The sequence below is a fragment of the Mesoplodon bidens genome (genome assembly GCF_964165515.1).
Source record: "Mesoplodon bidens genome assembly, chromosome: 7".
Classification (NCBI taxonomy): domain Eukaryota; kingdom Metazoa; phylum Chordata; class Mammalia; order Artiodactyla; family Ziphiidae; genus Mesoplodon; species Mesoplodon bidens.
This window is the reverse complement of record NC_138164.1, coordinates 35,642,547-35,714,635: the sequence shown is the minus strand read 5'-3', so window position 1 is coordinate 35,714,635 and position 72,089 is coordinate 35,642,547.

Here is a 72,089-nt window from a genome sequence, read left to right as displayed (position 1 = left end):
GTTTTAAGCTGTTAAACTTTTGGGATATTTTACACAGTAGTAGAAAACTAATACAGATAGTTTCTATAAATTTGGCAGATATAATCTAGCATTTAACCCATCACTCAGAGATGATATTTATGGATTTTGGCCAATAAAACCATCAATAGTTTCAGAAAACAAATGAGTGCCAAGTTCTATTCATGAATGATAGAAAGTACACAAAGTAGGGCTTATGCTTACAAATGACAGTCATGGTTTGGGTTATTACCAACAATCAACCAATATACACTTGCATTACTATTGTTATTGTTATTTTCCTTCCTTCCTGTCCTACCTTCCCCCCTCCCTTCCTGCCTTCCTGCCTTGCTTCCTTCTCTCATCTTTCCCTGCTTGCTCCCAAGCTTGCTCTTTCTCTCTTTCATTTTGTTCTTTCTCTCTTTCCTCCTAATACCTTTGTTGTAATGCAAATATGCTGGGGACTATTTACTGTTGAATGATTTACATTGTAGTTCATTATCTGCATTAAAAACCTTGACACCTCCAAACATCTGGCTATCTGGACCCTGAATGAATAAGATGTAGAGTAGGATTATTTGACAGATATAGATATAGAGAGGGAAGATGTAGGATGAGAGAATTTAATGGAGACTGGAGACCTAATGGGATATGAAAATAAAATGCACTGAATAGCTGGACAAGTTATTAAGACAATGAGATGGGCTTAAAAAGATAAAACAATGTTTTTGCTGCTTTGTTTAGAGGTAACATTAACTTTGGAGGAAATTTTTGTCTGTTTAGTTCTTTACTATATACTCAGTGCCCAGAGAGACCTTGGCATCTATGATAATAGCTTAATATAATACATTTATTGAAAGAATGAATGTCACATATTAAAGAAAGTTGATGTTTAAGTAGCTTCTGAACTAATGATTCCAATCGTTAGGGATGGGAGTGCACAGAATTTCAAGCTAGAGAGATTGGCACATTTCTTTAATTAATTTAATACTTAACATAAAAGTTAAGATAATGGGATCTTTGACAGGAATAGGATGTGAATTTAAAGTGCATGTCTGATTTTTAGAAAGGTGTTCAACACTGCTTTTCCTAATGGGACTCTAAATTATTGTATAATAGGAAAATATTGGGTGATTTTGGTTAGCACCACCTAAAGCAGACACTTAAAAGAAGAATGTAGGTTACTAAAGATAAGCTTCTTGTTTTATAATTCAGTCAGTAGCTGGCCTTATTTATTCTATGAAAAAGGATGGCCTTAGTACTAGATGACAGGAAAAATGCTACTATAAAAGCTATATAATGGTTATCATAAAAAAATCCACAAACAATAAATGCTGGAGAGAATGTAGAGAAAAGGAACCCTCCTATACTGTTGGAGGGATTGTAAATTGGTACAGCCACTATGGAGAACAGTATGAAGGTTCCTTAAAAAACTAAAAATAGAGCTACCATATGACCCTGCAATCTCTCTCTGGGGCATATATACAGAGAAAAGCATGTTCTGAAAAGATATATGCACCCCAATATTCATTGCAGCACCATTTACGATAGCCAAGACATGAAAGGAACATAAATGTCCATCAACACATGAATGGATAAAGAAGATGTGGTACATATATACAATGGAATATTAATCAGCCATTTAAAAGAATGAAATAATGCCATTTGTAACAACATAGATGGACCTAGAGATTGTCATACTGAGTGAAGTTAGACAGAGAAACAGAAATATCCTATGATATCTCTTATATGTGGAATCTAAAAAGAAATGATACAAAGTTGCCATCTAATTGTAAATAGTGTCAAAACTGAACTGTAGGACACCCAGCTGGTGTCTCAAGCATTGTTTGTTGGTGTGTAGGAACCCTACACTCCCACACATTGAAACTGGGAGTAGAACCCAAAAGACTTCTGTACACCTCATGTAATGGCCATGTCAGTTCCTTATTTTTACCTAAACAAAATACTATAAGCTCTCTCATGATGGACTTGACAATTAATTTTCTGAATAAATTATTTATATTTTTGCTTTGTCAATTTCTAGATAGTATTGTAAAATATATAACCTCAGTGAATGCTTATAACCTCTCATGTAGAAGCTATTATTATTTTGTTTTGGCATATATTATTTCTTTTGGTGAATATGCTTTTTTTTAAATGCTATTTGCTTTGTAAGAGTTTAGAACCCATTGAGATATAGATACTGAAGACAGATAGTTGAAGATAAAATATTTAACAACTAATAATGACTTTTAGGCAAAGTTCTTTAGATATGCTGATACCGACCTGGTTAACACTGACCCCAAATTAGGCACCCCGAGATTATGCACCTAGCCTATAATAGATAGCTTCATGCTTTTCCCTGGGACCACCTTGCACAGATAGTGCAATGTGTTCTCTCTGTACCCTAGAAGAATACAGAAGGAGGTGAGGCATATGTGCTCATTTATATCCTCCATGTTCAGTAAAAGTCACTGGTACTACTCTGAAGAGTCGGGGGGAAGGAAAGGGAGGAGGAGATGGAGACAGAATATAGTCCTCCAAAGATGTTCAAGTCCTAATCCTTAGAATCTGTGAATGTGTTATGTTACATGACAAAGGGGAATTAAGGTCACAGATGGAACTAAGTTGCTTATCAGGTGACCTTGAGATAACATGATTATCCTAGGCTACCTGGGTGGGCCCAATACAACCACAAGAGTCCTTATAAGTAAAAGAAAGAGGTGGGAAATTTAGAATGAGTGAAGCAATAGAGAAAGACTGGACTGATGGATGGAATGGGGACAAAAATGGAATGAGGACACTAACTAAGGAATGTGGACAGCCTCTATATTTTGGAAAAAGGAAGAAAGTAAATTTTCCTTTAGACTCTCCAGAAAGGAATACAGCCTGTTGTGACCTTGATTTTAGTTCTGTGAGACCTATTCAAAGTTCCATCCTCCAGAAATGTAAGATGATACCAGGTATTATTTTAAGCTGCTAAATTTGGGTAATTTGTTACAGCAGCAATATGAAACTATTTAGTACCCACCATGGTACAGAGCTGCTAACAGAAACCATTGTTTTTCAAGCAGAAAGAAATTTAGTGTAAGATTTGATGATTGCTAAGTTGTTGGAAGGGTGAGAAGAACTGAATAAGGTGACATCATTGGACTGTTGGGTTCAAAATCATACAATGTCAACTCCCACCAATGCCAATATCCCTGCCACCCCATATTGAGGAAGAAATAGTTGTGCAAAATGAAGTTAATCCTTTTTTACTTTGGTGGGTTATCTCAACATCCCCAGACCATTGTCTAACATTGAGGTGACACTCTGAGTTTTGCTGGGGTTAACTTTCCATTCTCTAGCATATATACGTATGTATGTATAGGCATTTCATGTATTTCTGCTTACCAAGTTCAGTCAACTCAATGTTATCCATGCAGTGAACAGCATAATATCCTATAGGATAGTGAGATGATCAAGATTTTGGCAGCCAATTTATGCAGAGAACCAGAGGTGTACTGCTGACCATAAAGTAAACTGCATCTGCTTATTAAGATAGAGGAAGAAAAAAAATGATTTGCACGCTGAAAACTGCTTACCAGTTGTCAGAAGAATGTTGATTAGCTGGAATAAAGAGACCACAAGGGGAACAGCAACCCCAGTTGGATTTAACCATCTGATCAAGTTTAAAATAATTCACTGTCATTCTCAAAGACTGATCCATCTTCTCTTCACAACACAAATATAACCTACTACTTAAATGGAGACATGATAGAAATCATCACCTGACATCCTTCCAGTCTTTTGGTGGAAATAATATCTGTGCTGCATCAGTGTTATAAGATTGAATTTGGTTTGTTATTTTGGTATAGAGGGGAAGTTCAAGGGGTTTTACCTAGGCTTTAACAAGCAAAATAATCCTCATTCTTATGAGGGAAGCAGTGTGGGAATTTTGTTAGCTGCCGAGTTTGTCTGTTCTAATTATGTAATCAAAAATGGTAGAAATAGGGGGCTTCCCTGGTGGCGCAGTGGTTGAGAGTCTGCTTGCCAATGCAAGGGACACGGGTTCGTGCCCGGGTCTGGGAAGATCCCACATGCCGCAGAGCGGCTGGGCCCGTGAGCCGTGGACGCTGAGCCTGAGTGTCCGTAGCCTGTGCTCCGCAAAGGGAGAGGCCACAACAGTGAGAGGCCCGTGAACCGCAAAAAAAAAAAAGGTAGAAATAAATACAAGGCTGTTTTACAAACATGCTGTTGGAGCTGAACTCAAGCCAAACCCCATTTATCACCCAGTCTATACACACTCTTATTCTGACTGGTAAACCTCAGTCACATAGGAGACCCCAAATGTTATTGTTAGCTGGGAACCACTGTATGGTAATCCTTTGAAAGTCAAGGTTGTTTTCTTTCTGCTGTGTAAAATGTACACCCATCTTGTTAAAAGGCAACATATCCCTTTGGGAAGCCTAAACTAATATTTAATTGGTGGACCTCCAGGGTGAAATAGATAGGGGTGGATGAACAGATCACAGGTGAAAATGCACTCCACCATTCCTATCTTCCTAAGTCATTGGATTTCTTCTATTACATTAAGTAAGGCAGGGGTCCCCAACCCCCAGTCTGCAGACCAGTATTGGTCCGCATCTGTTAGAAACTGGGCCGTACAGCAGGAGGTAAGCAGTGAGTGAGTGAGTGAAGCTTCATCTGATGCTCCTCATCGCTCACATTACTGCCTGAACCATTCCACCCTCAGGACTCGGTCAGTGGAAAAATTGTCTTCCATGAAACTTGTCCCTTGTGCCATAAATGTTGGGGACACTGATGTAAAGAATTTCTAATACCTCAACTTTATTTAATTCAGGTGACTGCTGAATCCAAGTTTCTCTGAAATATTCAAACTATTAACAGTTGCTTCTAGCTTCCTGCAGACTTTTTTTTTTCTTCCTGCAGTATGCGGGCCTCTCACTGTTGTGCCCCCCCCCCCCCCCCCCCCCCCCCCCGCCGCGGAGCACAGGCCCTGGATGCGCAGGCTCAGCAGCCACGGCTCACGGGCCCAGCTGCTCTACGGCATGTGGGATCCCCCCGGACCGGGCACGAACCCGCATCCCCCGCATCGGCAGGCGGACTCCCAACCACTGCGCCACCAGGGAAGCCCACTGTGTACTTTTTATTTGTTAACACTCTTAACACTTAGTATGTTCTGGATACTTATCTAAGCAGATACATATATTAATTTAATCTTCACAATAATCACATGAGGTAAATACAGTTATTATCCCCATTTTATAAATGAGCAAAATTAGGCAAAGAGCAGTTAAACATCTTGTCCAAGTTCACAAATCTTGTAAGTAGTCGAGGTAAAATTGAATCCAAAATATCATCCTTAATGATAAAATCAGCTCCTCTAATATTGTGTTTACTCTTCCCTATCGGAAGCCATATAATCCATTCCCACACATATTCCATAGGTTTTTCACAATGTAAATTAGCAAAATCCTGCAACTACTCTGTAAACCACATTTCTGATGGGTAAAGCATCCCCTTTCAAGCCAGATCTTGCGTTTGTCTTCCTAAGACATGTAAGGATATGACTCTAGTTATGGATTTGAAAGCTGTGAGGGGTGACTGGAGCAGGGCATGAGAATAATTGGCAAATGCTCTTGAAAGGACTTCCTAAGGTGATGTGCCTGTACCTTTGTATACTATTTGTGATGCTGGAATTGAGTCTCTGCAAACACCTTGCTGACTGGCCAAGTGTTAGAATGTTAGAATCTGCAATAAGGGATATAAGAGACTACAAGTCTAGAGGTGGAAGAAACTTCTTACTTCTTCCAGGTTCTTCCTTGTGAGTTTCCTGTTTATTTCTGGTTCCTGTCAGGGTAATCTCATTAATGGTTCCTATGCCATCAGTAGCAGTTCCTTCCAGTAGCAGTAACTGAATCCTGTTTGCAACTTTTCCAAACACTAGCACAACCAGCTTTATCTTGCACCCACCTTCATATACCAGCTCCAGCCAACCAGTGTCTCCTCTTCAGCGGTCTGGTCTCAGATTCTCAGGCACCCTCCTATAAGTTTCTAAGTTTTAATAATTCCAACCACTTTCTTTGTTCTCTCAGATTCAGAGACAGTAACTGTATCCTGCAGCTGCTACCTTTCCAATACCTTAGAGTTCTCATTTTATCCTTTTGGTTACCTGGCTAACAACTTTATTCCTAGTTAATAATTTTTCATATAAAATTCTCTCCCTTCAAATAATTGCTATGATTCTGTTTCCTGACTAGACTCTGACTGATACAGGTAAGATCATTTCAGTATCTTCAATAAGTCATGGCTTTCTCCCCCAAAAGGTAAAAAGCAGCTGCTTTTGTAGGCAAGGGAACATTAATGGGATTTGGAGGTTTATGAGACTCATATTTATTGTATCTCAATTAAATGTTTCCATTATGATTCTGAGAGCCTAATTCTTTCCTAATAAGAGCTTGACTTTCACATATCAGACCTGGCAAGGTAGAGGTTTCAAATTACTTTGTATTTCTGTAACTCCTTAGATTGATTTCTGTGTCTGATTTATTGTTGTCTCAGTCTATGACTGTTAATTACAAGAGAGCCTTTTAGGACAGTGGTCCCTAACCTTTTTGGAACCAGGGACCAGTTTCGTGGAAGACAACGTTTCCACGGGGGCTGGGGAGGGAATGGTTCAGGTGGTAATGTGAGAAAGGGGGAGCAGCAGATGAAGCTGTGCTTGCTCGCCAACTGCTCACCTCCTCCTGTGCGCCCCGTTCCTAACAGGCTGCGGACTGGTATCAGTCCATGGACCTGGGGTTGGGACCCCTGTTTTAGGGACTCCAGAAAGTCTAAATTTACTGGAATAGGTGACTTTGGGAAGCAAAAATTTAAAAAGGAAAGAGGTAAAGCCAAATATTTAAGGCCTGGCTTTGTGCTGTAATTTTCTTTCTTTATACTATCCAGTTCAATCAGAAGAAGCCAGCTCACCTCACCATCCCTAAATTCCTCATTGCAATAATAGTGATCATTTGCAGCAAAAACTTGAACTCCAAATCCCACTCAGTGATAAGAAACAGTGTACTATGAATGATCACATGTCATGGGCCACCTACAATCTGTATTCCCTGGTGATGAGGTAATCATTCCCTTTAACCCAGGTCACATAAGCAATACAAAATGTACATCTTAAGGGTCTTTCCATGGAACCTCTTCCAGTTCTATATATTTTATTAAAGTTTACTATGAGAAACAAAAAGCACTCTAGATATTTCCAGTACAGAGTGACTTAATATTGAAATTTGAATTCTACAGCTCTAAGGCTGTATTTATATATACACATGGTTTCCTTTACTTTGGAACTCCAAGAAGAGCTTTTTTTTTTTTTTTTTTTTTTTGTGGTACGCGGGCCTCTCACTGTTGTGGCCTCTCCCATTGTGGAGCATAGGCTCTGGATGCGCAGGCTCAGTGGCCATGACTCACGGGCCCAGCCGCTCTGTGGCATGTGGGAGCCTCCCAGACCCGGGCACAAACCCGTGTCCCCTGCATCGGCAGGCGGACTCTCAACCACTGCACCACCAGGGAAGCCCCTGAGAAGAGCTTTAATGTCCTATATTTGCTGATAGATCTTCTCTACTATTATTAGCCCAACACATGCATTATGAATTCCAAAAACAGGCAATATATCATACTAAAACTTATGGACTCTAAGTTTTCAATTTTTATGTTTACTAGGTTTTATTATATCTTCCTGGATATTTGTTTTCATAGGGGTATAGATGTATATGATTCAGTTCTTCCCTCTCTTACGTTTGATCATAGCATTTAAAGGTATCATTTGAAGTCATCCATATTGGATGTGAATACAAGTTTTGCCACATATTGACTGTGTGACATTAGAGAAGTTAAGTTCCTTGAGCCTTGAAACCACTCATTAAAATTGATAAACTAGGGGCTTCCCTGGTGGTGCAGTGGTTGAGAGTCTGCTTGCCGATGCAGAGGACATGGGTTTGTGCCCCAGTCCGGGAAGATCCCACATTCCACAGAGCAGCTGGGCCTGTAAGCCATGGTCGCTGAGCCTGTGCTCCGCAATGGGAGAGGCCACAACAGTGAGAGGGCTGTGTACCGCAAAAAAAAAAAAAAAAAAAAAAAAAAAAAAAAGATAAACTATTGATACCTATTTACAAGTTTGATATGAGTAATAAATAAGATCTTTTACACATTTTAAAAAATAATAGCCAACTTTTGTTTTTAAGATTTTTTTTTGATGTGGACCACTTTTAAAGTCTTTATTGAATTTGTTACAATATTGCTTCTGTTTTATGTTTTGGTTTTATGGCCATGAGGCATGTGGGATCTTAGCTCCCTGACTGATCCAACCCCCACACCCTGCATTGGAAGGCAAAGTCTCAACCACTGGATTGCCAGGGAAGTCCCTTACCCATTTTTAAAAATAGACATTCTCCAAAGAAGACATACATGGCCAAAGGCACATGAAAAGATGTTCCACATCACTAATTATTAGGGAAATGCAAATCAAAACTATTGTGAAGTATCACCTCACGCTGGTCAGAATGGCCATCATCAAAAAGTCTACAGATAATAAATGCTGAAGACAATGTGGAGAGAAAAGAACCCTCCTGCACTGTTGGTGGGAATGTAAATTGGTACAACCTCTGTAGAGAACAGTATGAAGGTTCTTTAAAAAAACTAAAAATAGAGCTACCGCATGATCTTGCAATCCCACTTTGGGGTGTATATCCAGAGAAAACCATAATTCAAAAAGAGTCATGTATCACAGTGTTCATTGCAGCTCTATTTACAATAGCCAGGACCTGGAAGCAACCTTAGTGTCCAGATGAATGGATAAAGAAGATGTGGTATATTTATACAATGGAATATTACTCAACCATAAAAAGAATGAAATAATGCCATTTGCCACAGCATGGATGGACCTAGAGATTATCAAACTGAGTGAAGTAAGTCAGACAGAGAAAGAGAAATATCATATGATATCGCTTACATGTGTAATCTAAAAAGAAAGGTACAAGTGAACTTATATACAAAACAGAAATAAACCCACAGACATAGAAAACAAACATATGGTTACCAAAGGGGTGGGAGAGATAAATTAGGAGGTTGGGATTAACAGATACACACTACTATATATAAAATAGATAACCAAAAAGGACCTACTGTATAGCACAGGGAACTATACTCAATATTTTATAATAACCTATAAGGGAAAAGAATTTGAAGAAAAAAAATATATATGCATAACTGAATCACTTTGATGTACACCTAAAACTAACACCACATTGTAAATCAACTATACTTTTAAATAAATAAATAAATAAAATTTAGCACAATGCCTGGCACATAATGCTGGTTATTAAGTTTAAACATGTATTAAACTTTATACATGTTTTTTCAGATAAAACTGAAAACCTTTTGTACACTTTTTTATATATTGTTAAGCTTGCTGCTTTGAATGTACTACCCTTCAGAGAAAAGGTAAGGAACATACAAAGAAGTTAGACAAGACTCTTATCTGTGCTCCTGTTTCCTAATCCTACCTCACTACAAGCTACTACTAGGAAAAGAAGCTGCCTTTCTGTGGTGTAGTCCCTGAGAGGCTGCTACTCTCTAGGAGAAGCTCCTCACTCGTTCTGGTCCTAGTCCACTGTGGCATGTGAGCGGCTATGGGGAATAGCATAGACTGATGAACCTGAGACAACACTCCAGGATCCCCATAGCCCACTGAAGAATGCAGAAGACCCTCCAGTTTCTGCATATTTCTGAAGAGAACTACAGATATACTGACTAGACTGATAAACTGATAAGGTGGTTATAGTGCATAGGGATTTTGTGACCAAAAGGACAAAAGTTGGGAATTCACCATCAGGCACTAGCTTAACACTAATTAAGACATGAAGCATCTCAAAAGACGTTAGTTCAAGGGCCAAAAAATGGCAGATCTTTTTGGTTAAAAACTCTACTTGGGAAAACAGAACAAGGATCTACATGTAAGAACCTTGAGTCTTCTTTGGTCTCCCTGCCATTTGCCCATCTCATTCTCCATGAGGTCTATTAAGATTCCTATTAATATTCAGAAGTCATATTGATGGGCATGTGGGCAGGTAAATTAAATTTGAAAGCCTGAGACTTTACCCAAACTCTTAAATTAATTAAGTGATTATTTGAAACAAAGATAAATTAAATATATTAAATGGAAAGTTTGAAGTTTCTTTAAATTTAAATTTTATTTATCACTACATAGCAGTTGAGCTTGTGAAGACCATTCATCAATTTTAGAAAAGAAAATAAGTTACATTTAGCTATGTTTTCTCTGCATATCTGAGTTGTAGTGTGCCTAAATATGTGAATCTGACTTGATACCATTAGACATATTATTTCACTATAAATCAAGGGATTTTCCTTATTGCCATTTGTGTGAACTAAACTGTGTGTAGGAAGACAATATTCCCACAAAAGCATCAGGCCTAGGCCCCAAAGCATGGAATGCATGTATATGTTTTAGAAAGTATGTCAAATATATGTCTTTTAATAAAACTATGTATATTCAATCTAGGGAATAAAAACAAATAGAACCATTCATGCATTTACAATAGAAATTGACTGAAACATCTCCTAGAGGCATAATACTTTGCAGAGCTTTCTTTGAAGAATCCAAGTTTTCTTAGAGAATCCAGAATTCCATTGTCTTCAGTAACTTCTTATTGTAAACTTTTATAACCTTCAACTTTACCTTATTCATGTTTGCTATTTTTTTCTTTTTTGGTCTTAATATAGACTTTGTTTAAGCCAGCTGTTCATGAAACGGAGGAGGGGGAAAAAAAAAGCAAGCTCAGGAAAGCACAGTGTCTGGCTTAGATTTTGCATAGTTGCTATACTAATCAATATCACCGTAATTAAAACCACCCATGATTAATGGGTTAGCATTTTTACAGGGCTTTGTTGTCTACAAAATCATTTCACAGTCTATTTTGTCTAACTGCCCAGTAGGAGCAAACGCCAAATCACCAGGCTACCTTTTGTCCTTACTTTCCATCTAAACTGTTCCTGTCTATGGAAATACCTTGCCTTGGGATGCAGTTGTGGGTTTCCCCTCTCTGTCTAGGAGGAAAAAGAACTTTTTCTCTCAAAAGCAAAAAACTGAAGCTGAAAACTAGGGATTGCCACTTTACCATTGAATTCATCTTCTCTTTGGACTCTGACCATATGTATATTATTTGCTACCCTGAGGCTATACCTATTTGCGTTATTTCTATCTGTAAGACAAAGTAGTCAATGCTATTATTCTTCTCTTGTCTAATCAACTTAGGTTGAGACTCTAAATCTTGAGTCTACATTTTGGCACTAAGATTAATGTAATCATGGAAAATGGACATTTTAACCATACATTAAAAATTAGCTTATATTTAGGGAGACAATTCCCTTAAGGAGGTAGTAAGACAAGCCATTATTTTTGGCTACTTAAATAGGCCAAAATGCTTAAAATAAATATTCCCTGGATATCAAGTTGTGTTTCTAATACCTCTTTATCCTGCATGAATTTCAACGAGGGTTTTTGCACTTACAGCTGATGAGGAAAAAAAAAATATTGCACGAAAATGTTTCATGGGCTTTTGAGGATTGACTATCTACACTTCATCAGAAAATATTTCATAAAGAATATAAATTTGTAATCCTAGGTAGAGTGCTTCTCATTGGTATCAATGGATAGTCAAATTGGTCAATTTTAATTCCATTCTTTGTCTGCAAATGATTTGCCCATTTCTTTCCATGTTGTACATACTTCTCTCTTCAAAATTCTTTGAAGTACTCTTTAAGAAGACAACAGAAATAACGTGGAAGTGGTATAGCCTTAAGCACTTTATTAACATAATTCTTGATAATTTGCTATGGAATTTTTTTTATAGTTTAAGTATAGAACTATAAAGTGTGATTTGTTCTGAATCTGAATGGCCCTATAATTCATTAATCTATTCATTCAGCAAGTATATGCAGGCACTCCATGTTAGAATTGCAGTGGTTAAACTCTCTCATGGTTATTGAATTCTGGCTCCAGGAAAATGTCACCAAACCACCTCTTAAGGCAAAGCTGGTAAGAGAGATGACTACTTTGACAGAATGTTAGTAGCATCTCCAAATAGGGAGGGCAAATTCAGGGCAGTTACAAGGTTTTAGTCTAGTTTTAGGTGTATCTTTCAGAGCAGGGGCTTGATTAGGATTGGGTAAGAATTATAATATAATAGTTGATGATTGGTGGACAAAGCAACATAGGAGTTTGGGGTCAAGAGTGTAAACAGTCCTGGAATCCTAGAGAGTAAACAGTTTTTGATGCTACCTGTTGAAAAGTTGAACAATTTGATGTTCATTAAATTGTTTCCTGGAAAGTTTCTTACATGGACAATAGAGTTATTTGCAACTATTATCTTTCTGGGTAAGAGTGCCCTGGAAAAGACATGTAAGGGAGGGTAGTTCAACTGTAAATTCACGTCACTGTTCACTATAATCTGTATGAGTGTAGATAGCAAAAAACAGAAGAAGAAACAAAACAATAACAAAAAAACTAAACACATAAGTAATTTAGAGAGAATAAATAATATTAAAGATAAAGACTAAGAAAGAGCAATTTGGACTCAGTATTAAATAGCATAAAGCACATTGCAGCTACTATGTGGAATTTTGAAGAGCTTTCAATCAATTATTACTTTCAACATTTTCTCAATAAAGCTGGAAACAAATGTTCTAACTCCATTTAGCCCTATTCTACATTTCAAATTCTGTCTACCTTTCAATTCTACAAATTTTAAGCACCACTTTCATCACAGCTTCTTAACTGCTTTGTCCCACGTCTTCTCTGAATTTGAAAATATATGATGTTCCGATAGGAACATAAAATGAGGGCTTTACCTCAATGCATTGACCTTCTCTCTGAGATTCTGGATGAATAGAAATAGAAAACTATTGTCAGGATAGATGGCCTATCTCACCCCACCAATCTAATCTTCATGAAACCTAAAGACATTGTCTGACTATTTAGGGCTACCTCCCCAGTGCCTAGCACAGAGTCCAGATCATGGACAGTGGCCAGTAAAATTTGTTGAATGAATAAATCCATGATTCTACTGCCTAACCTTAATTAAGTCTAATTTGAGAAATTGTACCCTGAGTTTTCTACACTTTTCTCCTACTCTCGTTTATGTGCTTTGTGTTACGAGAGGTGCAGCAGGTAAATTGACCTTCAGTCAATGTATTCCATTCATTGTGCAACTGTAACTAGTTCAAGGATGAACATGGAACCCAGTTTGAACCCTTGATATCGTTGGGATCTTGGTTTAAGCTGTTATTTTTCTCACGCTGTGAGCTGGCAAACATTAGGCAGGTTCTGCAACCATGATTATGTCACTCTGAAGGCAAACACCCTTCTGAAAATGAAGGCAACTTATGGAAGAACAGTGCTAAATTATCAATACAGCCTGGGTCTTCAAGCTGTTTTGTTAGATCCTAAATCATCCATGCCTAAAGGAGTTTTCAATGATAAAAGCTAAAATATACACTTGGATGCTTATATCAGTTTTGATGGAATATTTATGAGGATAAAATGAAATAATGTGACTAAGAGTGCTTTAAACAATATATAACATGAACTAGGGGCATGATAAATATTTATTTCCTTTCTAACTTCTTTCCTAATGTCATCCTTCAGCCTGCTCCCAGAACATTGATATTTCTTCAATATTATTTTAGACCACTGAAATTATACCACAGACAACATAAAATTTCGTTTCTCTAGGGAATTAAGTCACTGGGCACAACTTGAAATACATTTCCCGAACTCTTTTGTTTACATTAAAGAAACTGAAGATCAGATAATTACTTGATAAGAAAAATGAAAAATAATTGCAACTGAGCCAGGAATTGAATCTCAGTCTCCTGTCTTGTTGAATGAGGGTGCTTTCCACTATATCACACTAGTTCTGTTACTATATGTTTTGCATACAGTAAAATATGCAAAATATAGTTCATATATTGATACTATTTTTCTTTATTTTCCAGACTTCTTAAAATAATTCCCTCACCATAGACAAAGATAAATTTAATTCCTTATAATACCCTTCTAATAATAACAATGTACCAACAATGATTTATTAATCATCTATTGTGGACTTGCACTGTGTTAGGCCGTGAGAATGAGCATAAAACATTCCCAATTAAGTCACACACTCAGTACTTATAGGAAACCTACAAGATAATAATAATAAAAACAACAACAACAAACAGGAATGCATTATGAGTTAAGTCTTTGTGCCGTAGCATAATATCCAAGATAATTTTTGCCTCCTAAGATGTATTCTTTTTTTTTTTTTTTTTTTTTTTTTTGCGGTAGGCGGGCCTCTCACTGCTGTGGCCTCTCCCCTTGCAGAGCACAGGCTCCGGACGCGCAGGCTCAGCAGCCATGGCCCACGGGCCCAGCCGCTCCGCGGCACGTGGGATCCTCCCAGACCGGGGCACGAACCCGTGTCCCCTGCATCGGCAGGCGGACTCCCAACCACTGCGCCACCAGGGAAGCCCAGATGTATTCTTTTGAGTGTCCACATTAAAGACTTTAGTGAAGATGAAATGACCATACTGGTACCAAGTAATCCCAGCTTCTTAGTCACAGCTCATTGAACCAAGAGTGTTCACCTTATCCAAGCTGAGTCAGTAACATTCTCTCTCTCAGAAAATTAAACCCAAGGATACTCAGAGACTGAGCCATTTTAATGATAAGGAACGGATCACCAAAATCATTTGTTGTTGAGGTACATATTTCAGGAGACTGTGTTTTTCTCATTGTTATATGCTCAAAACACTGCCATATTCACTTTTCAATGAGGATTTGCCTTAGGATTTATTTGGGCATTCAAAAAGTCATAACACGCTTTGAATTAAAACTCGTGATATATGAACTGGACTAAGCATTTTCCTTTGTGATTCACCAAACCAAAAGCTTTGGTTTCTCCATTATTTGACTGACTAAGAAATTATTACATTTTAGCTCAATTGAGCAGTTATAAGTAGTTAGCTCAAACACAAGAAAATTTTGTGGAGGAGTAAGACTTCATCTTACATGGGAAGAGGGTTCACAATCAGAGCTAATATTAATAAACTTATTCATGTGGAAGATGCTTAATGATTGTCACACAAAATATCAATTTTAGATTATATTGTGGGTTTTTGATAGGCTGAATAAACTCATTTTTACTTGAAAAAAAACAGGACTGTTTGCTGCTTTTACTTTCAGAACTCTAAAGGGTGAAAATTGACCTACTTTATGTGCAGGGAAATTCTTTGTATTAGATGTTGAAACTTTAGGTGGGGGGAGAATCAGGGAAATCCTTTCATCATTGAGAAGATGCCTTAACCAGGAAAATAGTTATTTACTTTGTCTAAGTGCACTTCTTAGTCAAAATTTAGCAACAACTTTGCCAGTGGTCACCAATGTTTGCCTCCCATTCCAATGGATATAAAATTCTCTGGTAATCTTTGTACCACAATAGAAGAGGCTAAAATATTACAAGGGTGCCTGTCAAGTCAAAGCTTCATGTGAACCAAAGTTATGGGAGAGTCAAGATGAAATACACAGGCAGAAAAAGCGCTCCACTGATCTTAGTGTCTAGAGTTTTTATTGGGGTTTCATTAGGTAGGCATAATCGATTGAATCTTTGGCCATGTGATTGAACTCAACCTCTAGCCCCCTATCCTCATGAGATATTGGGATGTTGAGATGATATTAAGTGACTCAAAGCCCAAAATCTCTAATCACATGGTTCATCTTTCTGTCATAACTACTAGCTCTCATCCTGAATCATCTCTTTAGCATAAACTCAGGTGTGATCCAAGGGCTAACCATGAATAACAAAGACACTCATATCACTAGGGAAATTCTAAGGATTTAGAGATTATCTCCCAGGAACCAGAGACAAAGACCAGACAAATTCTTAATTATATAACAACAGGACTGGGTAAATTTTTCAAAGAAACAGAGAAAAAATCAATTAGAGAAGAAACAAATAGCCTCATGGGACTCTATTCTTTATTTTTTTTATATTAGATAGCCATGAGGACTAAAACTCGTTTTACTTTGGTTGGTTTCCATTCCATGCATTCGAGTTATTCCGTTTTTTATTTATTTATTAGTTTCTGCTTTATAACAAAGTGAATCAGTCATACATATACATCTGTTCCCCCATCCCTTCCCTCTTGCATCTCCCGCCCTCCCACCCTCCCTATCCCACCCCTCCAGGGGGTCACAAAGCACCGAGCTGATCTCCCTGTGCTCTGCGGCTGCTTCCAACTATCTATCTCCCTTACGCTTGGTAGTGTATATATGTCCATGCCTCTCTTTCGCTTTGTCACAGCTTACCTTTCCCCCTCCCCATATCCTAAACTCCATTCTCAGTAGGTCTGTGTCTTTATTCCTGTTTTACCCCTAGGTTCTTCATGACATTTTTTTTTCTTAAATTCCATATATATGTGTTAACATACGGTATTTGTCTTTCTCTTTCTGATTTACTTCACTCTGTATGACAGACTCTAGGTCTATCCACCTCATTACAAATAGCTCAGTTTCGTTTCTTTTTATGGCTGAGTAATATTCCATTGTATATATGTGCCACATCTTCTTTATCCATTCATCTGATGATGGACACTTAGGTTGTTTCCATCTCTGGGCTATTGTGAATAGAGCTGCAATGAATATTTTGGTACATGTCTCTTTTTGAATTATGGTTTTCTCAGGGTATATGCCTAGTAGTGGGATTGCTGGGTCATATGGTAGTTCTATTTTTAGTTTTTTTAAGGAACCTCCATACTGTTCTCCATAGTGGCTGTACCAATTCACATTCCCACCAGCAGTGCAAGAGTGTTCCTTTTTCTCCACACCCTCTCCAGCAATTATAGTTTCTAGATTTCTTAATGATGGCCATTCTGACTGGTATGAGATGATATCTCATTGTAGTTTTGATTTACATTTCTCTAATGATTAATGATGTTGAGCATTCTTTCATGTGTTTGTTGGCAGTCTGTATCTCTTCTTTGGAGGAATGCCTACTTAAGTCTTCTGCACATTTTTGGATTGGGCTGTTTGTTTTTTTGCTATTGAGCTGCATGAGCTGTTTATAAATTTTGGAGATTAATCCTTTGTCAGTTGCTTCATTTGAAAATATTTTCTCCCATGCTGAGGGTTGTCTTTTGGTCTTGTTTATGGTTTCCCTTGCTGTGCAAAAGCTTTGAAGTTTCATTAGGTCCCATTTGTTTATCTTTGTTTTTATTTCCATTTCTCAAGGAGGTGGGTCCAAAAGGATCTTGCTGTGATTTATGTCATAGAGTGTTCTGCCTATGCTTTCCTCTAAGAGTTTGATACTTTCTGGCCTTACATTTAGGTCTTTAATCCATGCTGAGCTTATTTTTGTGTATGGTGTTAGGGAATGATCTAATCTCATACTTTTACATGTCCCTGTCAAGTTTTCTCAGCACCACTTATTGAAGAGGCTGTCCTTTCTCCACTGTACATTCCTGCCTCCTTTATCAAAGATAAGTTGGCCATATGTGCGTGGGTTTATCTCTGGGCTTTCTATCCTGATCCACTGATCTATCTTTCTGTTTTTATGCCAGTACCAAACTGTCTTGATTAATGTAGCTTTGTAGTATAGTCTGAAGTCAGGGAGCCTGATTCCTCCAGCTCCGTTTTTCGTTCTCAAGATTGCTTTGGCTATTCGGGGTCTTTTGTTTTTCCAAACAAATTTTGAAATTTTTTGTTCTATTTCTGTGAAAAATGCCAGTGGTAGTTTGATAGGGATTGCATTGAATCTGTAGATTGCTTTGGGTAGTAGAGTCATTTTCACAATATTGATTCTTCTAATCCAGGAGCATGGTATATCTCTCCATCTATTTGTATCATCTTTAATTTCTTTCATCAGTGTCTTATAATTTTCTGCATACAGGTCTTTTGTCTCCTTAGGTAGGTTTATTCCTAGATATTTTATTCTTTTTGTTGCAATGGTAAATATGAGTGTTTTCTTGATTTTACTTTCAGATTTTTCATCATTAGTGTACAGGAATACCAGAGATTTCTGTACATTAATTTTGTATCCTGCTACTTTACCAAATTCATTGATTAGCTCTAGTAGTTTTCTGGTAGCATCTTTAGGATTCTCTATGTATAGTGTCATGTCATCTGCAAACAGTGACAGCTTTACTTCTTCTTTTCCTATTTGGATTCCTTTTATTTCCTTTTCTTCTCTGATTGCTCTGTCTAAAACTTCCAAGTCTAAGTTGAATAAGAGTGGTGAGACTGGGCAGAATTGTCTTGTTCCTGATCTTAGTGGAAATGGTTTCAGTTTTTCACTATTGAGGACAATGTTGGCTGTGGGTTGGTCATATATGGCCTTTATTATGGTGAGGAAAGTTCCCTCTATGCCTACTTTCTGCAGGGTTTTTATCATAAATGGGTGTTGAATTTTGTCGAAAGCTTTCTCTACATCTATTGAGATGATCATATGGTTTTTCTTCTTCAATTTGTTAATATGGTGTATCACATTGATTGATTTGCATATATTGAAGAATCCTTGCATTCCTGGAATATATGCCACTTGATCATGGTGTATGATCCTTTTATTTTGCTGTTGGATTCTGTTTGCTAGTATTTTGTTGAGGATTTTTGCATCTATGTTCATCAGTGATATTGGCCTGTAGTTTTCTTTCTTTGTGACATCCTTGCCTGGTTTTGGTATCAAGGTGATGGTTGCCTCATAGAATGAGTTTGGGAGTGCTCCTCCCTCTGCTATATTTTGGTAGAATTTGAGAAGGATAGGTGTTAGCTCTTCTCTAAATGTTTGATAGAATTCGCCAATGAAGCCATCTGGTCCTGGGCTTTTGTTTGTTGGAAGATTCTTAATCACAGTTTCAAGTTCAGTGCTTGTGATTGGTCTATTCATATTTTCTATTTCTTCCTGATTCAGTCTTGGCAGGTTGTGCATTTCTAAGAATTGGTCCATTTCTTCCAGGTTGTCCATTTTATTGCATAGAGTTTCTTGTAGGAATCTCTCATGATCTTTTGTATTTCTGCAGTGTCAGTTGTTACTTCTCGTTTCTCAATTCTGATTCTATTGATTTGAGTCTTCTCCCTTTTTTTCTTGATGAGTCTGGATAATGGTTTATCAATTTTGTTTATCTTCTCAAAGAACCAGCTTTTAGTTTTAATGATCTTTGCTATCGTTTACTTCATTTCTTTTTCATTTATTTCTGATCAGATCTTTATGATTTCTTTCCTTCTGGTAACTTTGGGGTTTTTTGTTCTTCTTTCTCTAATTTCTTTAGGTGCAGGGTCAGGTTGTTTACTCGAAATGTTTCCTGTTTCTTAAGGTGGGATTGTATTGCTATAAACTTCCCCCTTAGAACTGCTTTTGCTGCGTCCCATAGGTTTTGGGTCATCATGTCTCCATTGTCATTTGTTTCTAGGTACTTTTTAAATTTCCTCTTTGATTTCTTCAGTGATCACTTCGTTATTGAGTAGTGTATTGTTTACCCTCCATGTGTTTGTGTTTTTTACAGATCTTTTCCTGTAATTGATGTCTAGTCTCATAGCATTGTGGTCGGAAAAGATACTTGATACAATTTCAATTTTCTTAAATTTACCAAGGCTTGATTTGTGACCCAAGACATGATCTATCCTGGAGAATATTCCATGAGCACTTGAGAAAAACGTGTATTCTGTTGTTTTTGGATGGAATGTCCTATAAATATCAATTAAGTCCTTCTTGTTTAATGTATCATTTAAAGCTTGTGTTTCCTTATTTATTTTCATTTTGGATGATCTGTCCACTGGTGAAAGTGGGGTGTTAAAGTCCCCTACTATGAGTGTGTTACTGTCGATTTCCCCTTTTATGGCTGTTAGTATTTGCCTTATGTATTGAGGTGCTCCTATGTTGGGTGCATAAATATTTACAATTGTTATATCTTCTTCTTGGATCGATCCTTTTATCATTATGTAGTGTCCTTCTTTGTCTCTTCTAATAGTCTTTATTTTAAAGTGTATTTTCTCTGATATGAGAATTGCTACTCCAGCTTTCTTTTGATTTCCATTTGCATGGAATATCTTTTTCCATCCCCTTACTTTCAATCTGTATGCATCTCTAGGTCTGAAGTGGGTCTCTTGTAGACAGCGTAAATATGGGTCTTGTTTTTGTATCCATTCAGCCAGTCTGTGTCTTTTGGTGGGAACATTTAACCCATTTACATTTAAGGTAATTATTGATATGTATGTTCCTATTCCCATTTCCTTAATTGTTTTGGGTTCGTTATTGTAGGTATTTTCCTTCTGTTGTGTTTCTTGCCTAGAGAAGTTCCTTTAGCATTTGTTGTAAAGCTGGTTTGGTGGTGCTGAACTCTCTCAGCTTTTGCTTGTCTGTAAATGTTTTAATTTCTCCATCAAATCTGAATGAGATCCTTGCTGGGTAGAGTACTCTTGGTTGCAGGTTTTTCTCTTTCATCACTTTAATTATGTCCTGCCACTCCCTTCTGGCTTGTAGAGTTTCTGCTGAGAGATCAGCTGTTAACCTGATGGTGATTCCCTTGTGTGTTATTTGTTGTTTTTCCCTTGCTGCTTTTTTTTTTTTTTTCTTTTTGCGGTATGCGGGCCTCTCACTGTTGTGGCCTCTCCCGTTGCGGAGCACAGGCTCCGGATGCGCAGGCCCAGAGGCCATGGCTCACGGGCCCAGCCGCTCCGCGGCATATGGGATCCTCCCAGACCGGGGCACGAACCCGTATCCCCTGCATCGGCAGGCGGACTCTCAACCACTGCGCCACCAGGGAGGCCCCCTTGCTGCTTTTAATATGATTTCTTTGTGTTTAATTTTTGACAGTTTGATTAATATGTGTCTTGGCGTATTTCTCCTTGGATTTATTCTGTATGGGACTCTCTGTGCCTCCTGGACTTCATTAACTATTTCCTTTCCCATATTAGGGAAGTTTTCAACTATAATCTCTTCAAATATTTTCTCAGTCCCTTTCTTTTTCTCTTCTTCTTCTGGAACCCCTATAATTCGAATGTTGGTGCTTTTAATGTTGTCCCAGAGGTCTCTGAGACTGTCCACTGTTCTTTTCATTCTTTTTCCTTTATTTTGCTCTGCAGCAGTTATTTCCACTATTTTATCTTCCACCTCACTTAACCTTTCTTCTGCCTCAGTTTTTCTGCTATTGATCCTATCTAGAGTATTTTTCATTTCATTTATTTTGTTTTTAATCAATGCTTGATACTTCTTTAGTTCTTCTAAGTCCTTGTTAACTGTTTCTTGCGTTTTGTCTATTCTATTTCCAAGATTTTGGATCTTGGAAATAGAATCTTGGATCATCTTTTCTATCATTATTTTGAATTCTTTTTCAGGTAGACTGCCTATTACCTCTTCATTTGTTAGGTCTGGTGGGTTTTTATCTTGCTCCTTCTCCTGCTGTGTGTTTTTCTGTCTTCTCATTTTGCTTATGTTACTGTGTTTGGGCTCTCCTTTTGCAGGCTGCACGTTCGTAGTTCCCATTGTTTTTGGTGTCTGTCTCCAGTGGCTAATGTTGGTTCAGTGGGTTATGTAGTCTTCCAGGTGGAGGGGACTAGTGCCTGTGTTCTGGTGGATGAGGCTGGATCTTGTCTTTCTGGTGGACAGGTCCACGTCTGTTGGTGTATTTTGGGGTGTCTGTGGGCTTTTTATGATTTTAGGCAGCCTCTCTGCTAATGGGTGGCGTTGTGTTCCTGTCTTGCTAGTTGTTTGTCATAGGGTGTCCAGCACTGTAGCTTGCTGGTCGTTGAGTGAAGCTGGGTGCTGGTGTTGAGATGGAGATCTCTGGAAGATTTTCGCTGCTTGATATTATGTGGAGCTGGGAGTTCTCTTGTGGACCAGTGTCCTGAAGTTGGCTGTCCCACCTCAGAGGCACAGCACTGACTCCTGGCTCCTCAATTTGGGATGATTCATTGTCTATTCACGTATTCCACAGATGCAGGGTACATCCAGTTGATTTTGGAGTTTTAATCCACTGCTTCTGAGGCTGCTGGGAGAGATTTCTCTTTCTCTTCTTTGTTCTCACAACTCTCGGGTCTCAGCTTTGGATTTGGCCCCACCTCTCCATGTAGGTTGCTGGGGGACATCTGTTCTTCGCTCAGACAGGACAAGGTTAAAGGAGCAGCCGCTTCGGGGACTCCGGCTCACTCAGGCCGGGGAGCAGGGAGGGGGAGGGTGTGTCGGTGGAACCTGCAGCGGCAGAGGCCGGCGTGATGTTGCACCAGCCCGAGGCACACCGTGCGTTCTCCCAGGGAAGCTGTCCCTGGATCCTGGGACTCCGGCAGTGATGGGCTGGACAGTCTCCCCGTAAAGGGGACGTGGACAGTGACCTGCACTCGCACTCAGGATTCTCGGCGGTGGCAGCAGCCCCAGCGTCCCATGCCCATCTCTGGTGTCCGCGCTTTCAGCTGCAGCTCACGCCCGTCTCTGGAGCTCCTCTAAACAGCACTGTTAATCCCCTCTCCTCATGCACCAGGAAACAAAGAGGGAAGAAAAAGTATCTTTCCTCTTTGGCAGGTTCAAACTTTTTCCCGGACTTCCTCCCTGCTAGCTGTGGCGCATTAGCCCCTTCAGGCTGTGTTCACGCCGCCAACTCCAGTCCTCTCCCTGTGCTCTGACTGAAGCCCGAGCCTCAGCTCCCAGCACCGCCCGCCCCAGTGGGCGAGCAGACAAGCCTCTTGGGCTAGTGAGTGCTGGTTGACACCAATCCTCTGTGCGGGAATCTCTCCGCTTTGCCCTACCCATGTACGTGGGGAGTTTCTTGCCTTTTGGGAGGTCTGAGGTCTTCTGCCAGCGTACAGTAGGTGTTCTGTAGGAGTTGTTCCACGTGTAGCTGTATTTCTGGTGTATCTGTGGGGAGGAAGGTGATCTCCACGTCTTACTCTTCCGCCATCTTCCCGAGTTATTCCTTTTATTTGGTAGAAATTTATAGGGAAAAAACAAAACAAAAAACAAGACAAATCTGACAGTCAAATAATTTGTCGGGCTTTTAATTGATATTTAGAGGTTCCAGGAATACTCCAGATACAGCAAAACAGAATGAGTAAACATAATAAGATTCAGTAGATATGAAATGTGTAACCAGTTCCAGGACTATTTTTTACAGTAATAATATCTCTTTTGAGTCTTGGAGAAACTAAGGAAAATAAAGAAAAGTCTAATCTGGCTCAAGAAATTAAGGTGATTTATGAAACTCTTTTGTATATTATGGGAACTGGGACTTTTCCTATCTCTTTACTAGCTCCAAGGTGAGGTAGTATGACTAAGATTTATATACAAAAGGTTTGTTTTAAAAAAAAACATAAAAGCTTTCTTCTAAGGCAAACTTTCACAGTATTTTCCTAAATTTAACACTATTGTAACATAGTAACACCACATTATTTGATCAGAATTGTAGAAATCATTATCAGGAAAAATGGGAGAATTAGGCTTGACTCCACAATTTTTGCTTTTAACTTTAAATTATTTGTCCTGGAACAGCTACTCCTTTTGAACACTCATGTCCTTGTGACATTCAGCTAAAAATCTTGACACTTGAATAATTTTCTGCCCATACCTCCACTGAGCATCACTTGAATAAGTAAATTATATTGATCCTCAACAGCAACAGCAATGGCAAAAAGTGAAGACTCTTCAAGACAAATAACAAGCAGATTATTCAGGTCTCTGTGTTTAAAAGGTAACGAATAACAAAATGACATGATGACACTGTAATTCAGTAGCAAAATAGGGAAAAACTATTAGTCAAGACTAATTTGATATTAGATTTCTAACTAAGTAGAGGATCCAGAATATTCCTCCACTGCACTTGAAATCACGTTATTCGAGTCTGGGAACTACATTAAGCACACAGTCTTGAGTAGAATGATGGGCAGAAAGCATTTCAGAGAATAGTAAAAGATAGAGATCAAAATGTTGGGTGGAGCAGACTGTTAGAGATTTTGAAGTCCAAACAGGTGATTCAAACTTAATATGATGCATATATTATAGTTTTCTCTCTGGAGTAACTAAAGAGAGTAATTTTAGGATAAACCTGAGTGACTATGAAGGATGGATTAAAAAGGAAGACAGAGGACAGCAACATGTTAACTTGTTGGGAGAGGTGGATAGAATTGTGGAAATGTATTCCAAGAAGATACAGGAAATGATGAAGTTCAGAGCATAAGAGAAAGAGATGATTTTAATAAAGGATAAGTTTTTCTCTGAATAGTAATTACTATAGTTATTAGTAACAATTATTTCCACATAACTCTAGTTTTCTCTGGATACTTCTGCCTGCTGAGATTCCTCTGGTTCTGTAATGCTTCTTCTCCAGGAAAAAATAATTTATGCAGTAGCTAAAAGGCTTTTTCAGTATGTTCAGATTACAGGGCAAGTATAAGCAGTCTGTGAAGGCAGCTAGGTCGGTTGGACATATTCCAATATATTTTTCTTCAGTCGTTTGCAATCTTGTTTTCCATTTATGCCTGTCCTTTTGTTCTCTATTTTTATTTCAAGGCAAACTCAAGGTTAGGGGATTTCAGAGTCATTCAAATTCTATTCCTTAAGATATAAGATAACCTGGATGTACCAATGGGGGAAAGGCAGACTATTTTTTTTTAACTCTAAGATCCTGAGAATTTTAATGGACACTTTTTAATGTATTAACAGTATGAATGACCAATGTAAGAAGTTTTTGCACTGTTATTAAATGAAATACTGTCAAAATGACTACAGGCCTGAGTCCAAGGGAGAACAACTATTGTATGCAAATATGGTATAATAAGAGATGAATTTCTCTCTCTAAATTTACTTTGACCTTTCATTAATTTTTGAAATTTCTATATTTCTTTCCATAACATTAGAATGCCATTATGTTCTAATTGGCACTCTTTTTGAATGTTATCTGGAAGTTTTAGAACCATGGACCAAAATTATGCTATAAATACACATGCAAATATAAGGATTAGACCAGTAGATAGAACATTATATTTTACTTTAGGTTGATAAGATAACACACATCTACTGATTAGGTATATGTAGTGTTTTGTCTGCTTTTATATTATAGCACTAGTTCCATAATTTTTCTAACAATCATCTCTTCAATGTTGTGTGTGTGTGTGCATGTGCGTGTGTGTACAAGAGTCTTTCTAGAGTGTCCTTGGAATTTAACTGTAGAATGTGGAATATTTTATCATGAAACCTACCGTTGTCCCCAATTAACTTACTCAAGATTAATTAGGCTATACCAAGAGTTCTCAGTAAGATTGTATTGAACCCTGGAAACATCTTAGGAATTTTGGGAGGCAGAGGGTTTGGAAATTTCTGGCAGGGACACTTTGTCTCAGTGATTGAGAGGAAATTTTAGTGGGTAAGGCAAGAAAGTTAATCATCAATGTGTAGACAATTGCAAAATGAAGAATATTTCAATGTTCTTCACAGGTTTCAAATATTCCTCTAGATATTTTGAAAGTGAAAGCCTTGTTTATCATTATCTGATCCTTGAACCACACTCTTCTTTATTTTTCCAACACATTTTTTGCAGTTTTTATGTACACTGATTTTTAAAAATGCAACTACTGTGTCATTTGAAGAAAGAGTCCTTTTTTTTTTTTTTTTTTGCGTTACATGGGCCTCTCACTGTTGTGGCCTCTCCCATTGCAGAGCACAGGCTCCGGACGCGCAGGCTCAACGGCCATGGCTCACGGGCACAGCCGCTCCGCGGCATGTGGGATCTTCCCAGACCGGGGCACGAACCCATGTCCCCTGCATCGGCAGGCGGACTCTCAACCACTGCGCCACCAGGGAAGCCCAAGAGTCCTTTTTTTATTCAGTTTGTCCCAAGATTAAGCTACATGTTGGAAAATCATGTCTCTTAAGGCAACATTGTGGTATTTCAATCTCCACACAACCACCTGTATTAGCCTATTACAGTAGCTCTCATACTCATTATAATTCCATGAATAGGTTCAAATGTCTGAATGTTTTCTTTTGCTTTCTTAAAGTGTAGTTGTACTTGAGAATTTATATATTAAAGTATGTGCCATTTTATTATATTTTTCTTCTTGCAGTGGTTGCTGCCTTGCCTATATTTCCTTTACCTGGCCTGTACCCTCACACCCTAGCTACTAACTGCTGACATGCTCCTTCATATAATTTCCTTTGGCTGGAATAGGAGATTCCTCAATCCCTGATATGGTCTGTGTTCCCCCTAAATTTATATGTTGAAATTCTAATGCCATGTGATAGTATTAGAAGGTGGGGCATTTGGGTGGTGCTTAAGTTCTGTTGGGGAGGGGGAAATTTCCCCCTCTAGCCCTCTTGAGTTCTTGTGGCTGGACTAATAATAAAATTGACACAAGGCAAATTAACAGGAGAAAAAGAAACAAATTTTAACTCATGTGCATGCAGGTCCCATAGAAATAGGACCCCAAATGTGGCCAAAGCAGGCAGCTTTTATATTTTTTAGGTAAAGAAACAATAAATTTGCGAGGAATTGACATGACAAAGAATCTTATGTTTGGGGTGCCCAATTAGTGTAGAATCTAGACAGAGCTTGGGCTTGGTACTAAATTAAATAAGTAACAGGGCTTATTTATAAGACTTCTTGGTCCCAAATTCCCTGTCTTTGGGGATAAGGGTGTCCTTCTACCTCCAGATGCAGGGAGTGCACCTTTCATGTAAGATTTATTTCCTGCTTTCAGGAAGACAGAAAGAAGGGTCAGAGTGTCTCTCTCGCCTTGGCATTTTCTTAAGTAACTAATTCAAAACAATCAATTTGCCATTGAGCCACATTTGGGGCAGACTACCCTGCTCTCCAACAGTTCTGAGGATGGAGTCCTCATGAATGAGATTAGTGCTTTTATGAAAGAGACCTCAGGAAGCTCCCTCACATGTGAGGATGCAATGGAGAACTCTGCCTTTGGGGAAACTGACATAAGACATTATATTTTTAATCCATCTTATTTTACTATTAATGCATTACATTTATTTTAATACATGTCTGCATTTTATATTAGCTATGCATTTCATTTCAAGAAGTAAAGGGTAATTTCAAAATACTTTTATTTTCTTAGAAGAAGGCATTAGGTCTGACAGTCTAAGAGACACTATGTGACTAATATAAATGTCAGTTTATATGCTTACATTTTTACTTTAGTGTACTATTCCTTCAGATCATCTCAATCAGGACATTTTCAGACATTTAGTAAAATATAAATGTTATTATTATGTAAAATATAAAATTGTTAGCAATAATATTTTGTTACTGTCAGAGGCATTAAATATACAGTGACAGCGCTAACCATCTTTCTCAGCAATCAGACCACAAATTAATTAAAATAATCAAAAATAAGGACAACATTGTTTTGATCTCCCTCCACTAACAAGCTCAGAATCAAATTGTAGCTATAGTTGTTGTGGCATTTCATAAGTGTCTTACAATAACAGAAAGAGGGATATTGTTAAACACCTGTGGACAGAAGAGAAAAAGAAAAGGGAAGAGAATTTGAAGCAGGTTATGCAAAAATAAAAACTGAGTCATTTGGGAAAAAGTGGAATCAGGTCTGACTTGCACTAGAACAGCCTTAGCATTAGACAAGACCTACCTGTGGCCTCTTGAATGCTTTTATTCATATTCACTTTCTTATGTTCCAACATATTATAAGGAAAAAGTGTGAGTGCAGTAGAATGAACAAGGGTTTTAAAATCAGTTAATTACCTAAAACCTGTTTGAACCTCAGTCTTACATTTAACAGGAGATAATAATTAGCTGTTGTATAGATTTTTTTCTTTTTCCTTTGTATGTGAGAATTAAATGTGACAATTTATTTTAAATTCTACCTACATTGTTATCTAGAGAATTCACTGAGGAGTAATATAGGCTAAGTGAGTACTTGGGCTTTAAGGAGAAGAGCCTCTACCAATAAAGGATAGAGATTGTAATAAGTTGGCAAGATTTCTGAAATCTCTGTAACTTTCTCTAAGTTTCAGAGAGGCGAAAATTTTGAGAAAGAAAGTAGATTGGAATGGCTCTTTAAAAAAAATAAAAAACATAGTGGGAAACAAGATATTGCAAGCCAGAGTAGTATGCTCACCTTCTTGAGTTCTTTGAGGTCCTCTGGAGGGAATAGCTCTAGGGAAAGAGAAGGCATTGCTCAGATAATGTATATTGGGAGGAAGTGTTGAAGTGATTGATGCTGTATTTGAATTCAATGGGTTAGAAGCTGACGAAGTCCATTTAAACAAAAGTGTTGACCCAGGGACAGTCAACTGATGGATGCTAGTGATGATAACAACTCTCAGTTTTCTCTCTCTAAGAACAAAATTGAGTTGTCTGTGATGTCATGAAAATATTGTACCTTTGAGCTCATCTGAAATTACTTATGAGTTATGCCCTCACAGTTAAAAAGGCTGCCTGACCTTCCTGTAAGTGTGAACTCCGGAGCAACCATTTGGCCAATGCCAGAAGAGGTTGTGCCAACAGAGCATTTTGTAACTGATGGGGTGCTGCAAATTCAGTCAGGATGTGTACTCACATGGGCAGACCAGGCATTCTACAGCAGTGTGATACATCTGCCACTTGGCTTTGGGAATGTATTGGGAACATTGATGGGCATGTGCAGATCCAGAATGGGTAGATTCTATAAATAAGGGAACATATTATAAGATAACATTTTATTGAATGTTTCATGGTAGAAAAAACACAGCTGGATAAAATCTGTTAGCCGTAAGCCTACAAAAATACTCACCAATGACTACTCAGAAATTTCCATTGGTTCCTGTCCTGTTCCTTGACTCTTATTTTTAATCCTAAATTATATAATCTGGGAGGAAAATTTCTTTTATAGTGCCAATATCTTCACAGCTGATTAGTAATTATTTTTAACATATTATTTTTGGGTGGTTATTAATAAGTCACAATTCAGCAATTTTGCCATAATTTTAAAGCTGATAGGAGTGCCACTATTCTATTACTGAAGAGTTAAAAGGTCTGTGTAGCTACACTCTGCTTTGGTCTACATAAGCATTTACAATTTTTCTAATAGTAATTAGACTTTTTGAAAGCAGTATGTTAAGTGCCCTTATGTAGTAACTCACTTAATCCTCATAACAGCCCTACAAGGAAAGGTAGAGTACTCATTAAGAGCATAGTCTTTGTAGTCAAACTGGCTTCAAATTTTGGAGGCTCTGCATTTGCTATTCTCTTTTACTGATTCTCTTCCCCAAGAATCCATAGGCTTTCTTTGTCCTACCTTCAGATTTCTACTCAAGCCTCACTATCAATGTAGTCTTCCCCGATCCCCATGTATAAAATCACACCCCAGCATCCTCTCCCCTCACCTGTTTCATTTTTATTCCTGCACTTGCCATCATTTAATACATTTTATTTTTATGTATTTATTTGACCACTGTCTGTCTCCTTCCAACAGATAGTAAATTCCATGGGGCCAATGACTTTGTTTTGATAACTCCTCTATCTCTAGTACCTAAAATTTTGCCTCACTCACAGCAGACCAAAAACAAAAAAAAAATTGAAAAAATAAATGAATAAATAAATTTTCTCCAGCATGGAAAAATTATTGTGGAATTTTCTATTTCTATTATTCTATTGTAATAAATACAGTGTTATTTCAACTGAGGCTATAGACATACATGATTTGATTTAATAAAAATAAAAGCATTCTGTATAAAAAACAAAAGCTATTTTTCTAAGCATTTGAATCAACTGTCATAACATGTAAAGATGCCATTCTGATTTTAATCTCTGATTCTTCTAATGTAGAGAACTGCTAACCTCCTTTTGTTGACAGATGATTGGGTCAGTGTTTCATTTTTCTTCTTAGTTCTCATATTTTCATATTTTAGTGCAGAAAATTTGCATATATCCATTTGTTAAATAATTAATTATTTTAATGAAAAAGCATCTCTGTCCTCTCTGAAAAACGTTGCCTGATTCTTCCTGCTGCCTTTGTCCCTCTTGTCAGAATTGTTCTCTTCAGTGCAATTACTGAATAATGTGTTTATTTTCTTCCTTTTCAACTTTGAACCATTATGAGCCACTTTATACAGTTCCAGAATCAGTTGTTCTCATTTATTTACTAGTTGGAATTCATGGGCATGTACTCTCACCTTCAATAAGCCACTATTTTTCAGACGATACTGACTGACTGGAACAATAGGAGAGACAATCATTCAAGGTGTATTGTGAAGTTGATAATTCATTTAGGCATGTGAGCACATGAATAAGTGAAACAATAAAATTGTGTACAATGTATTTCTGGGAATATATTAGAAGGAGGGATTAATCAATTATACTTGGGTCTAGAGGTAGAGGAAGGTACTTCAGGATGCAGATTTTCAAAATTCCAGAGGTGATGACATTTGATTTGACCTTAAAGTTTAGATAGTGGAATTTATGTGTATGAGAGAGTAAAAGTGGGAAGATGTAGCAGATAAAATAACATACTATGGATTATAGATAATATTTACAAATCCAGTACTGTGATGCCTGGCACATAATAATACTGGTAATTTTATTAATATAATCATTTCCATCAACATGCTAGCAGTGCATGTGACAGAGCTGGACTTCTAACGTAGAGTGTGAGTTCAGGCTGTGCTATGAATTCATATCCTGTGGTTTTGGCCATCATGCCATATTACCTCCTCACCCTAACCATACATAATACTATTAACATCGTTATTCTGCTGGATGATAATCTTTGACTGATGATGTATTTGTCAAGATCCTAATTGAACCTAGCCCTAATATCTCTGCATAGCAATGTTCAAAGGAGTTTGGTTAGGACTTTAAAATGACATGAAATTTTTTTTTTTTTGAGAATGATTGCTACTGTGACTGATATACTGAGTTGTTGATACTATAAAAAGTTTATTTCCCTGATGTGAGCAATTATTGCTTGTTTCCTCATTTGGCAATGTGTTGTCCTCAGTGATAGAAACAACAGTTCACTCCCTTCTGTGAAGAAGAATAACTTCCTGTTCAGAATCTGTGTTAACAATTAATTCCTTATTTAAAGAATGATAACTTCCATATAATATTTCATTAATAAATCAGAGGTACTGATTCACTTTTTATGTTGTGTTTTCACAACTGTGCAAATGTGAAGGGATGTATCAAACTGATTCCATTCAGTCCTGCTTGAGTATAAGGTTAGATATTCATGGATCTCATTTTTGTTGGAGAAAACTTAATCATTGATAAAGGAGAAAGTTGTTTGAGAGGGCAATTGGTTGGGGTCAAGCAAAGTTTTGGTCACAGACTTTACTCTTCTTGAACAAATAAAACCCATGATTTATTGATTGCTTTCCATGGGAGGTATTCACAGGACAAAAACATGAAAACAGCTAATAAAGGAACTCTTCCCAGGTGATATATATAGTCCTCAGTTAAGTGCCTGAATGGTCTCTGGATGCTCCGTGGCTCTTTGCAGCTCTCTGGTCATTGAGACACACAATGTTCACTAAGGTTGGATATGGGCAGTCTAGCAAAGCTGCCTCTGTTACTGTTTACATGGCCTTTTAAAATCTGGGCTCCACTGACCTCTCCCTTTGTAAGGCCTCTTCTTACCTTCCTTCTCCAGACTACTGGAACTCCAAAATTCAAAAACAGCAATCTATTAACATATCCAGTATAGTGCTATTGAGACAAGATAAAGGAGGGAACAATAGCTCATTTTTTAATAGAAGATATACAAATCTATAATTCTCTTCCTTCTGATTATTTTTGTGTTCTTCAAACTATAAATCAGCTCTGTTGGTTTTTATTATCCATATAAATACAAATACAGCTAAAGTATATTTTTTTCTATATGTTATTCAAATATATTGGTTTTCTGCTTTCCAGCCTAAAAGAATGATGAGGCCAACTAAAGGTGAGGATTGGGAGAGAAATTAACATTGATCAGGGGAAAGTAATAGAACCATATTTTCTGAAAGCTTGGGATGACAAAGAAAGAAGGAATAAAGTGAGGAAAAATGATTTTTTTTCTATTATCCTTTCAGGTGTTCATCTACTTGCTTTTTTTCTTTTTAATCAATAGCTCTTCCTCAGTTGCTTTTGTGCCAACTTTGTTTTTTATCAAATTATCAAGGAGTAAAATATACCTAGAAACTTTCACTAATTTCTGCTCAATATGTGCAACTGTGTGGAAGGTAGTATAGTTTGGTTTGAAAATAATTGTAGATAGGAGATTTAATGTATTAAAAAAGGAACAGAAAGTTGAGAAAAAGAAGCTTTTTTTGCAATGCGTTTGTTAAGATGTTACTAAAATTTAGTTCATACCAAATAGAGTAACAAATTCTGATAAACCTTAGTAGGAAAAAATAAAGAACTCTGCAATAATCAGTTGCAAATGAATTTGGGAGTTATTACAAAACTGTTCCCCATGGCTTAACATTCACTATAATTCTATATTGAAAAAAGCAAGCTGAATTCTAGAGAAATACAGTATAAATCAAAGAGATGATCTTATTATATATAAACTAGTAAGACTTCACCTGGAGTACTATAAAATATACTGCAAATGATAACTCAAGAAAGATGTAATTGTCTATAAAGGTATAACGCAAGATAGACTGACTGGATTCTAAAGATGCCTGTGTGAGGAACAAGAGAGTATATATTTATAATGGTCAGGGAGGAATTTGAGCTGATACACAGGACATATTTCAATTTTAGTCAGCAATTAATTTAATTGAGTCCAACTAGCCATGTTTCATTGATCTTGGTATGGAAGCTAGTTTCTAAAGAAGTGAGATATTTTCTCTACTTTTTTATGTCAATGATAAAAAGAGTTTCATTTGAAATCTTCCACCAAGGCATTTTATTTAGAAAGCTTACCTTTGATTGCAACACTTTTCAATCTTTTTGTATAATTTTTTTGTATAATTTTTGCTGTGTATACCTACTACTCACTCTATGAATCATTCTATTATTTTTCATGTCCTTCTGTAATCTGCCCACTTTAATCAAAACCTAGTCCAAAAAAGCCTCATAAGCATAAAAATTTTTATGTGGTAGGTTCGAGGACATTAATACAAAAAAATTCTAGTAATAAAATATATTGATAATGAAGTAGAACACACTGCAATAAATCTGTGTAGATTTAAGGCACAGTCATTTGTCTTGGTTTTGTTAAACCAGCTCACCTGATGCAAATACAACAAAGTAATTTACAATGTTAATTCCCCTCCTTGTCCCCAGATTCTTTGTGATAATTGCAGTTAATGCTGGTCAATAATATTTTCGTGTTATAAATATTTTTAAAATAAGTAAATTTTAATATCATTTGATACCTTTGGGGAATTTTTCTGATTGCTTTCATCCTCTTATGTAAGTTAATTTCATCATGTAAACCTATAATTTTCTTCCGAAGTCGAGGTAGAGGTTGAAAAGGAAACGTTTGAATTCCAATTGACTACAGCAGTCTGAGGGTGGCAGTGACCATATATAATCTTTCTTCATGAAGTACTCAGACCTGTGGAGAGAAGGCAGTTAGTCTTATAGATGTTTTCAGAGACGAGGTGCCATAAATAACAAAACTTTGGGAATCAATCAAGATCTCACAGGCAAAGTGTGTGTGAAAGCTCTTGGTAGAAATTCACTTTACTCTTAATATTTGTAGGACAATAGAGCAAAATTATTGGATGGGCATTTGATGGGCCCACCCTTGAAAACCAAGGGAGAATGTATTGCTGCAATTTCCTTAAATATTTAACCATACTCACATCTCCTGGAGGATGATTGTACCTCAATCTCAGTATTGACTGGAAAACAGAATTACCTCCTGTGGTGGGCAGAATAATGCCCACCTCTCCCAAAGATGGCTACATTCTAATCCCCAGAACCTGTGAATATGTAAGGTTGCATAACAAAGGGAATATAAATTTACAGATGGAATTAAGGATGCCAATCAGCTAACCTTAAAAGAGGGATCTATCCTAGATTATTCAGGCGGCCCCAATGTAATCACGAAAGTCCTTAAAATTTGAAAAGGGACTCAGAAGAGAGAGTTGGCAAGATGGCAAAATGAGAAGGACTCAGCCTGCTATTTCTGGCTTAGAAAATTGAGGAAAGCACCATGGGTCAGGGAAAACAGAGGAATATGAGAAACAAGAAATGATAATCAAATGAATTCTCCCCAGAGCCTCTAGAAAGGAGTGCAGCCCTGCTAATACCTGGAGGTTAACCTATTAAGATCCATGTTGGATTTCTGAACTATAAAACTGTTAAGATGATAATTTGTGTTAAAGCACTAAATTTTGATAAACTGGTACAGCTGTAATAGAAAACTAATATACCTCCCATTTATCTCTTTCTTCTAATCACTCCTATAAGATTAGCTTACTTAATTTATTTAAGCCATACTTCCATGAAACCTTCCTAATTTTCACCATCAGGATTATTTATCTACTCTCTTATTATTTTATTTACATTTCTATATTTATAATATAGTATTTTCCACAGTCAGTCCTATATTTTGTGGAACAATTTATTCTCCAAACATCCCAGAGATAGTAATGCATGCAACAAACCATGCAGAGGGAAAGACAAAAGATGAATGAATGATCAAGAGATGCTTGGTTACACTGTGTAAAATGCTGACCCCCCAAATCTTGGTAATTTAAAAATGTCAAGGTTTATTCATCAGTCATGCTAAATGTCTATCATGGAAACATTACTCACAGTTGTGACAGAAGAAGTATTGAGTGGTACCTATATACAATGGGATACTACTAAGCCATACAAAAGAACAAAATAATACCATTTGCAGCAACATGGATGCAACTAGAAATTATCATACTAAGTGAAGTAAGTCAGAAAGAGAAAGACAAATACCATATGATATCACATATATGTGGAATCTAAAAAATGGCACAAATGAGCCTATCTACAAAACAGAAACAGACTCATAGACATAGAGAGCAGATTTGTGGTTGCCAAGGGGGAGGGAGGAAGGAGAGGGTTGGACTGAGAGTTTGGGGTTGGTAGATGCAAACTATTATGTTTAGAAAGGATAAACAACAAGGTCGTCCTGTATAGCACAGGAAACTGTATTCAATATCCTGGGATAGGGCTTCTCTGGTGGCGCAGTGGTTGAGAGTCCACCTGCCAATACAGCGGACATGGGTTGGTGCCCCAGTACAGGAAGATCTCACATGCCATGGAGCGGCTAGGCCTGTAAGCCATGGCCGCTGAGCCTGCATGTCCGGAGCCTGTGTTCCACAACGGGAGAGGCCACAACAGTAAGAGGTCCGCATACCACACACACACACACACACACACAAATATAAATAAATAAATAAATAAATAAATAAATAAATATATATATATATATATATATATATATATATATATATATATATATATATCCTGGGATAAACCATAATGGAAAAGAATATAAATAAAAGAATGTCTGTATGTGTATGACTGAGTCACTTTGCTGTACAGCAGAGATTGGCACAACATTGTAAGTCGACTATACTTCAATTTAAACAAAAAGAAAAATCCAATTAGAAAGAATAAAGAAGTACTGAGTATGGTGAACCACTCCTCATGATGGCTTTAAAACCTGTCACCCTAAAATGACACACAGCACATTTGCAAATATTTCATTAGATAAAAAATCCACATTACCAAGCCTATGCACAGTAAGGTCAAGGAAATATAATCTTCCATTCAAGAGAGGTAACAAATATTTAGAATTATGACTCAATTTTCCACAATAAACTAGATTTCCCTGGGAAGCTGTATAAAGTGTGATTTTTCTGTGGAAACATTTTAGAAATACAGTGTGTTTGAGTAGCCCAATGGGGAAAGAAAAAGTGGGCAGAAGAACAATGCAATTCAAAAGTACTTGCTGTGTGATATTGATGTATCTGTGTATGGGAAGTGGGATACTGAGCCTGTGGAGGCAGAGAAAGAACAAGAGAGAACTTTTAGCAGTTTCTGTGTGTGGCAGTTTCAGTGAAAGAAGGAGAGGTGTTCCAAAAGGAAATTTATGAAGCTGTCCAAGGGATTGGCTGTAAACTCACAGTGATATCACTTTAAAGAAACCAGCTGCAAGGAGCCACATTCTTTTTCAAGGTATCTGGAGTTAGAATGTAGTTTATTTGAATGTGTTGGGGCTCAGAGAAGGCCACCCCAAAATATGCCTCAATGGCATAATGATTATTTTGAATTAAAGTTACCTAAGAAATGGTAGATGCAAGAGGAAAATTTTGACTTTCCTCTCTGTCTCGCTAAAAGCAGGAAATAAATCTGCCATGTGAAAAGTGTCCTCTCTGTACTGGGTGGTACAACTTTATCACCCGAGTCAGGGAATTCCAGGCTGAGAAGCCTATATAAGCAAAGCTTGTTACCCAAGCCCAATCTTTGCTTAAATTCCTCCCTAACTAAACACACAAACCTGTTTCTTTGTCCTGTCAACTCCTCTCAAATTTATTTTTTCTTTGTCTAAAAAGTATAAAAGCTGCCTGCTTTGGCTACTTCTAGGTCCTATTTCCATAAGACCTCCATGTGCACAAATTAAATTTACTTCTTTTTCTCTTGTAAATCTGTCTTGTGTCAATTTTTTTATTAGTCCAGCCACAAGAACTCAAGAGTGGTAGAGGAGAAATTTCCCTCTCCCTGGCAAATGTGTAACCTACAGATACTGGAACAAAAATGCGTTCAATACCTTTGACTTGTATGCATTATTGGAGGTTGGTTGTTTTCCATTACTTAAATTTGTCATTAAATTGTGAATGCCTGGAGAGTAAGAAAACAAATGAATCAATAACCAAGTACTATAAGTGGACAATATGAAATAAAAATGGCATAATAATTCTTATTATAGCAGTAATTATACACCAGAAGATAAATTTTCTAAATAAAAGATGCTCTTACTGTGAATATTTAGATGGCCAACAAATTATATGAGACATAAGAAAAAAAGTATCAGAAAAACTGAAAATAAAGCATGAAAAAAGAAATACCAAGAATATACAAACCAAATGTAAACCAAAAGAAAGACTTGAAATCACAAATTCCACACTATACAAGGGAATTAGGGAAACAGCTAGTTGTGTGGTTTTGGTGAAGAAATGGAAAATAAAGCAGGATGAGAATGAATCTCTATTTGCAGCTGAAAGGATTAACAAGTTAACAAGTGTTATAATTCAATATGTTCATCATACCTCTTTCCCAAAGTCCAGGACCCTGAGAATATGCTCTAATCTTGATTTTCGAAAATCACAAACATAATGAAGATTTACTTATCTCATTTCACATTATACTTAGTGAAAGCAATGGTTAGATTTATTATTTTTTCAATCATATAAGAGAGAGATGAAATGGGGAGACACAAGTTTGAATTAATTACTGAGGTTTAAGCATGAGACAGTAGGATCATGAATGATAGCATTTGAAAATTGAAATAGAAAGGAAGAGATAAATATAGGGAGAATTCAGAGACTGGGAGTTAAATCAAGAGATTACAGTGATAGTCCTTACATTTTATGAAAAATATTTGGATTAGATACTGACTATCTGTAGCATATAAAATTGAAGAAATTGAGGGTCAAAGAGAAAATTTTGTGAAAATTAAAATCAGTGACAACAACAATGAGTCAATCCAACTGCTAACAAATGACCTTTAATAGAAGGACTATCCAGATAAATGATAGACATTCCAGGCTTCATGTATTATTGGTTTGGCAGTTTGGGGTAAGAAAAGATGGTGGTAACTAATATTCCATTTTTCCATCAGGTTCAACACAGACAGACTGAATTTGTTTTCCTTAACATATCAGGGAAATAGAGCTAGTAAGAAGGTGATATTAAGACACATATTGTCATGATAATAATGGAAAAAGAAACAAGCACAGGCTGTACAGCTGCATTTTCTCTGATATATTCTGGATGTTAAAGTCTAGATATTTATCTGTGAGGAAGTCTAGATATTTATCTGTGACTAATACCAGAACATTGTGATATGAAATTCAACTCATCTAAATAGTGATTTTTCAAGGTCATTCCCTATTGTTTGCATTTAGGAGAAGCATTGAAAATTATTCAAAGCCTGGTGTTTGGATTTATTACTTGCATAGAGGATGGCGCTCTGAAAATAATATATTTTTCTTGAGGTCTAAAATCTTCTGAATAACTATTTCCTTGCATCTTAAAATAATGAAATCACCTTACAACTTTTTCTAAAAAATGTTTTATTTTTATATAAAGATTGGCTTCTATCAAAGTCACACAGACAGAGCAGAGAGTCTTTGATGATTTTCAATTACACTGATTTTAAAATAGCTTTGTGAGAACATTGTTGAACTTTGCAAGGATGGTCTGAAGTCTATGCTAAGAGTTTGCTTTTCATACAGGTCTCTGGTCAGGGAGGGGGTGGGTCTCATTGTGACTCTTTGGTTTCTATAAACAGCAGTGAGTGAAATTCACAAGAAATATCCTTGGCTTACTCACAAGTGTCAATGAAATAAACAATTCATAGTGAGGTAGTCAAAGGGAAAGACAATAGAGAAATGATGGACTAGCTGCAGCCTTTTTTCCATTCAGGGTCCTTTTTTTCTGAACTGCAGATTTCCACATTTAATAAGTGTACAAAAGAGATGGACATATATACACTACCAAACGTAAGGTAGATAGATAGTGGGAAGCAGCCACAGAGCACAGGGAGATCAGCTTGGTGCTTTGTGACCGCCTGGAGGGGTGGGATGGGGAGGGTGGGAGGGAGGGAGATGCAAGAGGGAAGGGATGGGGGAACAGATGTATATGTATGACTGATTCACTTTGTTATAAAGCAGAAACTAATAAAAAAATTAAAAAAATTAAAGAAAAGAGATGCATGTAAGTGTGTGTGTGCATGTGTGTGTATGTGTGTGACTGAAGCAAATCGTTTAAAATAGTTGGGTTGTCTTTATAAAAAAGGAAAGTTAAGTAGTAATGTGTAAAGCTAAGAAAACTATTTAGTTTTTAATATTTGCCAGTCATTTTCGACTCAGTGCCTCCCTAAATTTACTATCTATTATGGAAAGAAGATAACAGTAGGCCTTAGCTAATAAATTTAATATTCTTTAAGGACTTACTGTACTTGTCATGTACTCAATAATGTTAAAGCTTTTAAAACATAATTTAATATTTTAACAATTTACTTGGAAAATATTTCAACCTTGCAGTAAGGATTCAACAATAGTACAGTATGGAGAACACTTTTATCCCTTTATACAGATTTACCTACTGTTAACATTTTACCCCATTTGAATATTAAAATATTGCCTTTTACTACAAGATATTCCTGGGTATTTCCTTAGAATAAGGATATTATTTTATATAACTGCAGAATAGACATTAGCTAATAATTTAACAGTGGTCTAATAGTTCTATCCAATCTGAAGTCTGTGATTCAATATTTCCACTTGAACAAATAACTTCCTTTATAGCATTTTTCATCACTACAGAATATAAAGGTATTGTCTTGTCTATTCAATCTTTTTTTTTTTACAAATTTAGAATATGACCACAGCCTTTCTTTGTGTTTCATGACACTGACATTATAAGAATGTAGTTATCTCCTACTTGTATTTAATAGTAGGCTCCTCAATTTGTGTTTCCCTGATAATTCCTCTATATTAGGTACCCACTATATATTTCTGACTGTTGTGATGTGTTCCTCTCTGAAAATCACATCTGAAAGCTCTTGATGCCCATTTGTCCCAATTGGTGATTCAACTTTTGAATACACAAAGTTATATATGACTTCTCCACTGTTTAACGTAATATTTTCACCTTGCAACTGATAAGCAACTTGAAAGAAAGATTTTTAAGTCATGAAAATATTCCGTAATCATCTACATTTCCCCCCAAAACTTTTCATCTATTGATTCTTAGCAAAACTTTACTATTTACTAAAATTAGTAAAATTTTTGTTGCAAACAAAAATTTTCCAATTCTAATACCTGCTCCATATTCACTAGGTGACACTTACCATTTTATTTTACAGCCCCCCTCCCCTTTATAAATATATGTTTTTTTTTTTTTTTTTTTAATTTTTTAATTAGTTTCTGCTTTATAACAAAGTGAATCAGTCATACATATACATCTGTTCCCACATCCCTTCCCTCATGCATCTCCCTCCCTCCCACCCTCCCCATCCCACCCCTCCAGGCGGTCACAAAGCACCGAGCTGATCTCCCTGTGCTCTGTGGCTGCTTCCCACTATCTATCTACCTTACGTTTGGTAGTGTATATATGTCCATGCCTCTCTTTCGCTTTGTCACAGCTTACCCTTCCCCCTCCCCATATCCTCAAGTCCATTCTCAAGTAGGTCTGTGTCTTTATTCCTGTTTTGCCCCTAGGTCCTTCATGACTTTTTTTTTTTTTTTTTTTAAATTCCGTATATATGTGTTAGCATACGGTATTTGTCTTTCTCTTTCTGACTTACTTCACTCTGTATGACAGACTCTAGGTCTATCCACCTCATTACAAATAGCTCAGTTTCGTTTCTTTTTATGGCTGAGTAATATTCCATTGTATATATGTGCCACATCTTCTTTATCCATTCGTCCGATGATGGACATTTAGGTTGTTTCCAGCTCCGGGCTATTGTGAATAGAGCTGCAATGAACATTTTGGTACATGTCTCTTTTGGAATTATGGTTTTCTCAGGGTATATGCCTAGTAGTGGGATTGCTGGGTCATATGGTAGTTCTATTTTTAGTTTTTTAAGGAACCTCCATACTGTTCTCCATAGTGGCTGTACCAATTCACATTCCCACCAGCAGTGCAAGAGTGTTCCCTTTTTTCCACACCCTCTCCAGCATTTATTGTTTCTAGATTTCTTGATGATGGCCATTCTGACTGGTGTGAGATGATATCTCATTGTAGCTTTGATTTGCATTTCTCTAATGATTAATGATGTTGAGCATTCTTTCATGTGTTTGTTGGCAGTCTGTATATCTTCTTTGGAGAAATGCCTATTTAAGTCTTCTGCCCATTTTTGGATTGGGTTGTTTGTTTTTTTGCTATTGAGCTGCATGAGCTGTTTATAAATTTTGGAGATTAATCCTTTGTCAGTTGCTTCATTTGCAAATATTTTCTCCCATTCTGAGGGTTGTCTTTTGGTCTTGTTTATGGTTTCCTTTGCTGTGCAAAAGCTTTGAAGTTTCATTAGGTCCCATTTGTTTATTTTTGTTTTTATTTCCATTTCTCTAGGAGGTGGGTCAAAAAGGATCTTGCTGTGATTTATGTCATAGAGTGTTCTACCTATGTTTTCCTCTAAGAGTTTGATAGTTTCTGGCCTTACATTTAAGTCTTTAATCCATTTTGAGCTTATTTTTGTGTATGGTGTTAGGGAATGATCTAATCTCAAACTTTTACATGTCCCTGTCCAGTTTTCCCAGCACCACTTATTGAAGAGGCTGTCCTTTCTCCACTGTACATTCCTGCCTCCTTTATCAAAGATAAGTTGGCCATATGTGCGTGGGTTTATCTCTGGGCTTTCTATCCTGATCCACTGATCTATCTGGTTTTTATGCCAGTACCACACTGTCTTGATTACTGTAGCTTTGTAGTATAGTCTGAAGTCAGGGAGCCTGATTCCTCCAGCTCCGTTTTTCGTTCTCAAGATTGCTTTGGCTATTCGGGGTCTTTTGTTTTTCCAAACAAATTTTGAAATTTTTTGTTCTAGTTCTGTGAAAAATGCCAGTGGTAGTTTGATAGGGATTGCATTGAATCTGTAGATTGCTTTGGGTAGTAGAGTCATTTTCACAATATTGATTCTTCCAATCCAGGAGCATGGTATATCTCTCCATCTATTTGTATCATCTTTAATTTCTTTCATCAGTGTCTTATAATTTTCTGCATACAGGTCTTTTGTCTCCTTAGGTAGGTTTATTCCTAGATATTTTATTCGTTTTGTTGCAATGGTAAATGGGAGTGTTTTCTTGATTTCATTTTCAGATTTTTCATCATTAGTGTACAGGAATGCCAGAGATTTCTGTACATTAATTTTGTATCCTGCTACTTTACCAAATTCATTGATTAGTTCTAGTAGTTTTTCGGTAGCATCTTTAGGATTCTCTATGTATAGTATCATGTCATCTGCAAACAGTGACAGCTTTACTTCTTCTTTTCCAATTTGGATTCCTTTTATTTCCTTTTCTTCTCTGATTGCTGTGGCTAAAACTTCCAAAACTATGTTGAATAAGAGTGGTGAGAGTGGGCAACCTTGTCTTGTTCCTGATCTTAGTGGAAATGGTTTCAGTTTTTCACCATTGAGGACAATGTTGGCTGTGGGTTTGTCATATATGGCCTTTATGATGTTGAGGAAAGTTCCCTCTATGCCTACTTTCTGCAGGGTTTTTATCATAAATGGGTGTTGAATTTTGTCGAAAGCTTTCTCTGCATCTATTGAGATGATCATATGGTTTTTCTCCTTCAACTTGTTAATATGGTGTATCACATTGATTGATTTGCGTATATTGAAGAATCCTTGCATTCCTGGAATAAACCCCACTTGATCATGGTGTATGATCCTTTTAATGTGCTGTTGGATTCTGTTTGCTAGTATTTTGTTGAGGATTTTTGCATCTATGTTCATCAGTGATATTGGCCTGTAGTTTTCTTTCTTTGTGACATCCTTGCCTGGTTTTGGTATCAAGGTGATGGTGGCCTCGTAGAATGAGTTTGGGAGTGTTCCTTCCTCTGATATTGTTTGGAAGAGTTTGAGAAGGATGGGTGTTAGCTCTTCTCTAAATGTTTGATAGAATTCGCCTGTGAAGCCATCTGGTCCTGGGCTTTTGTTTGATGGAAGATTTTTAATCACAGTTTCAATTTCAGTGCTTGTGATTGGTCTATTCATATTTTCTATTTCTTCCTGAGTCAGTCTTGGCAGGTTGTGCATTTCTAAGAATTTGTCCATCTCTTCTAGGTTGTCCATTTTATGGGCATAGAGTTGCTTGTAGTAATCTCTCATGATCTTTTGTATTTCTGCAGTGTCAGTTGTTACTTCTCCTTTTTCATTTCTAATTCTATTGATTTGAGTCTTCTCCCTTCTTTTCTTGATGAGTCTGGCTAATGGTTTATCAATTTTGTTTATCTTCTCAAAGAACCAGCTTTTAGTTTTATTGATCTTTGCTATCGTTTCCTTCATTTCTTTTTCATTTATTTCTGATCTGATTTTTATGATTTCTTTCCTTCTGCTAACTTTGGGGTGTTTTTGTTCTTCTTTCTCTAATTGCTTTAGGTGCAAGGTTAGGTTGTTTATTCGAGATGTTTCCTGTTTCTTAAGGTGGGATTGTATTGCTATAAACTTCCCTCTTAGAACTGCTTTTGCTGCATCCCATAGGTTTTGGGTCGTCGTGTCTCCATTGTCATTTGTTTCTAGGTATTTTTTAATTTCCTCTTTGATTTCTTCAGTGATCACTTCGTTATTAAGTAGTGTATTGTTTAGCCTCCATGTGTTTGTATTTTTTACAGCTCTTTTCCTGTAATTGATATCTAGTCTCATAGCATTGTGGTCAGAAAAGACACTTGATACAATTTCAATTTTCTTAAATTTACCAAGGCTTGATTTGTGACCCAAGATAGGATCTATCCTGGAGAATGTTCCATGAGCACTTGAGAAAAATGTGTATTCTGTTGTTTTTGGATGGAATGTCCTATAAATATCAATTAAGTCCATCTTGTTTAATGTATCATTTAAAGCTTGTGTTTCCTTATTTATTTTCATTTTGGAAGATCTGTCCATTGGTGAAAGTGGGGTGTTAAAGTCCCCTACTATGATTGTGTTACTGTCGATTTCTCCTTTTATGGCTGTTAGTATTTGCCTTATGTATTGAGGTGCTCCTATGTTTGGTGCATAAATATTTACAATTGTTATATCTTCTTCTTGGATCGATCCCTTGATCATTATGTAGTGTCCTTCTTTGTCTCTTCTAGTAGTCTTTATTTTAAAGTCTATTTTGTCTGATATGAGAATTGCTACTCCAGCTTTCTTTTGGTTTCCATTTGCATGGAATATCTTTTTCCATCCCCTTACTTTCAGTCTGTATGTGTCTCTAGGTCTGAAGTGGGTCTCTTGTAGACAGCATATATATGGGTCTTGTTTTTGTATCCATTCAGCCAATCTGTGTCTTTTGGTGGGAGCATTTAGTCCATTTACATTTAAGGTAACTATCGATATGTATGTTCCTATTCCCATTTTCTTAATTGTTTTGGGTTCGTTATTGTAGGTCTTTTCCTTCTGTTGTGTTTCTTGCCTAGAGAAGTTCCTTTAGCATTTGTTGTAAAGCTGGGTTGGTGGTGCTGAACTCTCTCAGCTTTTGCTTGTCTGTAAAGGTTTTAATTTCTCCATCAAATCTGAATGAGATCCTTGCTGGGTAGAGTAATCTTGGTTGCAGGTTTTTCTCCTTCATCACTTTAATTATGTCCTGCCACTCCCTTCTGGCTTGTAGAGTTTCTGCTGAGAGATCAGCTGTTATCCTGATGGGGATTCCCTTGTGTGTGATTTGTTGTTTTTGCCTTGCTGCTTTTAATATGATTTCTTTGTGTTTAATTTTTGACAGTTTGATTAATATGTGTCTTGGCGTATTTCTCCTTGGATTTATTCTGTATGGGACTCTCTGTGCCTCCTGGACTTGATTAACTATTTCCTTTCCCATATTAGGGAAGTTTTCAACTATAATCTCTTCAAATATTTTCTCAGTCCCTTTCTTTTTCTCTTCTTCTTCTGGGACCCCTATAATTCGAATGTTGGTGCGTTTAATGTTGTCCCAGAGGTCTCTGAGACTGTCCTCTGTTCTTTTCATTCTTTTTTCTTTATTTTGCTCTGCAGCAGTTATTTCCACTATTTTATCTTCCACCTCACTTATCCGTTCTTCTGCCTCAGTTATTCTGCTATTGATCCCATCTAGAGTATTTTTTATTTCATGCATTGTGTTTTTAATCGATGCTTGATTCATCTTTAGTTCTTCTAGGTCCTTGTTAACTGTTTCTTGCATTTTGTCTATTCTATTCCCAAGATTTTGGATCTGGGAGATAGAATCTTGGATCATCTTTACCATCATTATTCTGAATTCTTTTTCAGGTAGACTGCCTATTACATCTTCATTTGTTAGGTCTGGTGGGTTTTTATCTTGTTCCTTCTCCTGCTGTGTGTTTTTCTGTCTTCTCATTTTGCTTATGTTACTGTGTTTGGGATCTCCTTTTTGCAGGCTGCAGGTTCGTAGTTCCCGTTGTTTTTGGTGTCTGTCCCCAGTGGCTAAGGTTGGTTTAGTGGGTTGTGTAGGCTTCCTGGTGGAAGGTACTAGTGCCTGTGTTCTGGTGAATGAGGCTGGATCTTGTCTTTCTGGTGGGCAGGTCCACGTCTGGTGGTGTGTTTTGGGGTGTCTGCGGACTTTTTATGATTTTAGGCCACCTCTCTGCTAATGGGTGGCGTTGTGTTTCTGTCTTGCTAGTTGTTTGGCATAGGGTGTCCAGCACTGTAGCTTGCTGGTCGTTGAGTGAAGCTGGGTGCTGGTGTTGAGATGGAGATCTCTGGAAGATTTTCGCCGTTTGATATTATGTGGAGCTGGGAGGTCTCTTGTGGACCAGTGTCCTGAAGTTGGCTCTCCCACCTCAGAGGCACAGCACTGACTCCTGGCTCCTCAATTTGGGATGATTTGTTGTCTATTCATGTATTCCACAGATGCAGGGTACATCAAGTTGATCGTGGAGCTTTAATCCGCTGCTTCTGAGGCTGCTGGAGAGGTTTCCCTTTCTCTTCTTTGTTCTCACAGCTCCTGGGTCTCAGCTTTGGATTTGGCCCCGCCTCTGCGTGTAGGTCGCCGCAGGGTGTCTGTTCTTCGCTCAGACAGGACAGGGTTAAAGGAGCAGCCTCTTCGGGGACTCTGGCTCACTCAGGCCGGGCGGGAGGGAGGGGCACGGAGTGCGGGGCGAGCCTGCAGCGGCAGAGTTCGGCGTGACGTTGCACCAGCCCGAGGCGCGCCGTGCGTTCTCCCAGGGAAGCCGCCCCTGGATCCCGGGACCCCGGCAGTGGCGGGCTGCACAGGCTCCCGGAAGGGCGGTGTGGACAGTGACCTGCGCTCGCACACAGGCTTCCTGGCGGCGGCAGCAGCAGCCCCAGCGTCCCACGCCCGTCACCGGGCTCCGCGCTTTCAGTCGCGACCCGCGCCCGTCTGTGGAGCCCCTTCAAGCAGCGCTCTCAATCCCCTCTCCTCGCGCACCAGGAAACCAAGAGGGAAGAAAAAGTCTCTTGCCTCTCCGGCAGCTCCAGAGTTTTCCCGGACTCTCTGCCGGCTAGCCGTGGCACATTAGCCCCCCTCAGGCTGAGTTCTCGCCGCCAGCCCCAGTCCTTTCCCTGCGCTCTGACCGAAGCCCGAGCCTCAGCTTCCAGCACCGCCCGCCCTGGCGGGTGAGCAGACAAGCCTCTCGGGCGGGTGAGTGCCGCTCAGCACCGATCCTCTGTGCGGGAATCTCTCCGCTTTGCCCTACCCAGGTATGTGGGGAGTTTCTTGCCTTTTGGGAGGTCTGGGGTCTTCTGCCAGCATTCAGTAGGTGTTCTGTAGGAGTTGTTCCACGTGTAGCTGTATTTCTGGTGTATCCGTGGGGAGGAAGGTGATCTCCGCGTCTTACTCTTCCGCCATCTTACCCGGAAGTCAATATATGTTTTTATATATGTAGGTATTCTTTACCTGTTAATGATTGATGTAGATCAATGGGTTTCTATTTTGTCAATTGTTTCTAATTCATTATTATACTTAATTTCCTTGGTGTTCAGATTAAACCAGATTTGACCAGTGGGTCCCCTTCAAGCTACCACCTGTGCCCTTGTGACATATCCCCATAATTTTTTGAAAACTTCTTATTTATGATATCACAGCCCTGGAAATAAGCTTTTCCTTTTAGTTAGAAATGCTACCAGAAGCCAAGATCTCTGAGTGTTAGGTGTCCTTATTTTTACTTGGATACATTTATTTCTAGACCTCTTTACTGTTCAGAGCTAGGAAATACATGCATGTATATATTCCTATATCTTTGTATTTTTATCTATATACACATACAGTGTATATATGTACATGTGTGTATATATGTATATGCATAGAGACATACAAGCACATATTTTAGAAATCATAAATTCATACCTATACCTCCAAATCTAATATATTGGTATATTCCATATTTTTATTTTTCTCCTTCAACAATGAAAATTCTGACTCCCAAGGTCTGCATATTTACTAATTTTCTCAATCGTATAACAGTTTTAAAATAATTTCAGAGTTGCTTTGCTCATACAACCAAAAAGTGAAAAAAAAAATTTTTAACATCTTTATTGGAGTATAATTGCTTTACAATGGTGTGTTAGTTTCTGCTTTATAACAAGGTGAATCAGGTATACAAATACATATATCCCCATATGTCCTTCCTCTTGAATCTCCCTCCCATCCTCAGTATCCTACCACTCTAGGTGGTCAAAAAGCACCGAGTTGATCTCCCTGTGTTATGTGGCTACTTCCCACTAGCTATTTTATATTTAGTAGGGTATATATGTCCATGCCACTCTCTCACTTCAGCCCAGCATACCCTTCCCACTCACTGTGTCCTCAAGTCCATTTTCTACCTCTGCATCTTTATTCTTGTCCTGCCCCTAGGTTCTTCAGAACCATTTGTTTTTCTTTTCTTTTTGTTTTAGATTCCATATATATGTGTTAGCATACGGTATTTGTTTCTCTTTTTCTGACTTACTTCACTCTGTATGACAGACTCTATGTCCATCGACCTCACGACAAGTAACTCAACTGCATTTCTTTTTATGGCTGAGTAACATTCCATTGTATACATGTGCCACATCTTCTTTATGAATTAATCTCTTGATGGACACTTAGGTTACTTCCATGTCCTGGCTATTGTAAATAGAGTTGCAATGAACTTTGTGGTACATGACTCTTTTGGCCTTATGGTTTTCTCAGGGTATATGCCCAGCAGTTGGATTGCTGGGTCATATAGTAGTTCTATTTTTAGTTTTTTAAGGAACGTCCATAGTGTTCTCCATAGTGGCTGTATCAATTTACATTCCATCAACAGTGCAAGAGGGTTCCCTTTTCTCCACACCCTCTCCAGAATTTATTGATTGTAGATTTTTTTGTTGCTGGCCATTCTGACTGGTGTAAGGTGATATCTCATTGTAGTTTTGATTTGCATTTGTCTAATGATTAGAGACATTGAGCATCCTTTCATGTGTTTGTTGGCTATCTGTATATCTTCTTTGGAGAAATGTCTGTGTACGTCTTCTGCCAATTTCTGGATTGGGTTGTTTGGTTTCTTTTGATATTGAGCTGCATGAACTGCTTGCAAATTTTGGAGATTAATCCTTTGTCTGTTGCTTCATTTGCAAGTATTTTCCCCATTCTGAGGGTTGTCTTATTGTCTTGTTTATGTATCCCTTTGCTGTGCAAAAGTTTTGAAATTTCAATAGGTCCCATTTGTTTATTTTTGTTTTTATTTCCATTTCTCTAGGAGGTGGGTTAAAAAGGAACTTGTTGTGGGGCTTCCATGGTGGTGCAGTGGTTGAGAGTCCGCCTGCCGATGCAGGGGACGTGGGTTCATACCCTGGTCCGGGAAGATCCCACACGCTGTAGAGCAGCTGGGCCTGTGAACCATGGCTGCTGAGCCTGCACATCTGGAGCCTGTGCTCTGCAACGGGAGAGGCCACAACAGTGAGAGGCCCACGTACAGAAAAAAAAAAAAGGTCTTACTGTAATTTATGTCATAGAGTGTTCTGCCTATGTTTTCCTCTAAGAGTTTGATAGTGTCTGGCCTTACACTTAGGTCTTTAATCCACTTTGAATTTATCTTTGTGTATGTTGTTAGGGAGTGTTCTAATTTCATACTTTTGCATGTAGCTGTCCAGTTTTCACAGCAGCACTTATTGAAGAGCGTGTCTTTTGTCCATTGTATACTCTTGCCTCCTGTATCAAAAATAAGGTGACGATATATGTGTGGGTTTATCTCTGAGCTTTCTATCCTGTTCCATTGATCTATCTTTCTTTTTTTTGTGCCAGTATTATACTGTCTTGATTACTGTAGCTTTGTAGTATAGTCTGAAGTCAGGGAGCCTGATTCCTCCAGCTCCGTTTGTCTTTCTCAAGATTGCTTTGGCTATTCGGGGTCTTTTGTGTTTCTATAAAAATGTGAAATTTTTTGTTCTAATTCTGTGAAAAATGCCATTGGTTGTTTGATAGGGATTGCATTGAATCTGTAGATTGCTTTGGGTAGTATACTCATTTTCACAATGTTGATTCTTCCAATCCAAGGACATGGTATATCTCTCCATCTGTTTGTATCATCTTTAATTTCTATCATCAGTGTCTTACAGTTTTCTGCATACAGGTCTTTTGTCTCCTTAGGTAGGTTTATCCCTAGGTATTTTATTCCTTGTGTTGCAATGTTAGATGGGAGCATTTCTTTAATTTCTCTTTCAGATTTTTCATCAGTAGTGTATAGGAATGCAAGAGATTTCTGTGCATTAATTTTGTATCCTGCAACTTTACCAAATTCATTGATTAGCTCTAGTAGTTTTCTGGTAGCATCTTTTGGATTCTCTTTTTATAGTATCATGTCATCAGGAAACAGTGACAGCTTAGCTTCTTCTTTTCTGATTTGGATTCCTTTAATTCCCTTTTCTTCTCTGATTGCTGTGTCTAAAACTTCCAAAACTATGTTGAAAAAAAGAGGTGAGAGTGGACAATATTGTCTTGTTCCTGATCTTGGAGGAAATGGTTTCAGTTTTTCACCATTGAGAATGATGTTGGCTGTGAGTTTGTTATATATGTCCTTTATTATGTTGAGGTAAGTTCCCACTATGCCTACTTTCTGGAGGGTTTTATCATAAATGGGTGTTGAATTTTGTCAGAAGGTATTTGTGCATCTATTGAGATGATCATATGGTTTTTCTCCTTCAATTTGTTGTTATGGTTTATCATATTTACTGATTTGCATATACTGAAGAATCCTTGCATTCCTGGGATAAATCCCACTTGATTGTGGTGTATGATCCATTTACTGTGCTGTTGGATGCCTTTTGCTAATATTTTGTTGAGGATTTTTGCATCTATGTTCATCAGTGTTATTGGCCTGCAGTTTTATTTTTTTTGTGTGTGTGACATCTTTGCCTGGTTTTGGTATCAGGGTGGTGGTGGCCTCATAGAATGAGTTTGGGAGTGATTCTCCCTCTGCTATATTTTGGAAGAGTTTGAGAAGGATAGGTGTTATATCTTCTCAAAATGTTTGATAGAATTTGCCTGTGAATCTATCTGGTCCTGTGTTTTTGTTTGTTGGAAGATTTTTTTTTTCTTTCTTTTTATTTTCTTTTTGCAGTGTGGCTTATTTTCTAACCCTGTATATGTATCACTTTTTTTTAAATTTAATTTAATTTAATTTTATTTTTTTATTAGTTTCTGCTTTATAACAAAGTGAATCAGTCATACATATACATCTGTTCCCACATCCCTTCCCTCATGCCTCTCCCTCCCTCCCACCCTCCCCATCCCACCCCTCCAGGCGGTCACAAAGCACCGAGCTGATCTCCCTGTGCTCTGCGGCTGCTTCCCACTATCTATCTACCTTACATTTGGTAGTGTATATATGTCCATGCCTCTCTTTCGCTTTGTGTTGGAAGATTTTTAATCACAGTTTTAATTTTAGTGCTTGTAATTGGTCTGTTTATATTTTCTATTTCTTCCCAGTTCAGTCTTGGGAGGTTGTGCTTTTCTAAGACTGTGTCCATTTCTTCCAGTTTGCCCAATTTATTGGCATAGAGTTGCTTGTAGTAATCTCTCATGATCCTTTGTATTCTGCAGTGACCATTGTTACTTCTCCTTTTTCATTTCTAATTCTATTGATTTGAGTCTTCTCCCTTTTTTTCTAGATGAGTCTGGTTAATATTTTATCAATTTTTTTATCATCTCAAAGAACCAGCTTTTAGTTTTATTAATCTTTGTTATTGTTTCCTTCATTTCTTTTCATTTATTTCTGATCTGATCTTTATGATTTCTTTCCTTCTGCTAGATTTGCTGGTCTTTTGTTCTTCTTTCTCTAATTGTTTTAGGTGTAATGTTAGGTTGCTTATTTGAGAAGTTTCTTGTTTCTTGAGGTAGGATTGTATCTGTATAAACTTCCCTCTTAGAACTGCTTTTGCTGCATCCCAAAATTTTTGAGTCATCGTGTTTTCATTGTCATTTGTTTCTAGGTATCTTTTTTATTTCCTGTTTGATTTCTTTAGTGATCTCTTGTGTATTTACTAGTTTATTGTTTTGCCCCCATGTGTTTGTAGTTTTTACAGACTTTTAAATTTATATGTAGTCTCAAAGCATTGTGGTCCGAAAACATACTTGATATGATTTTAGTTTTCTTAAATTTACCAAGGCTTGATTTGTAATACAAGATATAATCTATCCTGGAGAATTTTCCATGAACACGTGAGAAGAAAATGTACTCTGATGTTTTTGGATGGACTGTCCTATAAATATCAACCAGGTCCATCTTTTTCAATATATCATTTAAAGCTTGTGTTTTCTTATTTATTTTCATTTTGGATGATCTGTCCATTGGCGAAAGTGGGGTGTTAAAGTCCCATACTATGATTGTGTTACTGTCGATTCTCCCTTTTATGGCTGCTAGTATTTGCCTTATGTATTGAGATGCTCCTATGTTGGGTGCATAAATATTTACAATCGTTATATCTTCATCTTGGATTGATCTCTTGCTCATTAGGTAGTGTCCTTTTTTGTCTCTTGTAATAGTCTTTATTTTAAAGTCTCTTTTTTCTGATATGAGAATCACTACTCCAGCTTTCTTCTGATTTCCATTTGCATGTAAAATCTTTTTCCGTTCCCTCACTTTAAGTCTGTATGTGTCCCTAGGTCTGAAGTGGGTCTCTTGTGGACAGCATATATATGGGTCTTGTTTCTGTATCCATTCAGCCAGTCTGTGTCCTTTGGTGGGAACATTTAAACCATTTACATTTAGGTAATTATTGATATGTATATTCCTATTCCCATTTTCTTAATTATTTTGGTTTGTTATTGTGGGTCTTTTCTTCTCTTGTGTTTCTTGCCTAGAGAAGTTCCTTTAGCATTTGTTGTAAAGCTGGTTTGGTGGTGCTGAACTCTCTCAGCTTTTGCTTGTCTGTAAGGTTTTTAATTTCTCCATCAAATCTGAATGAGATCCTTGCTGGGTAGAGTAATCTTGGTTGTAGGTTTTTCCCATTCATCACTTTAAATATATCCTGCCACTCGCTTCTGGCTTACAGAGTTTCTGTTGAAAGATCAGCTGTTAACCTTGTGTGGATTCCCTTGTATGTTATTTGTTGTTTTTCCCTTGCTGCTTTTAGTATTTTTCCTTTGTATTTCATTTTTGATAGTTTGATTAATATGTGTCTTGGTGTGTTTCTCCTTGGATTTATCCTATATGGGACTCTCTGTACTTCCTGGACTTGATTGATTATATCCTTTCCGTATTAGGGAAGTTTTCAACTATGATCTCTTCAAATATTTTCCCAGTTCCTTTCTTTTCCTCTTCTTCTTCTGGGACCTCTATAATTCGAATGTTGGTGCATTTAATGTTATCCCAGAAGTCTCTGAAGCTGTCTTCAATCTTTTCATTCTTTTTTTTCTTTATTCTCCTCTGCAGTAGATATTTCCACTATTTTATCCTCCAGATCACTTCTCCATTCTTCTGACTCAGTTATTCTGCTACTGCTTCCTTCTAGAGAATTTTTAATTTCACTTATTGTGTTGTTCATCATTATTTGTTTGCTCTGTAATTCTTCTAGGTCCTGGTTAAACGTTTCTTATATTTTCTCCATTGTAAGATTTTGTGTCATCTTTAGTATCATTACACTCCTTTGTTTTCATGTAGACTGCCTATTTCCTCTTCATTTGTTTGGTCTGTGGGTTTTTTACCTTGCTCCTTCATCTGCTCTGCATTTCTCTGTCTTCTCATTTTGCTTAACTTTCTGTGTTTGGGGTCTCCTTTTCGCAGGCTGCATGTTCATAGTTCCCACTGTTTTTGGTGTCTACCCCCAGTGGCTAAAGTTGGTTCAATGTGTTTTGTAGGGTTCCCTGTGGAGGGGACTTATTCCTGTATTCTGGTGGATGAGTCTGTATCTTGTCATTCTGGTGGGTAGGACCAGAACCGGTGGTTTTTCTTCGGTATCTGTGACCTTATTGTTGTTTTAGGCAGCCTGTCTGCTAATGGATGGGTTTGTATTCCAGTCCTGCTTGTTGTTTGTCATAGAGTATCCAGCACTGTAGCTTTCTGATCGTTTAGTGGAGCTGGGTTTTCAGGTTGAGATGGAGATCTCTGGGATAACTTTTGCCATTTGATATTACGTTTAGCCAGGAGGTCTCGGGTGGACCAATGTCCTGAAGTCAGCTCTCCCACCTCAGAGGCACAGTCCTGACACCCAGCTGGAACACAAAGACCCTGTCAGCCCCATGGATCAGAAGAAAAGGGAGAAAAAAGAAAGTGAGAAAGAAATATAAATAAAATTATGTTATTAAAATAAAAAATGAAACAAAATAAAAATAAAAAATAATCAAAAAGGAATAGACAAAAGAAAAAAAATAAAGCAAGAAAGAAGAGAGCAACCAAACCAAAAAACAAATCCAGCCATGAGAAAAAGCACTACAAACTATACTAAAAAACAAAACAAAACAAAAAAGCCTGACAGATGGAACCCTAAAGAAATGGTAAAAGCAAAGCTATACAGACAAACTCATGCAAAGGAGTATACACATACACACTCACAAAAAGAGAAAATGGTAAAAATATATATATATATAAAAGAAGTGAACAACTAAATCAATAAACGTATCTACCAATGTTAATATACTCTAAGTGCAAAACTAAGAAAAACATAAATCCTTAAACAAATTAGATGCAGAAAGCAACCACAAGGTCTACAATTGCTCCCAAAGTCCACTGCCTCAATTTTGGTGGTGAGGGGGAAGGGTAAGCTGGGATGAAGTGAGAGAGTAGCGTGGGCATATATATCCTACCAAATGTAAAGTAGATAGCTAGTGGGAAGCAACCTCAAAGCACAGGGAGATCAGCTCAGTGCTTTGTGTCCACCTACAGGGATGGGATAGGGAGGATGGGAGGGAGACTCAAGATGGAGGAGAAATGGGGAGATACATATATATATATATATATAGATAGATAGATAGATAGATAGATAGATAGATATAGATATAGATATAGATATATGTATGTATATATAGATATAGATATAGATATAGATATAGATATGTATAGCTGAGTCACTTTGTTATAAACAGACACTAACACACCAATGTAAAGCAACTATACTCCATTAAAGATGTTATAAAATAAATAAATAAATAAATTGACCAGTATCAAGAACTCTAATGTTGTTCATAAAAAAAAAAAAAAAGAAAGAAAAATCAATTTTGGCATCATTCGTTTTCTATTTAGGTATTTCAGAGATGCAGGGTACATCAAATTGAATGTGCAGACTTAATCCACTACTCCTGAGGCTGCTGGGAGAAATTTCCCTTTCTCTTCTTTCTTCGCACAGCTCTTGCAGTTCAGCTTTGGATTTGGCTCTGCCTCTGTGTGTAGGTCACCTGAGGGCATCTGTTCTTTGATCAGACAAGACAGGGTTAAACAGCAGCTGATTAGGGTGCTCTGACTCACTGAGGCCCAGGGGAGGTAGGCGTATGGAATGTGAGGTGAGTCTGGCTGCAGAGGCCAGCATGATGTTGCAACAGCCTGAGGCATGACAGGTGTTCTCCCAGGGATCTTGTCCCTGGATCACGGGACCCTGGCAGTGGTGGGCTGCACAGACTCCTGAGAGGCGAGGTGTGGATAATGACCTGTGTTTGCACAAAGGCTTCTTGGTGGCTGCAGCTGCCTTAGCATTTCATGACCATCTCTGGTGTCCACGCTGATAGTCGTGGCTCACGCCTGTCTCTGGAGCTCGTTTAGGCAGTGTTCTGAATCCCCTTTCCTCATGAACCCCAAAAGAGTGGTCTCTTGCTTCTTAGGCAATTCCAGACCTTTTCCCGGACTCCCTCCCAGCTAACTGTGGCACATTAACCCCCTTCAGGCTGTGTTCACAGAGACAACCCCAGTCCTCTCCCTGAGATCTGTCCTCCAAAACTGGAGCCTCAGTTCCCAGCCACCACCTGCCCTGGTGGGTGAGCAGTCAAGCCTCTCAGGCTGGTGAGTGCTGGTTGGCACCAATCCTCTGTGCAGGAATCTCTCCGCTTTGTCCTCTGCACCCCTTTTGTTGTACTCTCCTCCATGGCTCTGAAGCTGCCCCCTGCCCGTCCACTGTCTCTGCCAGTGAAGGGGCTTCCTAGCTTGTGGCAACAGTTCCTCCTTCAAATCTCCCTCCCAGAGGTGCAGGTCCCGTGCCTAATCTTTTGTCTCTGTTTTTCCTTTTTTCTTTTGCCCTACCCAGGTATGTGGGGAGCTTCTTGCCTTTTGGGAAGTCTGAGGTCTTCTGCCAGCATTCAGTAGGTATTCTGTAGGAGTTGTTCCCCATGTAGATGTATTTCTCATGTATTTGTGGGGAGGAAGGTTATCTCCATGTCTTACTCCTCCTCCATCTTGAAGGTCTCTCATGAAATGTTTTAAAAAGAGTTCAGGACTTGATTTTAGATGTCCCCTCCCTTCAGCAACTCATACCACCCAAGACTGAATTCAAATAATGTGTTTGTAAGTTACTCAGATTAGTTATTTTTTTCTCCTTCAGTGTTTTTGTAATATTTCTTTGAAAATAATTGGATTCATTTGTTATTTTCTGTTTTACGTCCCCCTCCATTACCATTATTGTAAATCTTTTATTGTTTTAATGTGCAATATTTTCATGCCTTCAAAAAAATCACAATTACACAAAAAGACATATTCAGAGAAATGTCTCTCCTTCCCATATCCATTCCACTCTGTTTCTGTTACCCACTTTAATGTAACCAATTTCATTGGTTTATCTTTCTCATATATATATTTGGAATGATAAGCAAATTTTTGTATGTTTTCTTATCCCCTCCCTCTATTTAAAATAACACTTGGCATGCTATATATGTTAGTTTACACTTTCTTTTTTTAACTTTATAATACCCCTTACTTTTTAATATATGTAAAATTGTCTATATCAATTACAGCATCTGTTTAGCAGGATAGACTATTATAGCCTGTTTGAATACAATAATATATCATATGTATCTTACAAGAAGTTTCATGTATATTTGTGCTTCATAGGTTTCTTAATGTAGTAAGAGCAATTGACTTTGCTGTATTCTATTAATATTTTTATTTGTATTATAATATTAGAAGCTATCTTATCTTCACTGTTGAAATTTTTAACTAAATTCACAGTATCACTTAATATCTTATTTTTAATCAACAAAGAATGAGAATTCTAGAACTTCTTTTTTATTCCATGAATTAGATGAAAATACTGAACAATTATTGCAAGTGTTAAAACTTATACTTATTTCAAGTGTCCGATTACACTAAAGTTATAACATTGGCATCACTCAACTATCTGGGAAGTTGTTCTGCTAAAGGAGCTAGTGTGTTAAGTGCAATCACTTCACTTTTCAAATATGCACGAGAATATTTGGAATAAAATAAACAGTAACATTTCTATCAAATAAAATATCATGCTTCACCAAACAATATATAAATGTACCTTTCACATTTGCCCTTGTTGTTATTGGGCTCATATTCATCTTAAAATACTAATTTTTTTAATTTTATTGAAATATATTTGAGATGTAACATTGTATAAATTTAAAGTGTACATCATGTTAATTTGATATATTTATATATTGTAATATGACTGTCATGTAATGACAATCGGAACCTCTTTCACAGTTCACATTTCATTAATTATCATTGCTTTTTAATGGTTGGAATTAATTAAGTTCTAGTCTTTTAGCAAGTTTGATTATAATACAAAATTGTCTATACTTGCTACACATGCATTAGAATCACTAGGACTTATTTATCATTGCGAGTTTGTACCCTTCAATATACTCCTATCCCCTCAACCCCCATCCTCTGATAACCACCATTTTATTCTCTGTTTTTAAGAATTTGGCTTTTTTATATTCCAGATGTGAGTGTTATACAGTACTTTTTTCTCTGTCTTGATTCTCTCACTTAGCTTAATTCCTCAAGGTCTATACATGTGCTCATAATGGCAGGATGCACTTCTTTCTCATGGCTGAATAATATTCCAGTGTGTGTGTGTGTGTGTGTGTGTGTGTGTGTGTGTGTGTGTGTAGTGATATATATATATCTTACATCTTTATCCATTGATGCGTTGTTGGGTCTTGGGTTGTTTCTATGTAGCTTGAATATTGTAAGTCATGTTGCAATAAACAAGAGTGCATATATCTCTTCAATATCCTCTTTTCATTTTCTTTGGTTATATACTAGAAGTGGAACTGCTGAATAATATGGTAGCTTTATTTTTAATTTTTTAAGGAAACTCCATATTGTTTTCCATTCTGACTGACAGTGTAAGAGTGTTCCCTTTTCACCACATCCTCTCCAACATTTGTTACCTCTTGGCTCCTTGATGATAACCATTCTGACAAGTGTGCCATGATATTTTATTGTGGTTTTGATTTTCATTTCCCTCATGTTTAGTGATTTTTGAACAAATTTCATGTACCTGTTGGCCATTTGGATGTCTGTTTGGAAAATATCTATTTAGTTCCTCTGCTTATTATTTAGTTGAATTGTGGTTTGTTTTTTTTTTTTTAAGTTGCTTTCTGGTTATTGTTTTGTAATTGTTATATGAATTCTTTCTATATTTTGCATATTAACCCCTTATTTGATATAGCATTTACAAAACTTTTTCCCATTCTGTAGGTTGCCTTTTCATTTTGTTAATTGTTTCCTTTGTTGTTCAGAAGCATTTAAATTTGATGCAGGGCCACTTGTTAATTTTTGCTTTTTTTTGTTTGTGCTTTTGATGTCATGTCCAAAAATCATTGCTAAGTCAAATATCCAAGGAGATTCTTCTCTATGCTTTTTTCCTAGGATTTTATTGTATCATGTTTTATATTTAAATATTTGATCCATTTGGAGTTAATTTTTGTTAGTAGTTTAAGTTAGGATTCCAAATTCATTTTTCTGCATGTGTTTATCCAGGTTTCCCAACATCTTTTGTTGAAGAGACTATCTTTTCCCTATTTTGGGTGTTTTGGCTCTCTTGTTAAACATTATTTGACCCTACACATGGGTGTTTAATTCTGCACTCTCTATTCTGTTCCATTGATCTATGTGTCTATTTTTATGCAGGTACCATATTGTTTTGATTACCATAGCATTGTAGTATATTTTGAAATCAGGAAATTTGATACCTATGGTTTTGTTCTTTTTTGGAATTGTTTGGCTATTCAGGGTATTTTGTGGATTCATACAATTTTTAGTATTGTTTATTCTATTTCTGTGAAGAATGTCATTGGATTTTTGATAGAAATCCCATTGAATCTATAGATGACTTTGGGTAGTATGGACATGTTAACAATATTAATTCTTTAATCAGTGAACACAAGATATCTTTCCACTTGTTTTTGTCTTCAATTTTTTCAAAGGTCTTGTTTTCATTGTACAGATCTTTTACTTCCTTGGTTAAAGTTATTTCTAGGTAATTTATTGTTTTACTACTATTGAGAATAGGATAGGCTTTTTTTTTTTTTTTTTACTGAACTCATTGATTAGTTCCAACAGTTTCTTGATAGAGTCTTTTGGAATTTTCTATATACAAAATCATTTTGTATGCAAATCATGACAATTTTACTTCTTCCTTTCTGATTTGGATGCCTTCATTTCTTAGTCTTGTCTAATTGCTCTAGCTAAGACTTACAGTACTAAATTGAATGAGTAGAGAGAATGGGTATCCTTGTCTTGTTCCTGATCTTAGAGGAAAAGCTTTCAATTTTTCACCATTGAGTATAATATTAGCTGGAATTTTGTCATATATGGACTTTTTAATGTGAGGTATGTTCGTTCTATATCCAATCTGTTGAGGTTTTCTATCATGAAAGTATGTTGTATTTTGTCCAATTCTTTTTCTGTATCTCTTTTGGTGGCATGTTACTTTTATATTCTGTTCTATTAATATAATATTTTACATTTCTTGATTTGCAAATATGAGTCATTTTTGCATCCCAGGGATAAATCCCACTAGGTCATGGTGTATAATTCTGTTATTATGTTTTTGAATTTGGTTTGCTAATATTTTGTTGAGAATTTTTACATCTATAATCATCAGGGATAGTCCATAGTTGGTCCATAATATCCTTTGCTTATAGTGGCCCTTTTATGGTTTTCATATAAGGGTAATGCTGGCTTATAGAATGAGTTTGGAAATGTTTACCCCTCTTCAATTTTTTGGAAGTGTTTGAGAGGGAATGGCATTAAGTCTTCTTTAAATGTTTGGTAGAATTTTCCAGTGAGCCATCTGGTCCTGGGGCTTTTTGTGTTGGGAGGTTTTTGATTACTGATTTAATCCCCTTATGCATTATTGGTCTCTTTTGGTGTTCTTTTTTCTTTTTTTTTTCCTGATTCAGTCTTTGTAAATATTGTTTCTAGGTATTCATCCATTAATTTTAGCTTATCTAATTTGTCAGTGTATAACTGTTCATAGTAGCCTCTCGTGATCTTATGTATTTCTGTATCATCAGTGGGAATGTCTCCCCTTTTATTTCTACTTATTTTTATCTTCTCTGTTTTCTTAGGTTAGCTGAGGCTAAACTAATAACATAATATGTATTTTTTAATCTTTTCCAAAAATCAGCTTAGGTTTTTTTTTTTTTTTGGACCCTTCCAATAGTTTTTCTAGTTTCTATTTCATTTATTTCTGCTCTGATCAATATTATTTCCTTCTTCCACTGACTTTGAGCTTAAATTTTTCTTCTTCTAGCACCTTGAGATATAAATTTAGGTTGTTTATTTGATATTACTTTGCATCTGTAGATTGCTTTGGGTAGTATGGACATTTTAACAATATTTATAATTTTAATCCATAAGCATGGAACATCTTTCCATTTATTTGTGTCTTCTTCAACGTCTTTATCAATGTCTTACAGTTTTCAACATACAGGTTTTTCACCTCCTTGGTTAAATAAGTGTATTCTTAAATATTATTCAGTTTAATGCAATTGTAAATGACATTATTTTTTAGAATTTCTCCTCCTGATAGTTTTTTATTAATGTATAGAAACACAACAGAGTTTTGTATATTGATTTGGTATCCTGCAACATTGATTCATTCTGCAGTTTGTGTGTGTGTGTGTGTGTGTGTAATCTTTAGGGGTTTTAGTATATAGGATCATAGCACCTGCAAATAGTGACAGTTTAATACATTCCCTTCCAATTTGGCTGTCTTTTATTTATCTTTCTTGGCTGAATGCTGTGGCTAGGACTCCAATACTATGTTGAATAAAAGTGGCAGGAGTGGGTATCTTTGTCTTGGTTCGGATTTTAGAGCAAATCTTTCAGCATTTCACTGTTGAGTATGATCTTAGCTGTAGGCTTGTCATACATGGTCTTTATTATGTTGAAGTACATTTTCTCTATACACACGTTGTTGAGATTTTTTATCACAAATTGATGTTGAATTTTGTCAAATGCTTTTTCTTCATCTTGTCAGAGGCTCATATAATTTTTAGCCTAATTTTATTAAAGTAGTAGATGATGTTGATTGATTTACTGTTGTAGAACCATCCTTACAACCTGGAATAAATCCCAGTGATCATGGAATATGATCCTTTTAATATATTGTTGAATTCAGTTTGCTAATATTTTCTTTAAGATTTTTGCATGTATGTTCATCAGGGATAATGGCCTATAATTTTAATTTCTTGAAGTATTCTTGTCTGCTCTTGGTATCAGGGTAATGCTAACCTCATAAAATGAGTTTTGAAGTTTTCACCTTTTCAATATTTTGGAAGAGTGTGAGAAGAATTATTACTTATCTTTGAATAGTTTGTAGAATTAATCAGTGAGACCATCTGGTCTTGGCCTTATTTTTGTTGGGTTATATTTGTCTACTTATTCACTCTCCTTACCTAGTCATGGGTATATTCAGATTTCTAATTCTTCATGACCGAGGCTTGGAAGATTGTATCATTCTAGGAATTTATTGATTTCTTCTAAGTCAGTGGTCCTCAACATTTTTGACACCAGGGACTGGTTTCGTGGAAGACAATTTTTCCATGGATGGAGTCGGGGATGGTTCAGGTGGTAATGCGAGCAATGTGGAACAATGGGAAGAGACAGATGAAACTTTGCTTGCTCTCCTGCCACTCACCTCCTGGTGTATGGCCTAGTTCCTAACAGGCCATGGACCGGTACTTGGGGACTGCTGTTCTAGGTTTTCCAATGTATTGGTGTAAAATTGTTCGTAGTATCTTTTTATGAGCCTGTGTATTTCTGTGATACCAGTTTTAATGTCTCCTCATTTATTTCAGATTTTATTTATTTGAGCCCTCTCCTTTTATTCTTAGTGAATACAGGTAACAGTTTTAAAATCTTATTTATCTTTTCAAAGCACCAGTTTTTATCTTCATTGATCTTTTCTATTTCTTTTTAAGCCTTTATTTTACTTATTTCTGCTCTGATCTTTGCTATTTTCTTCCTTTTACTCACTTTGACCTTTGTTTATTCTTGCTTTTCTAGCTCTTTGAGGTGTAAAGTTAGGTTGTTTGAGAATTTTCTTGTTTCTTGTGGTAGGCATGAGTTGCTTTGAAGGAGCTGTTTAGCTATTTTCAGGTCTTCTTTAGAGGGAATTTTTCCATATGTAATTGTAGATTTGGTGTGTTCATTAGAGGAGATGAGTGCAGGATCTTCTATGTCAACATTTTAGACTGCCTTTCTGAGGTTTATATTCTCATCTGGAGAATCTGGCATTCCACGTGATGGCCCATTCAATTACAGAAATAGAGTTAATTCTTAGTTTCTAATTAGCAACCACAAAATATGTTTCTAACCCACCCTATTGTTATCACTGAGCATAGAAGCAAGTTGTAGGTACCATGAGAGAAGATAGATGAGCAGGCATGAGGGTCCTTAGAAAATACTGGCTGGAAGGGCAGGCAAGAACCCCCTTTTATATTTCTGATTGCACAATTTATTTTTTTCAATGATGTATATTCATTAATAAATCATAGTAGTTATAGTTATTTTTAATATTCTTCCTCTAACTTTTAATATAGTTAAATGGTTCTAATATAGAGTTACAGTTTTCTAATTCTGACTGTCTATTTTTCAATTTACCAGTTTCTTGAGTACTTTCATATGTTTTCATATCACTGATTATCATCTTTCCCTTTCAGCCTGAACTCCCTTCAGCACCTCTTGCAATGCAGTATAGTGGTGGTGAACTCCCTCAGTTTCTGTTTGTCTGGGAGAGCCTTTATTTACGTTTCATATCTGAAGGGTAATTTTGCTGGATAAAGTATTCTTGGTTAGTAGCATTTATCTTTCAATGTTTTGAATATGGCATTCTATTCTCTCCTGGCCTGTAGAGTTTCTGCTGAGAAATCTGCTAATAGCCTCAAGTGGTTCTTTTGTAGGTTAATTACTATTTTTTCCCTGGCTGCCTTTAAGGTTCTTTACCATTGATTTTTGGTAATTTCATTATAATGTGTCTTGGAGAAGGTCTTTTTGTATTGAGATAATAAGGTATTCTATTAGCTTCCTGGACTTGTGTATTCCAATTTTCTCCCCAGGTTTGGTAATTTCTAGCTATTGTTTCCTTAAATAAACACTAGACCTCCTCATTCCTTTATCCTTCTGTTACACCAATTATTATATTATGTATGATAGCATTTAATAGCTCTCATTGGGTTTCTTCACTCTTGAAAAATCTTAGTTCTCTCTCCTCCTCTAACTGAATTATTTCTATATCCCCATCTCCAAGTCATTATTTCTTTCTTCCATCTGATCTGCCCTGTCACTGACATTTTCTATCGCATTCTGAACCTCAGTCATTGAATTCTTCAGCTCTAGCATTTCTGTTCAGTTCTTTTTTATAATTTTAACCTCTTTGATAAAGAACTCATTCTGTTCATTAATTTTATTCCTGAATTCATTAAAGTGCCTGTTCTTATAGCTCATTGGATTTCTTAATAAGAGCTATTTTGAATTCTTTATCAGTTAGATCTCAATATTCCATGCCTTTGAATTTGACTGCTGAAGAATTATCATTTCCTTTTTGTGATACCATATTTCCTTGATCTTTCTAATGTGTTTGTAGGTATGTACTTCTGCTTTGGCATTTGAAGTAGTAGACACCTCCTTAACTAAGTTCTATGTCCTCTTTCAATTCAATAGGCTAACAACTAAAAATCTTTGGTCCTCTAGAAAGTGATAATCTAGCTCAAGTTTGCCCTTTTTGTCTGCTATAGCTGGATCTCAAAAATGCACTAAGAAGCATGCACAAGAAGTGGCAGTAGAGTAGGGGAAATTGCAGGCTCGGCACTTGGGACTTTGGGGGTGTGTGCCCCTAGACAGTGGGGATCCTCAAGTGCGGAGTACTCTCAGAGGTTTGCAGGTGGGCTTCCTGTTGAATTCCTGAAACAGACAGCAGGAAATGCATGCCTTTAATGTCCTTTGATATTCTTATGTGCTTCCTCCCCACTAGTTGCAGAGGTCCCTCCTCAGAAATCCAGCTGCTGCTGGAGAGAAAAGGGTTTCTCCCACCACAACCCACACAACTAGAGTTAGCTGGGCTGTCACTCACCACTTTCCCTTTCCTCCACCTCTTTGGGAGAAGTGAACACTTTCTAACTCCTCTGCTTGAGACATTGCCAAAACCAAGCCAAAGTCCTAGACCCTTGCATTACCACCCTACAGAGGGAATCCATTCTGACCTTCTTTCCTCTGCATCCAAACTCATCTCTATCCTACTCTGATGGTGTGCTGGAATCTCCCCTCAGGCAAGCCGGACATCCACAAATTCTCTTTTGCACGTGTGTATCCCCCCAGTTTGTATTCTGTGAGTTCTTTTTATCCCTGGTCATGATGAATGGGTGTTGGACAATTTTGATGTGGATCCACAGCCCTTATTGATGTCTGTTTGTTTGTTTTCAGGTGCACAGACAGGCTAGAAACCTCTTGGATCACTTGGTGTAATGTGTAGAAGGACTTTTGTTTGGTTATGGATATCTAACCAGTTGTTAAAGGAGAGTGAATAGAGGAAGAACTTGTGCTGTCACAATTCTGATGTCTCTCCTTTCAAAATACTAACTTTTGAAGTTGATAATGATGCTCTTGCAGCAGAATTGTGTCTTCCAATAGTCATGTGATCAGTGATTTTACTGCAGTCTCCATAGTAGATAGTGAATTGCAACAAACATGATTGAAATGTACATTTTTATTGTCAACTTCTTTAGGAACTGAAAATATGATAGCTAATTTTTCATTATGAAAGATTTTTTTTAGTTCATTCCTGCCATAAGCGTTTCCTGCAAAAGAGTAGGGTGTTAAAATACTAAAACATAGTTAAATATTTAAAGTATAATACAATACATAGCAAGAACATTTGTAACAAGATTATTCAAATTGTTTTTTTACACAGTCTATGGTAGGTCTCCTCATCCTCTATTTCCTGCTCATATTTCACTTTAAACCAGGTGATAATTTACTACAATTTTCACGGAGACAGCTGTCTGATGGCTTTGCAAAATTGCACAGGATATGGCACCACTGATTAGTACATGAAGTGACTGGCAGGTTCAGCAACACTGAATACTTTTCCCCTAATGCCAAAGTCTTGATGTAATCTGCTGTTCTAGCTGCTTCTACTTGAGAATATTTTGTTTTATACACTAATACTCTCCATTTGTTCTTGAATTATGTTATATGTACCTGGGGGTATTAAAGGTATATTTGTTGCTTTAAATAGTTGTTAAAGAGGAACTTTTCTTAATTATACATTTCTCTCACAAATTCCAGAACAAAACCATAACAGAGACTGAAAGTAAAGAGTGGAGATCCATCAAACAAATCCCAATTGATTTCCGTGTCAATGTTGTTACCAATAGTTCACTTAGTGAAAAATTCCAGGACATTTAGTAAATGACATGGGAGGTTGAGACAATAGGAAATTAATTGGAACTGTTTTGGGAAAACTGGGATGTGGGGTCACTAAGAATGTGAACATTCATATTAATATTCCTCCTTTAAGATTTCCAGAGACTGTAAAGACTATATTAAATAAATCTACAACACAATTTATTTAGATAAATAAATAATGTTCATTCATCTATTCACTCGTTTATTCAAAATGTACAAGTCACTGTAATGTGATTTTCTGGATATTAATTTGATATTATTCTTGTGGTGGTTTTAAAATACATCCACAAATTATTTGATACAACTCTTTTCAAATTGTGGAATCTAATTCTCCTCCACTTGAGCTTGGGCTTTACTTAACTCATTCCTAACAACAACAACAAAATGTGGCAGAAATGATGGTGTGTGGTTTTTGGGACTTCATCATGAAAGGTACGGAAGCCTCTCTCTCTCTCAAATCATTCATTCCGAAGGAAGCTGCTTGTCATGTGTAAGAACACTCAAGCTGTTTGACATGTAGCCGAGGAGGAACTGTAGCCTCCTGTCATCAGCCACATGAGTGAGCCAACTCTGTAGCAGATCTTATAGCCTCAGCAGCTCTGGTCAAATTGTGACTGCAGCCTTTATGAAAGACTCTGAAACAAACCATCCAGCTAAGCTAAGCCAGTGTTTGTTTTAAGCTATTATATTTTAGAGTAATTTTGTTACACGGCAATAAATAACTAATAGAGCTCTCATCTCAGGAACTTAAAAGCTGATAGGAGCAATCAGATATAAAAATAAATGACTAAAATGTAAGAAAAATGTAAACAAAGGACTACAACCATACAGGGAAAAATGCATTCTCAGTGGGAGATCAGTGAAGGCTTTATAAAAGAATTATACATACTGAAAGTTGAAGTTTAGGATGTTGAGGGGTAGAGAAGTCAAGAAAGATAATTGTAGGTGATTCAAAGGCTTAAGCAAAGTTAGAGGCAGAAAATTGTGGGACTAAACTTAGGCAGTAATAACAATTTTACTTTGATTGTAATTTAGAATATATATATATATATAGATAGATAGATAGATAGATAGATAGATAGATAGATGATAGATAGATAGATACACATATATATAGTGAAAGAATACTGTTGATGTAAGTTGGAGCTAGTTTTTATAGGGCTTTGACTCTAAAGACATTTGAATATTACTTACTATGAATTTTATGCATATAAAATAGTAATCATTATAAGTAAAGCAGTTGATAAGAAATGGATTCTTGGAATTAAAGTATCTGATCTTGAGTTTCTAAGTGTTTGCCTGATATGCCTTCATCAGATCAGCACAGTTTAGCAGGCTATGGCAGTATTAGTGGTTATTAATTTTCTGAGGTCCCCTAAAATGTGGATTTAAGCCTTAGTCCATCTGAAAAATGTGTATTAAAAGTTAGACTTCCCAGAAAAGAATCAGCATTATTTAGCTGCTAATTTGGAAATTTAAATGTATAGACATCTAAGGGAAAAAAATGTCCAAATAAATAAAAGCACACATAACCAGAGATGGCAGCAAATAGAAAATAAATATTTATGGAGAACTTATTACTTACCAGACAGTGTACTAGGTACTGGTACCAGAAGATAAAAATATGATTTCAACATTCTTGAGAATCAGGTGTATAATCAAAAAATAGAACTGAATAAAATATGTATATATATATATATGTATTTTGAGATGTATGGATGTAAAGAGAGTAATCAGTCTAAATTAAAACTATCAGATAATTGAATTAATCATAGCCTAGTACAGAAATAAAAATATTCAAGAGCAAAGATATCTTTGAGGAGGTCTTTAAAATATTATGGTGGACCTGTGAACTGGTGATAATATTGATTTTGGGAGAATAATACATTAAGACCTAGTAAGTCACCATATATTTTATTCATATTACAGCAGCTATTGAATTTGATCAACTGTTATTAGATTTATAATTGGAATAAAATTTTACCGATTTTTAAAAGTAAGCTGTTTCAAATGTTATTGCTTAATTTTCTATTATAGACCTCTGAAATAAAATATTTTGGCAGGCAGTTGTAGTCAATGTAATTAAATAGATAAAAATTATGGGATAAAGTTGACACAAGAAGACTCTAATTTCACCCCTCAAATTGTGTATAAAATAATAATCTAGAAAAAGAAACAGCAAGTGGTATGTTTATTTCTGGATAGGATGAAGTAGTTTTGGATATCGCAACGTTTCTGCTGAGAACTGTTGTTAAAACCATGATAGAATGAAAAATCATGTGATGGAAGGCATCAGAGATCTGGGGAATCACTCAGGCACTAGATGGTCTAGGATTTCTGAGAAGGCAGCCTCAGAGTAGTGAGCTGATAATATACAACAGCTTTTTACTTGGAAGCATTTTATAAGCCCAAATATGTCAGTAGTAGCACTAAATATACATCGACAAAATAATAGCTGTAAGAGACTGAGGTTTTCAGTCTGATTTCAAAAAGAAAACCCAGCTACATAATTTTTATAAGACACATTTCTTAAATATAGGGACATAGAATGTTTGAAAGTAAAAGGATGAAGATAAAACATCAAAACACCAACTGAAATTAGTTAATTCATATTTACTTTATTTACATACTGTATATAATTATACTTATACTGGTTATTAAATTTATATATTAATTTAAGTTTATGTAAAATAAAATTTTAGTTCTTCAGTTGAACAAGCCACATTTCAAATTCTCAATAGCCATATGTGACAAGTGGCTACTGTATTTGAATGCTCAGCTATAATATGTTTCTCTAATAGCTCAAAATAGTTAATAATCTTGACCTGAGCAACACTGAAATTAAGAAAAACAAATAATTAATTAATTAATTTTTTTGCTGTACGTGGGCCTCTCACTGTTGTGGCCTTTCCCATTGCCGAGCACCGGCTCCAGATGTGCAGGCTCAGTGGCCATGGCTCACGGGCCTAGCCACTCTGCGGCATGTGGGATCTTCCCGGACCGGGGCACGAACTCATGTCCCCTGCATCGGCAGGCAGACTCTCAACCACTGTACCACCAGGGAAGCCCTCCTTTTAAGTAAACTATGAATAATTTACCAAAATTGACAGTATGCTAAATCATAAAATAATCCTTAATGAAATTCAGTTTCTTCCCTGACTGAACTGGAATTAAGATATAGAAATCATGAACATAGAGATCCCTAGAAAATTTCTAACTCCTTTAAAATTAAACAATACACTTTGAATTAATGCCAGATAGGAAACAAAATCAAACTTAAAAAGAGAAAAAGTTTTAACTGATGGCTAATGAAGATTGGATAATTCAAAATGAGGGAAATGTAGTGACAGCAGTACTTAGAGAAACTGGTGTTCTAAATATATAAAATACAAAAGGACAGACTGAAAATTAACTATGAAAAATTCCATCTCCTAAAGGTAGAAAAACAACAGCAAATTGAAAAAGTAGATAATTGCTAAAGCAGAAAATAAGAACATTAACAAAAGAAAGTAAAGAAACTGATAGTGAATATAGGAAGAGCCTAAAAAGCTCCAAATTGGTTCTTTAAAAGGATTAATAGGAGACAGGCTCTCTGAGGCCACCTCACCCTGCTGCACTGCCGTGCCACCTGCTCCTGGCTCTCCACTAGCCCGGGCAGGCCAGAGTCCACCAGACCCAGACCAGCGTCCCGCACTCTGACCATCTCGGCCAGCCTGGATGTACATGTTAAGGAAGGAGACACAGAGACTCAGATGGCTACACATATTACATCAAGAGGGTTATGCAGGGGACCTTCAAGATGGCAGAGGATTAAGACATGGAGATTGTCTTACTTCCCAAAAGTACATCAAAAATAGATCTAAATGTGGAACAATTCCTACAGAAAACCTACTGAACACTGGCAAAAGACCTCAGACTTCCCAAATACTTTGCGTTTACAATTTGACCTAGGGTTCTGTCTGTCCAGTATTTTTTGTTTGTTTGTTTTGGTATAGGTTTTAGTGCTTGTTATCATTGGTGGATTTGTTTTTTGGTTTGGTTGCTCTCTTCTTTCTTACTTTCTTTTTTTTTTAAATTACTTTTTTATTTCTTTTATTTATTATTTTATTTATTTATATTTTAAAATTATTTTAAAAATATCTTTACTGGAGTATAATTGCTTTACAATGGTGTGTTAGTTTCTGCTTTATAACAAAGTGAGTCAGCTATACATATACATATATCCCCATATCTCTTCCCCCTTCCATCTCGCTCCCACCCACCCTCCCTATCCCACCCCTCTAGGTGGTCACAAATCACCGAGCTGATCTCCCTGTGCTACGCAGCTGCTTCCCACTAGCTATCAGTTTTAATATTTAGTAGTGTATATATGTCCATGCCACTCTAACATTTTGTCCCAGCTTAACCTTCCCCCGCCCAGTGTCCTCAAGTCCATATTCTAGCAGGTCTGCATCTTTACTCCCATCCTGCCCCTAGGATTTTCATAACCATTTTTTTTTTCTTTTTTGAGATTCCATATATATGTGTTAGTGTACGGTATTTGTTTTACTCTTCGTGACTTACTTCACACTGTATGACAGACTCTAGGTCCAACCACCTCACTACAAATAATTCAATTTCATTTCCTTTTATGGCAGAGTAATATTCCATTGTATACATGTGTGACGTCTTCTTTATCTGTTCATCTGTTGGGACACTAAGGTTTTTCATGTCCTGGCTATTGTAAATAGAGCTGCAATGAACATTTTGGTACATGACTCTTTTTTGAATTATGGTTTTCTCGGGGTATATGCCCAGTAGTGGGCAAACTGCTTTTGCTGCATCCCATAGGTTTTGGGTCATCGTGTTTTCATTGTCATTTGTTTCTAGGTATTTTTTGATTTCCTCTTTGATTCCTTCAGTGAGCTCTTGGTTATTAAGTAGTGCAGTGTTTAGCATCCATGTGTTTGTATTTTTTACAGATTTTTTCCTGTAATTGATGTCTAGTCTCATAGCGTTGTGGTCAGAAAAGATACGTGATACGATTTCAGTTTTTGTAAATTTACCAAGGCTTGAATTGTGACACAGGATATGACCTATACTGGAAAACGTTCCATGAGAACTTGAGAAGAAAGTGTATTCTGTTGTTTTGGATGGAATGTCTTATAAATATCAATTAAGGCAATCTTGTTTAATGTATCATTTAAAGCTGGTGTTGCCTTATTAATTTTCATTTTGCATGATCTGTCCATTGGTGAAAGTGGGGTGTTAAAGTCCCTTACTATGATTGTGTTACTGTTAATTTCCCCTTTTATGGCTGTTAGTATTTGCTTATGTATTGAGGTGTTCCTATGTTGGGTGCATAAATATTTACAATTATTATATCTTCTTCTTGGATTGATCCCTTGATCATTATGTGGTATCCTACTCTGTGTCTTGTAATAGTCTTTATTTTAAAGTCTATTTTGTCAGATATGAGAATTGCTACTCCAGCTCTCCAGCTTTCTTTTGATTTCCATTTTCATGGAATATATTTTTCCATCCCCTCACTTTCTGTCTGTATGTGCCCCTAGGTCTAAAGTGGGTCTCTTGTAGACAGTTTATATACAAGTCTTGTTTCTGTATCCATTCAGCCAGTTGATGTATTTTGATTGGTGCATTATTCCATTTACATTTAAGGTAATTATTGATATGAATGTTCCTATCATCATTTCCTCAATTGTTTTTAGTTTGTTATTGTACGTCTTTTCCTTCTGTTGTGTTTCCTGCCTAGAGAAGTTCCTTTAGCATTTTTTGTAAAGCTGGTTTGGTGGTGCTGAATTCCCTTAACTTTTGCTTCTCTGTAAAGGTTTTAATTTCTCCATTGAATCTGAATGAGATCCTTGTTGGATAGAGTAATCTTGGTTGTAGGTTTTCCCCTTTCATCACTTTAAATATGTGTTGCCACTCCCTTCTGGCTTGCAGAGTTTCTGCTGAAAGTTCAGCTGTTAACATTATGGGTTTTCCCTTGTATGTTATTAGTTGTTTTTCCCTTGCTGCTTTTAATATTTTTTCTTGTGTTTAGTTTATGATAGTTTATTTAATATGTGTCTTGGTGCATTTCTCCTGGATTTATCCTGTATGGGACTCTCTGTGCTTACTGGACTTGATTAACTATTTCCTTTCCCATATTAGGGAAGTTTTCAACTATAATCTCTTCAAATATTTTCTCAGTCCCTTTCTTTATCTCTTCTTCTTCTGGGAACCCTATAATTCGAATGTTAGTGCATTTCATATTGTTCCAGAGGTCTCTGAGACTGTCCTCAATTCTTTTCATTATTTTTTCTTTATTCTGCTCTGCAGTAATTATTTCCACTATTTTATCTTCCAGGTCACTTATCCATTTTTCTGCCTCTCTTATTCTGCTATTGATTCCTTCTAGAGAATATTTAATTTCATTTATTGTGTTGTTCATCATTGTTTGTATCATCTTTAGTTCTTTAAGGTCCTTGTTGAAAGTTTATTTTCTTTTCTCCATTCCATTTCCAAGATTTTGGATCATCTTTATTATCATTATTCTGAATTCTTTTCATGTAGACTGCCTATTTTCTCTTCATTTGTTTTGTCTTGAGGGTTTTTACCTTGCTCCTTCATCTGCTGTGTGTTCCTCTGTCTTCTCATTTTGCTTAATTTACTGTGTTTGGGGTCTCTTTTTCACAGGCTGCACGTTCATATTTCCCATTGTTTTTGTATCTTCCCCCAGTGGCTAAGTTTTTTTCAGTGGGTTGTGGTAAGCTTCCTGGTGGAGGTGAATGGTGTCTGTGTTCTAGTGGATGAGGCTGGATTTTTCTTTCTGTGGGCAAGGCCATGTTTGTTAGTGTGTTTTGGGGTGTCTGTGACCTTAT